General features: G+C 40.0%; 4 protein-coding genes and 1 pseudogene across 5 annotated transcripts; 3 read left to right on the top strand and 2 right to left on the bottom strand.

Moving 5' to 3' along the window:
* Positions 1–7,511: 7,511 nt before the first annotated feature.
* Positions 7,512–35,544, bottom strand: LOC121398849 (annotated as a pseudogene). Its single transcript, XR_005964546.1, has 16 exons — positions 35,388–35,544; positions 31,535–31,675; positions 30,416–30,501; positions 28,712–28,784; positions 28,482–28,567; positions 26,934–27,032; positions 26,105–26,400; positions 24,001–24,145; positions 22,868–23,071; positions 22,688–22,775; positions 21,848–21,945; positions 21,526–21,673; positions 13,293–13,474; positions 12,861–13,055; positions 11,558–11,743; positions 7,512–8,827 (listed from the first exon to the last, which is right to left on the bottom strand). The product of XR_005964546.1 is annotated as an ATP-dependent RNA helicase DHX8-like (transcript).
* On the top strand, positions 8,826–12,595 carry LOC121398845 (meteorin-like protein). Its single transcript, XM_041578284.1, has 2 exons — positions 8,826–8,966; positions 10,795–12,595. The coding sequence occupies exons 1-2, from the start codon at positions 8,842–8,844 to the stop codon at positions 11,303–11,305; spliced, it is 636 nt and encodes a 211-aa protein (XP_041434218.1). The 5' UTR covers positions 8,826–8,841; the 3' UTR covers positions 11,306–12,595.
* LOC121398846 (ATP-dependent RNA helicase DHX8-like) lies at positions 15,325–17,959 on the bottom strand. The gene is made up of 4 exons (XM_041578285.1): positions 17,477–17,959; positions 16,345–16,573; positions 16,165–16,252; positions 15,325–15,421 (listed from the first exon to the last, which is right to left on the bottom strand). Exons 2-4 carry the CDS (start codon positions 16,555–16,557, stop codon positions 15,333–15,335), a joined length of 390 nt encoding a protein of 129 aa, XP_041434219.1. The 5' UTR covers positions 16,558–16,573; positions 17,477–17,959; the 3' UTR covers positions 15,325–15,332.
* Positions 35,545–35,567: 23 nt separating the features above from the next.
* Positions 35,568–46,176, top strand: LOC121398776 (protein kinase C delta type-like). The gene is made up of 6 exons (XM_041578076.1): positions 35,568–37,438; positions 42,443–42,549; positions 44,369–44,530; positions 44,773–44,864; positions 44,950–45,012; positions 46,035–46,176. The coding sequence occupies exons 1-6, from the start codon at positions 36,904–36,906 to the stop codon at positions 46,174–46,176; spliced, it is 1,101 nt and encodes a 366-aa protein (XP_041434010.1). The 5' UTR covers positions 35,568–36,903.
* An 87-nt stretch (positions 46,177–46,263) lies between these two features.
* LOC121398847 (protein kinase C delta type-like) lies at positions 46,264–49,045 on the top strand. Its single transcript, XM_041578286.1, has 3 exons — positions 46,264–46,439; positions 48,029–48,148; positions 48,500–49,045. Exons 1-3 carry the CDS (start codon positions 46,326–46,328, stop codon positions 48,635–48,637), a joined length of 372 nt encoding a protein of 123 aa, XP_041434220.1. The 5' UTR covers positions 46,264–46,325; the 3' UTR covers positions 48,638–49,045.
* The last annotated feature ends 11,903 nt before the right edge of the window (positions 49,046–60,948 follow it).

Genomic DNA, 60,948 nt, shown 5'->3' with positions numbered 1-60,948 from the left:
TCCTAGTGCCAGCCCTGATTGTCAGCTCTTCTTCAAACTCTCTCAGTTAACTGTCCTTGTGCCTTATCTTTCCTCTACACATGCTCAGCTCTTAAAAAACTAATGGAGAATAGAGGAGAGCTGAAAATTAAGAGGGTTGATCAAGGGCAAAGGAGAGGAGAGCTGATAACTGATGGAGTATATGAGCAGAAAGGAGGAAGGCATATGTAAAAGTGTTGGCATCATTGAGAAATAAAATTGTGATTAGCGAATATAGGACACCGAATTGAGCCGATGCCTTAATTTGTACACTCAATCTTTTAAAGGAGAAAGAAAGTCTTTGTGCACTTGGGGGTGCCAAATGTTAGGCACCCCCGAGTGATTGTATTTATTTACAGTGAGCACCATGGAGCGATCCTCTTCCGGCTTCCTCTTTCTTCGCATGGCTGCGCAAGTGCAGTAGAGCGAAAAGCCGAACTGTAACTAAAAAGTCGGCTATTTCGTTCAACTGTGCATGCGCATGCGTCTGCCCTGGGAAATTTGAAGAAAGAAGACGCCGGAAGAGGATCGCTCTGTGGTGCTCGCTGGAATAACCCCGGGCCAGTGCAGTTTTCTGCTGATAGGAGCGCCAACCTGGGGTTTCAGGTAAGTATATACAATCACTTGGGGGCCTAATATTTGGCATCCCCAAGTGAAAGATGACTTTCCTTCTCCTTTAAGAGCAGATTTTCTTCATGCAGATTTCCTAAATCTTAGTGGCCTTTATGCCACCTGAGCTAGACCCCACTTTACAGATTCTTTGGTTCTAGGGGCCTCTGAAAACAGCAGGGGTCAAAATGCCTATTACAGCGACCACTGAACCAGGAGTACTGTGTGTAAAGCAAAGTGGTAACAACAGATGAGCTTGCACTAATAAAAAAATGTAGGCATCCCCAGTTACATAGTTACATAGTTAAATTGGGTTGAAAAAAGACAAAGTCCATCCAACCTCTCCAAATGAAAACCCAGCATCCATACATACACCCATCCGTACTTTTAATTAAATTCTATATACCCATACCTATACTAACTATAGAGCTTAGTATCAGAATAGCCTTTGATATTATGTCTGTCCAAAAAATCATCCAAGCCATTCTTAAAGGCATTAACTGAATCAGCCATCACAACATCACCCGGCAGTGTATTCCACAACCTCACTGTCCTGACTGTGAAGAACCCCCTACGTTGCTTCAAATGAAAGTTCTTTTCTTCTAGTCTAAAGGGGTGGCCTCTGGTACGGTGATCCACTTTATGGGTAAAAAGGTCCCCTGCCATTTGTCTATAATGTCCTCTAATGTACTTGTAAAGTGTAATCATGTCCCCTCGCAAGCGCCTTTTTTCCAGAGAAAACAACCCCAACCTTGACAGTCTACCCTCATAATTTAAGTCTTCCGTCCCTCTAATCAATTTAGTTGCACTTAGTCTCTGCACTCTCTCCAGCTCATTTATATCCCTCTTAAGGACTGGAGTCCAAAATTGAACTGCATACTCCAGATGAGGCCTTACCAGGGACCTATAAAGAGGCATAATTATGTTTTCATCCCTTGAGTTAATGCCCTTTTTTATGCGACAGAACTTTATTTGCTTTAGTAGCCACAGAATGACACTGCCCAGAATTAGACAACGTGTTATCTACAAAGACCCCTAGATCCTTCTCATTTAAGGAAACTCCCAACACATTGCCATTTAGTGTATAACTTGCATTTATATTATTTTTGCCAAAGTGCATAACCTTGCATTTATCAACATTGAACCTCATTTTCCAGTTTGCTGCCCAGTTTTCCAGTTTAGACAAATCACTCTGCAAAGTGGCAGCATCCTGCATGGAACCTATAGTTCTGCACAATTTAGTATCATCTGCAAAAATAGAAACAGTACTTTCAATGCCCACCTCCAGGTCATTAATAAACAAGTTGAAAATCAAGGGACCTAGTACAGAGCCCTGCGGTACTCCACTAACAACACTGGTCCAATTAGAAAATGTTCCATTTACCACCACTCTTTGTAGTCTATCTTTTAGCCAGTTCTCTATCCATGTACAAATACTATGTTCCAGGGCTCAGGGATCCCCAACCTTTAGAACCCGTGAGCAACATTCAGAAGTAAAAGGAGTTGGGGAGCAACACTAGCATGAAAAATTTTCTTGGGGTGCCAAATAAATGCTGTGATTGGCCATTTAGTAGCCCCTATGTGGATTGTCAACCAACATTGAGGCTCTGTTTTGCAGTACACCTGGTTTTTATGCAACTAAAACTTGCCTCCAAGCCTGGAATTCAAAAATAAGCTCCTGCTTTGATGCCACTGGGAGCAACATCCAAGGGGTTGGAGAGCAACATGTTGCTCGCGAGCTACTGGTTGGGGATCACTGTTCCAGGCCAACATTCCTTAATTTAACTAGTAACCTTTTGTGTGGCACTGTATCAAATGCTTTAGCAAAGTCTAAGTAAATCACATCCACTGCCAGTGATTATAATCATTTACCTGAGACCCCAGGCTGGTACTGTTGTTCACCAAAAACTGCACCAACCCGGGATACTTTGGTAGCAGCACCACACTGCAATCATCTTCCTGCTCTTGGGCTCTGCACAATAGAGTAAAAGGTGGAATAAGCGCAGCGGAGCTTGTGAGCGCCATCTTCCAGATCGCCAGTCTTCATCTGTAAGAGAGAGCTGCATTGGCGCATGTTGGAAGAGTCTTCCGATTCGTAATGACTGCGCATGCATGAAATATGCTGGAAATTGCTGAAGAGGACCCAAAGAAATCCGAATTATCAGAAGATGGCGCCCATGAGCTCTATGCACTGGGAACTGGCTCCTGTGCAGCCAAACAGAATGCAGGTAATGGAAGGGAGCCATTTAACATAGGTCCTCGGAAAGAACCGTCCCTCTAGTGGATAGGAAATAGATTATTTACTGGCAGTGAACTAGTTGCTATCCCTAGAAAGGACCTAAACCCCTTTAGCGGTGAGGTACAAGAAATGGATAGGAAATAGTCCAATCTATAAAGGCTCAGTGTAACTCAAGAAGTCGCAATGGGACATGGATTTTAGTGCTATTGGTACTATTTTCATATGTACCAAGGAGCTGATATCTTTTGTCCTTCACTTTGTTCTACTGTTAGGCTGTTGAGGGGGGAAAGGGAGGGGTGATATCACTCCAACTTGCAGTGCAGCTGTAAATAGTGACTGAAGTTTATCAGAGCATCAGAGAGGGCTCTTGGAAACTTACAATATAGCCCATGTCAGAGTTCAAAATTAAATATGAAAACTTTTAAAATTACTAGTTAATATGTTGCAGAGATACACTTATACTGGCAAAGTTTGTGCGTCTAAAATTAAGAGTTTTAATTGCTCCCTTATAGAGTTGTTTCTGCAACATAATCTCAAAGGAGACCATGTTATAATCACTATTCCCTAGTCTTGCTGATAAAGAAAACTAGCCTTCTCAAAAGACCCTCAGCCAAACTTGGGCAAATGAATCCAATACAAGAAAATCTAAATTACACTCATACTGCTTTGGATATTGACCATGCTCCCTTAGCAACAACTTGCACCTCACTCCAGAGCCTTTAAGGGAGCAGGTAGTAGACAACCCTTGCTACCCAGGAATTCTGTCTCTTTAGGAACAAATTCCCTAATAATTGAGAGGCAACTGTTAGTCCAAACACAGTTGCTACCCTTTCTCTCAGAGCAAAAAGACGCCAACACTTATGGCTAAACTCCATAGGAGCTTTTGTCAGACAGAACACATTCTACAAGTCAGATCTAGTCTCATGGGTCTACATTTGCCATCTGATGTGACAAATCTGTTAGAAGGGAACACTGTGAGCTGCATCGGCATCCAAAAAGATAGAATCTTATGGTGTTGAAAAGACTTTTTCCTCATTGAAATACATTGACTGTTGGATGTATAGGCAAAATCCCATCAGCCTTTATCTGATCTAAAATGCATAACAGATGCGGGGATCAGATTTTGTACAGAATCTTTCTCTGTGATAAAATCTAAGCCATAATATCTGATCAAAATGACCTGTGGAGTTTAGCCCTTAACACCACCTATTAACAACTTAATCAGTCCTCACACCAGAGCAGACCCTTATTTTCACAGCCCTCTTTGCTGCTTCATAAATGGATTCTGGGAGGGATTTATCCTTCCTTCTTTGATTTTCCAAGTAATCATTCTACATAAAGTGTCAAAACTCAAACTAGATTACAGTGTACACAGTTTCATAATGAAACCATGAATTTGCACAGTTTGGCATTTTAGATAAATATAAAATATCACATCAGACATAGAATGACACGAGGTACATCTATGGCTGTTTATGTCATTTACTATCCCTGTTGGCTACTTTATTGTGGCAAAACTAATACAACTGAAAAGAATGTTTCAAGTATGGTTGCTCTGTATCCAGAAGTAGCTAAAAAAACCTGATAATTGAAGCAAGATATTGAACATCTGAGTTGCTATCAGACTTATTATGCTTAAAACTGTTAAGTGAATATAACATTTTGTATATATATCATGTAATGAACATCTTTATTATTTCAGTTGAATACCGAGTGGTGTAGAAAAAATATTTAATTTATTTAAATGTGTGGTAGTTCATTTTGTTGATTCATTGCATCACTAAGCACATGGCTTTTAAATTTACCAGGCACACAGAATGGATATCAGGGTGCAGATACATGGGTGTTTAAGGATTTATACTAGCGTTAACATGTCAGCAGAGACAATTGAGAGAAAAAAATGTATATATATGACCAGGGCAACATAAAGTTTAGCACTCCACCCCCAGGACGAGCAACTCCCCCAGATAACACCCCATCCCCCAAAAACACACTAGGACACAGTTTTGGGATAAAAAGGCAGCAGAGCACTTTATTAAACATAACACATAATATATACACAGTATACATTAAAACTGAACCACAATGTCATAACATATCCATGTATAACAGTTTGACTCATACCAAGTTTTAACCCAATTTTTTGGGCTTCCCCTGAAACTTCCCCACTTACCTTGACCGCCAGGTCCCCACCCAGCTATCCCTGCCACAAGCACACCCACTTGACCCCCTAATTGTGTTGTGACCCACCACCAATCAAACCCAAGGCCTTTTCCATCCCTTGCTCAAGTTAAACTGATCTAAACCAAGTTAAGGCAAATGGAGGCTATCCTGTATTTAAAGGACATGTGAAGCCTAAATTTTCCTACCATGTATATAAGTTGGGCATTTCTTCCCAACCCAAGCCAAGTCATTTGTACAGCATATATCATTCCATTTTCCAGCACCATCACATTTTCCTAAAACAAATAGCAGCTTTCACCCAGCGGCCATTTTCCCTGTGACACCTCATCAGTAACATTAACATCTGCAAACAGGACATGTATGCTGTAAAGTTCATGCAATGCAGAATGCAGGTTTACACAGGCACAACATACTTTGATAAAAAGTTCTGTAGGAGTTGTGCACTGTAATGGTTAAGCAGAGCTCAGGAGAGGTGGTTTGGAGAATAAAAAATAGGATCGGACAGCTAGAGCAGAGTTTCTATGGGAACCAGCAATGCTATCTCTTCTGACTAGAATATGTGTTTAGTAATCTGAGCTGAGAAGAACTGAGCATGCCCATAAGTCAAAATTCAAAGCAGATTCCTGAGGGAGGGGACAGAGTGGGTTAGAGGAGGAGAAGGAATCCTAAGTGATTAAGGGGATGCAGCAGCCTTACTGTTAACCTTTTAACCAGAGTGGCAGGTATCTAAAGATTTCAAAGAGGCTGTTCACTGATTAATTTTTTGTGGGGGGTTTACTTGTCCTTTAAAGGAGAACTAAACCCCCCACAGCCAAAAGTCCCCACTGGCCCCCCTCCCTGCCCAGTGTTACCCCAGAATTGTGTCACCTGTAGAAATACTGACCGCACATACAGTGCCAGTGGCGCTCACGGGTGCCAACCGTGCCACCTTCAGCACTTCGGGATTCTCTATGGGGGACACAATTCTGGCGTAACACTGAGCATTGGGAGGCAGGGAGGGGGGCCACTGGAGGGGGGCCAGTGTGGACTTTTGGCTGTGGGGGCTTTAGTTCTCCTTTAAAGTAATGGAAAAGAGTAGGGTAGCGTTACCAAGGTCATGGCGCCATTTCTGCATAGTCATATGCGTTGAGCATTAGAGGAGTGGTAAACCGGTTATTAAGGACCAGTCAATTTAAACTGGCAACCAGTCCACCATCACCACATCTGGAAGTATAAGCCTGACTATGTTTAGATCCACCAACCCCATATTGTTGTGTCTGGCATGAATAACTAGGATATTAACCTGCCTCCCAGCCCTCATACACTATAGCAAGGAGGGCCTCAATCCTGGCCACTTCATACCTCTGGATCCAAACCACTTGATTACCACTCTGTCCTCTAGAAAGCCCAGCTGCATTCCATGTTTCTTAACTTCGGCTCTCCTTCGAGCTCATTAGATGAACAAGTAACCAATAAGCAACACCACCACCTTGGATCCTGCCAAAATAACCAGCATAAACTTGTAGTACATGCTACCGGACATCACTAACATTGCCAATTGTTTTGTTATATAGGTTTTATCAGACATAAATACAGGAGAGAACAAAACAGCAATAACATATACTGTCACAGTGGAACAATAAAAATTCCCGCTCCCCATGTTTACTTGTGTACCCTACTGAGACCCGCTTTAGAATAAAGCAGGACAAACTTAACTGTGGAATCTATTTGACTCCTATCTCCCGATCTTATGCTACCTGTCATAATCCAACCTCAGTCTGGCTGCTTCTGTCGCCACTCCGATCTGGAAAGAATGTGTGTCCAACTCAACCAGGCTTACCCCTATTTCTTTTAGAATACTGGTGAATAAAACTTAAAAATACAGCTTCCACTTGCGTGCAGGCACAAGCAGTGGAGGTTGGCCTGAAAATGCCTACATTCTTGTTTTCTGGCTGGAAAATAATCCATAGGGGTTACCTATCCCCACATTGTAGACATCTCATAAATCCCAACATCAACTCAGATTCTCTAAAATGTGTGACAACACAAGTAGATTTGTTCCACTGGCTATGGGATTGTCCACATATTGAAAATTTCTTGATTGAAATTAGAGATTGGGCAATATTTAATACTTCCAGAGTCAATCAACATTTTGTAGAGAGAATAAACTACAGATACACAACAACTTCCGCACCACTACATGTTATGAGAGCACAATAGTACTGCAGGACCTCCTATCCAACTACCTGTGGACTAAAAGGGGGTGCAGCATGAGGAATCTGGATCCAGGTCCCTGTTTTCTTACTTTCCTACTCTTCTATTTCCTACTGACTTTTTTCAAACACCTTCGGGCAAATTCACTAAAGGGCGAATTTTTAGGTCAATAGGACGGGTAAATGTAAGTCATATATATGTCTTTATTACAGATGTTGGTGCAAATGTTTGAACTGGCCACTTATTAAAAATGTTCTAGGAAGTGAAATAAAGACAAAAAAATCCTTTATTGTCCTAGACATGAGCCCACCCTAAAAAATGTGGCATGGTAAAACAACGGTTAAAACAAAGAATTTTAATAGCTACAACTTTTAAAGGCAATCCCGCTTTAAAACATGAAAAACCACCATCGTTTTTTTATCATTTTACTTTTCGACATACAGGATATGATGTCACTGACATAAGATTGAGGAGGATGTAGCTTCATCTTCAGTTCGACAGGTCTAAAGTGCGAATGAAACTCAGACGAAAGAGGCAACGTTCTATAAAATTCACACTTCGTCCTTTAGTAAATCTGCCACCTTGTGTTTACCTGTTATACAGTTCAATTTATATTTTAAGTTATATATGAACATTCGGTAGCGCAGCATGCAGGAAACGTTATACCCTTGAAATTGCATTGAAAGACCAATGTAATTTGCATTTTTCAATGTATTCTGACGTTTATGCAAAGTATACTAACCATTAACCTGTTCCTAACTGTGCTTCAAAAAAAAGTATTTGGAAAAAAATATCTTACCACAGATGTCAAACTAACCGGCCTGTTTATATGGGGGGGTCCTTTTTCCAATAAAGGCACCAGATAACAATTCACAAATCTTGGGCACAATGCCAGACATGAAAGAATCATGTTAAATCTATAAGTAAAGTAGTCTGGTAACCACAGTGCTAAGCTCCATTATTATACATTGAGTCAACCTGACAAGTATACTTAAACTACACTAAAACCAATTTAATTGGGTCTTTTAAAAGGCAGCTTTATTAACTAGTTCCTCCTCCTGTAAAATGAAAAAAGAAGTGGTTGAAACCCTTGGGTTTTCCCCTGTTTCCATCAACCAATTTACCTGACTCAGATGTCATGAGTCCCTCACTCCTGCTTCATATTTAGTTTGTGTGTCTGATTTCATTTTGCATGCTTATTTGGCCTTGTTCTTAAAGGAGAATTAAACCCACTATAAACTAACCCAAAGTCATAAAGATCCCCTTTTCCCCAATACCTCAGGACCAATGAAGATCTACAGTGGACCATCATGTTTGGTGATTGTCATTCTTTAAGCGCCTCCAGAACTTTACACATCACATTCACACAGTTCAACACATTGGAGGGGGTCTATACTTATGCTTATTACTAGTCCAAACCATACCACTATTTGAATTGCCTGATGTGAGTCAGTAATTGCCATTTGAATAGATGTGCATGAATAGAGGCTTCTTTCTTTCAGAGCAGGAAGCTGAGAGTTGATGCTGATAGGACAGGCAGGTTTTCTGGCAGTGAGCAGGCAGTGCCATGCAAAGACACACAGCCTGTAGATCAGAAGATGCATCCAGTTAGTAACAATATGTTGAGGCACAAACTGTTGCACTGGGTGTGTGCGGCTGGGATGCTGTTACTGGTGATGCTGAAGTTGGGCTTTGCTGGGGATTCCTGCAGCTGGAAAGGAAGGTAAGATCTCTCCTCTACACCCACTATGTATTTCCATATATTAACCTACACTTTCTCAGTACTAGGTTTAATGCTACACATTTCAGTAACTGTAGCTTATAGAGTAAGAGCATGCAATGAGTTTTGCCTTCTGCTTATGTCATCACAAATACTTCCATAATTGGTCAGCTTTAAAATCCTGAACCATTTCAGAGGACATTTCCTGCTACAGAAAATACCAGAAACCAGGTTATTAGACATTTAGCAATGCCACATCTCAGTATGTTTGTCTCTATGTGTGAGCATGTGTAGAGGCTTGTATGTGTTTATTATAAAAGAGGAAGCAGGACCAGGCAGGAGTATCTACAAAAGTGTGTTTAATGAAATGACACGTATCACGTTAACACAAATCCTTTAGCAAGTGTTGTGGAGAGAGAGAGAGAGAGAGAGAGAGAGAGAGAGAGAGAGAGAGAGAGAGAGAGAGAGAGAGAGAGAGAGAGAGAGAGAGAGAGAGAGAGAGAGAGAGAAGAGAGAGAGAGAGAGAGAGAGAGAGAGAGAGAGAGAGAGAGAGAGAGAGGCACATGTGTGCAAGTGGCTACAAAAGGACCAGAATTATTGCTGGAATCAACTCTTTTGCAATTGGTCATTAAATCCAGATATTTGGTGGCACCACATGAACTGATGTGCTATTTGCCTTCTGGGAAAAGTTGTGATGATGAACCATGTCTGTCATTACCTTAGTCATAGGGGTAAATTTATCAAAGAGTGAAGTTCCGCCACTAGAGTGAAATTCCGCAGCTCTCAATTCATTTCTATGGGATTTTTAAAGGTGTATTTATCAATGGGTGAAAGTGAAAGTTCACCCTTTGATAAATACGCCTATTAAAAACCCCATAGAAATGAATGGAGAGTGGCGGAATTTCACTCTAGTGGCGGAACTTCACTATTAACTTCACTCTTTGATAAATATACCCCATAGATCCACATTTGTATCAGAAAATTATGATAGATAGATGATAGAGAGAGAGAGAGAGAGAGAGATGATAGATAGATAGATGATAGATAGATAGATGAGAGAGAGAGAGAGAGAGAGAGAGAGAGAGAGAGAGAGAGAGAGAGAGAGAGAGAGATGATAGATATAGAGAGATGATAGATATAGAGAGATGATAGATATAGAGAGATGATAGATATAGAGAGATAAATAGAGAGAGAGATAGATAGATAGATGATAGAGAGAGAGAGAGTGAGAGAGAGAGATGATAGATATAGAGAGATGATAGATATAGAGAGATAAATAGAGAGATAGATAGATAGATAGATAGATAGATGATAGATAGATAGATAGATGATAGAGAGAGAGAGAGAGAGAGAGAGAGAGAGAGAGATAAGATAGATATAGAGAGATGATAGATAGAGAGATAAATAGAGAGAGAGATAGATAGATGATAGAGAGAGTGAGATATAGACAGAGAGAGAGAGATGATAGATGATAGATAGATGATAGAGAGAGTGAGATATATACAGATAGAGAGAGAGAGAGAGAGAGAGAGAGAGAGAGAGAGAGAGAGAGAGAGAGAGAGATGATAGATGGATAGATAGATGACAGATAGATAGATACAGACATGTAGAGGTTTGTGAAGATTCTTATTCATTCATGGTATATCTTTAATAATATGTTAAATCAACTGGACAACTCAGATGACGGTGAAACGTCTTCAAGAAAAACACAGCAAGTCCTTACTTATTTCTACAGATATAGATATAGCTAAATAACATGACTCCTTTTCTCCTGTTGGTGCTACTGTTGTTATCGCTTTGTTTATTAATATGGTGTATGTGTCTTTTTCAGTGGTTTGATACGAAATCCACATTCCCGTGCTGTGGAACAGATTCATCTCCGTTGCACACAGGGTTCCTTATTATGGATGTACCCAACCCGAGCCTTACGTGTTATTCTGGAACCCAACCTAGCCAATGGCAAGTACACCACTGCCTGCATTAAGCCATCTTCCTCCTTCCATGGGGCCGACATCTACATTGAGGAGGGTGGCAAGATGCACCTGCTTGTGAATGAGGCCCATGGCACGCAGCATCTCCGTTGCTTTGGCATGGATACAACACACAGAGTAACCATCTTTTTGATGGCTCATTTGGCGATGTCTCCAAATGAGCCGATCTCTATCCGATATGCCCACATTGAGGTGGGCGATATTGGGCTGATCCGATCATGGGCCCTAGGGCTCAATGATCGGATTAGAAAGAAGGCAACACGGCTGCGATCCGACGGGATTTTTTACCCTACCCAATCATCATTATATCGATCGGGGACACCCATTGGATGGCCCCACACGGACCAATAAGCTGCTGGCTCGGTCTGTCGGCAGCTTTTATCGGCCCGTGTATGGGGGGCCTTTAGTGATGTAATAACCCCACCCTAGCGTCATAACTCCACCTACTTCAATGTGTCTGCCTCACGTCACCACTGCTCCACCCCCAATGCTATAAAGTATAATATAGCAAAATGGAATATATTTAAAGTAACATGGTGGGATGGGGTGAGCAAATATGTCTGAAAGTTAAGTGGCTGCCTTCCATCGAACATATTAATGTACCTTCTTAAGGAGACCAAAAAGCACATCTGTATGAATTGTTCTCTCGTGGGCCTCATCCAACATGATTATGGCATACTGTGTCAGGTCAGGGTCTATAAGGCATTCTCTCAGGAGCATACCGTCAGTCATGTACTTTATGACTGTCTCGGGGCTTGTACAATCCTCAAATCGAATAGTGTATCCAACCTAGACCAGAAATAGAAAATAAGTTTATCATAGTATGATACTGCTTTGTAAACAAGGTATTCTTTTTACATCTGTCCTAAATATCATGAGCATCAATGAACAGAGTAAAAAAGGAGCAATAACATTTAACAAATTTAAACTTTTAAAGTTAGCTTAAAAGGGTGTTTAGTCCACTAGTAATAATACAAAAGTCCAAGATGTGTTTTTAGGCAAGCATGTTTAAAACTAGCCTGCTTTTGCATGAACACTTTGTTTCTCTGGGTGCTACAGGTGGTTCAACATTAATAGAACCTTTCAAGATATTGTGGGCTATGTGGGTTTTTAAATTACATCCCCTAGAGATCATTGAAAGAAACAATAAAAGGAGAATGTTTGGTCAATCCAGCTGTGGGTACTTCAGTTTCCTCCCACAGGACAAAAAGCAGGGCCTTTACTTAACTGGAAATTAAATTGAAGCTAAATTTGGCTTTAAGCTTCAATAGACCTGGGATAAAACATTAACCTAAACAATTATTTAACTGTTGTTAAGGTCCAGTACGATGCAGAACAGGTTAATGGACAGGGCTAGAAGTTATATAACAAATCACAAAAATTCCTGATGTTGATCTGTATAGTATTGTGAAATACTAATACTGGCATGGTGTTATGATGAACAAGGCAGGGCCGTATTTATATATATATAGGCTCCCGAGGGCCTGTGCCTAGGGCAACACAATTTTGGGGGTGGCCTTCGAAGTGCCTATTCTGTTTTGTTAAACCGTTTCCATAGAAAATACAGTGACTGAGCTGAAGGGTAGGGGGTCCGATTAGGACTGCGGAAGTGACATCATGCCCACAACGCGTGGACGTCACTTCCACTGAATACGTCGCGTGACGTCAGCGTGGACGTCATAGGGGTGTGTTTAGGTCCGATGCCTAGGGCACAAGGTGCCATAGACTAATAGTTTTTAAAGATATAATGGTTATGGGTTACATAGGTTGCAACCATAGTCCAAAAACACATTTAGTTTTATCAAGAGCCAATTAAGTTCCCAGACTAATGTCAGCATGTACATAAGATCTCCTCTATTCACAATATATACACAAGAAGGAAAACAGTGAGTTTCCTTAAGTTTACCTCTTGTCCTAAACAACAGCCATATTGTTCAGACACTCTCTTAGCAACAGACATTGCAGCGACTCTTCTGGGCTGGGTGCAGCCTATTTTCCCTCTGGTCGTGTAACCAGCTTCTGCCAAATACTGAGTGATTTGGGTTGTTTTTCCTGAGCCAGTTTCCCCAATAACAATGAGGATCTGGTTGTCATGCACAGCCTAGAGGATAAAACAAAGGTCAACGTGAATGTCACTTGGAGCAAATGTATCCCTTCCTTGCTTCTCTTCTGTTCCTCCGATCAGTAGATGGGCTGTCATGGGAGTTAAAACATTTTAAGTAAATCTGACTAGGAAACATTTTTGTTGTTGTTTAGTTGACCATGCAACTTTATGCGAATAACTTTTCTCCTGCCATTCCTTCAAAAGATCCAGCTTTGTTTTTAGTTATGACTTTACCTGCACAAGCTGCTCCTTCAGCTTGTAAATGGGGAGACTTTCCCTCTGTTCCAAAATTGACATCTGGGTCTTTTTTCCATAGGATGCTTTGTTGCCACCAAAAGCATGCTTCTTCCATTCCGGAATATCATTTGGCATCATTCCAATTCCCCTCATATTAGCAGCAATTTGTCTTCCATCAACTGTAATGCAAAGAAATCTATAAGAAGATATTTTCATGAAAACGTATGTGTCTTAACCAATAGGTAATGTTTAGTCACGGGAAAAGGTAACTAAACTGGAGCACGTAATATTACAATATTTCCTGTCAATCACATTTTCCAGGGACATATTTCCAGCTATGGTCTCTTTAAATGTTTTGCAGACCATCTGCACAAAAGACTTATAAGCAGTTATTTGTGACATTAATGAAAAACAAAAGCTTTAAACTAAAGTGTATGGAAGTGAGCTCACTCTCAAGAGCACTCTGGGGGGGGCGAGGGGTCTAGTAGATGGTGGAGCGGACGGATAGGAAGCAAAGGAAGGTTATAGTAATAGAGGATTCAGTTGTTAAAAATGTGGATAGGGTATATGCTGGAGCGACAGATTATTATGAGGATCTGGGGAAAACCCAGCAGATATGGTACACAATGATGCCAATAACAAAGTTAAAGGAAAGTAGGAAGTCGTTAAGAATGATTTCAGAAAACTAGGTGGAATGCTTATGGCGAGGTTTGAGGGTATTTATCTCAAATATTTCCCTTGCTCTGTGCAACATTGAGGCGGCCCTGGGAAATTAGATGTAGGGAGGAAGGCTTTGTGTTTGCTGCTAAATTGACTTCTATTAGCTGACATTATAAACATTATAAATGTACAACATGGAACAATTGTCTGCCCAACTCCACGTCTCTCACTTGAACTTGACAAATGTGGGGGTCATTTACGACTACAAGGGCTGTGAGCAACGTGGGTTTTTCCCCATTATGCAGTGTTTTTCCCAGAATTTCAGTATTGTTGCGATCGCATTGCACCTGATGCAATTGTCACCAATGCATCAAAATTACCACAATTGCACTCGCAGCACAAAGCAAATGACAAAATTACTCTAATAGTTTTCCACGTCCAGTTGCCGTCATTTCCAGTGTTTATCACATAAATGACGCATGCAATGCACATATTGATGCAGGGTGTTGAGGGAACCCTTCAGCTACTACCTACAGTCAATAGGAGCAACATCATTTGATTAGGAACAGAAGGAAGGAAGGGTTAAGAGGTGCTTAGCGCAACTATACGCCAGTGCAAAGGGCAAATTTAGATGCAAGACCTTTTACCAAATAGGGTTTTATGCGTAACTGACTTCAGAGAAAATATAAATGAATGCAACTGTAGTTGTGGTTGCAAATCCCCCTAAGATGTTACAAATAAGCATTCCAATCTGGAAAAAGCATCTTGATCAGAGAATGCGTTTCACTTTAACATGTACATATAAAACACAATGAGTTTTGATGTATTCAACATATATTTGCACATTTATGGACAGAGGCATATTCCTTTTACAGTAGCAGGATTGAAAGCATCTGAATTGACAGCTATGAAATGCTCTAAATTGCTCCAGGTCCCACAACATTTGTTCTTCTTAAACAAACTGTACACAATGTCACATTTACAGTATATAACAAATATTTTACCCATCTTGCATGAAGAGTGAATATACAAATTGACATTCTTACCGTCAGGCAAAGGATCCACCCAATGTTTGTTCAATCCCATAGGTATAGAATCCATCTCTGCTTCCCGTTGAGCTTGCTTCACTTCTCGTCTCTCCTTTGCTAAAGCACTCTGCATCATAGCAGCTTGAGAGAGAGAGCCATCTGGATTCTTTAAAAAAAAAAAAAAGTTATATGGTCAAATTCCGGCATTTCAGTTACTGACAACGTGACTAGCTGCTGTAGGTGTTCCAGAAGTCAGTAGTTTTTGAAGCTGCAGGAAACACCCTGACCCAGGTAGCAGCTCTTTGAGGGGGAACTACACTAAGGGCCATATAATACTTACCTTTACTATTTATATAGGACTCATGTCCATACTCTGTTTTGTGTGTCCTCTAAGAAACGGGGGTTCTTCTTCAACCAGCTCTATCTCAAGGTCCTCATCTGAGGAAAAAAAAAAAAAACATGGTTTAATAACGTCAAATGGGCATCTATAGGTTTGCTGCTATTGGAGAGTATATAGTGGACACAGCAGTACTATGTAGAAATGACTGCTAGACAAACTGCAGATCAGAAATAATGGTACAAAACGGTAACCTTCACTATGTAAAAAATCAGAACAGTACCATCAAAAAAAATTGTGTTTTAAAACTGGTGTATTTGCTTCAGAAACACTACTATTGTTTTTTAAATAAGCTGCTGTGTAGCAATAGGGGCAGCCATTCAAAGGATAAAAGGCTCAGGTTACACAACAGATAGCAGATAAGTTGTGTAGAACATAATGGTGTTATCTGTTATCCACTATTTAACCTGTGCCTTTTTTTAATTCCCACTATTGCTACACAGCAGCTTGTTTATATGAACTATAGTAGTGTTTCCAAAGCAAACAGTTTTACCAGTGCAGTGCAATCGTACAAGCTATTTTTGTTACTTTAAAACACTAATTTTCTGGTGTTACTGCGCCTTTAATTTATTGGTGTCACGGATTACTTATTCTTTCCCAGTGCTGGGCAGTGGGTGCAGTTTACACGCTGCTTAAATATTCAGTGTAAAACTAATAACAATAATCAGACTGCATAGTGTAGAGCACAGGGATTTCCATTCAGCAGCCTTCCATCAGTTTCCAGAAGCCCCACAAACATTTTTTTAAGGGAACACAGTTAAAAACAGAAAACAGAATAACATACCTTCCTCATCATCCACCTTAGGAAGAATCCCAGTCTCCTCATCAAAATCAGGGAATTCTTCTTTTGAGAGAACATTAGCTGCAATCATCTAAAGAAACACGAATGTCAGAAAGAAGGTGTGGAAACTAAAAACCAATGTCTGTATTATGAATTGTATTTTATTTTGACTAAATAGATCACCTGTTTGATCTCCCACTTTTCAAGATCTGAGATTTTTGTAAGGCGTTTTCTTTCTAAGGTATCATCTTCAACTTCTGGCGCATTTACTAAAGAAAGATGGGTTGGTCGGTCTGGGTTCCTCATGGACGCTTCTTCGTTACCGTCACCTATGAGATTTCTGCGTCTGTTGGGATTCAGGTCTTCACCAGTGTCTTGATTAACATCCTGAAACATGAGAACAAATTGGCTACTGTTGAGACATCAAAGAAGATTGTGCAATAGAAAACAATATAACTGGCGAGTGAGGCATTTGTTGATAGATCAGTTGAACAACACAAAAGTACACGGGACATGTGATCACTATTGAATGACACCCATTAGTGCTGTGCCAGTGCACCCAAATCTTATTGCAATGACACACAGAGCTATGTGCAGCCAGCTACTTGTAGCAGCTACAAAACAGACAATACTGATAAGTGATATTACACAGGTTTTAGCAGAGACCATTCTCAGTATGGTCTATGGCAGGGTATTTTCAAGTGTCAATAGTTCTGGCTGTGTGTCATAGCCCCACATTTACAATCGTTCCAGTCTTCCCCTATGGCAGGCTGCATCTTGCATGCTTCTCGACACGGAGACTCCACGGAAACAGCTTAGAGAACATGGGCCGGATGTTTCTAGCATGGACTTATAAGATATATATATGTATAAGGAAAGTTAACCCAACAATACAATACCATTGGCAAAGAGTATTGGGTATCATTAGCCCCTGTAGCCATAAAACAATAACCAGGCATCAAATAATAAAGAAAAAAAAATTATTGGAGTACTTTAACCAATGCAATGCTTTGTTCTTCCAAAGTCACCACAGGAGGAAACTTCAAGAGAATTGTAGGTTTTACCGCCAGCGATTGCAGATATTTCCAATGGAGAGGCACTTTTGGGAGAGCAATCTAACTGTCGGCCATTGCCCTTAGTCCCACCTAAAGAGAATAGCTGCAGTTTCATAGAAAGCTTTTAGTGTGATCTGCCTGGATCATTGCTGTATACCTTATTAATTAGGAAATTTTCTCATGTTCGTCATGGAGGTCAAAGTTAAACAGACATTTAGCAATGTTTAGTATAAATGTTTTATTGTCCATAAAGCTCTCACCTTCATGCTGGGGCTGGTTTTACATCCAGTGAAGGAAAGCACCTTAATTTTTACTCTTTGTCCTTTGCTTACTACGTCCGCTACATTTGCAACACGTCCTTCCCTTCTCAGTTCCGATATGTGAACCAATCCTTCCCAACGTTTCCTATGTGACAGGAATGCAACATCATTTATGTGAAGGTGTTACATAACATAAATGGGTACAAATGTTTCTGCTGGAGTTTTGTGACTTTGCTAAGGAGACTTCCGTTTCCTTTCACACTCCAGAAACATTCTCAGACACCTACAGTTCATTTACATGCATAATAGGGAAAGTATATAAATAAAGGATGAAAATAGACTCCCAAGTGGAAAAGTCCAAAATCAACTTAAAGCTGTCAATTCATACCTAGATCTGCTTGTTTGGTAAGATCACTCAATGAGCGGATCTCTGCCTCAATATGATCATCTACATTCTGGGCCAAATCAAGTGGATTTGCTAGTTTGGCCCCTGGGCTTGATTATAATTAAGCACCTATGCAGGACCGATGGGAGAGGAGCGCATCAGCGCACCAATGTAGTCCGCAGGATTTTCCAAATCTGCTTAAAAGATCTCTGTACAATTGTGGCCATACACAAGCAGATAAACTGCCTACTTGTTCTGAAGGAGTCAAAAATTGAGATGTAGTTGAAGTCCAATGGCACGGTTGCTTTTTAACCAACTGGCTGTCAGCTCATATAATCACACTACTTGACAAGTTTTTTCAACATTTTCTGCTCTTTCACTTTACAGGCATTTCTAGGGATAACACATTAGCTTTCTTTCTTTTTTTAAATTCCTGATTTATTTGAAGTTTCAGACCAAGCATAAGAAAACCAACAATCTGCATTACATTGTTTCCAAAAGGGGCAACATTTCCTCTCTGAATGTAAAGAAAACAGAAAGTATGGATAAGATGAGTCCAATAGAAAGGAAGAAAGAAAAGAGAAGAAAAGAAGAAATCTTCTAGCTATCACATATATCTCCCACACAGGATATCTTGTGAGCGGGTGTCACAGATCAGTCAATCTAGTTTCACTATACAAATAATATATATAGTCTACTAACTTCTATATTCCCTAGAAATTACTAACAGCATTATGTGCATAATAATCCTGGAACACCTCATTTGTCAATGGCCTCAGGGTCAACCCATCCCCGGATTTCCTTAGTTGTGTCTCCCCACAAGTATATAGGCCCAGCCAGAAAATATATCTAATCCTTTATAAACTTCATTGCCACATTAACCTAAGCCTGCATCAACATTTTATATTTGTCTGCTTCTTTAAGCTGTGTCCAATAACACCATTTCTGATTATATTGCTCTCTCTCTTCTGTGGTTGATGTCTTATAACTCTCAAATCTCTCAATTTCTGTAATCTTTTCGTATCCAATCCACCATTTTAGGAGATGTGCGCTGTTTCCATTTTACGGTAATAAGCAATTTAGCTGTATCCAGCAAAATTAGTATAACAGACTTGCGATATGTCTGAATTGAGTTGGGTGTATGGTGGAGAAGTAATTCTAAGGGAGCATTTGGAATTTCCTACATCCGTGATCTCTTTAATGATTTCCCTTATCTGAGACCAGTAGTCCCGTTAGTCCTGGGCAATCCCCAGAAAGATGTGCACATTAGCTTTCTTAATAAACTCAAATACTGTATAATCCTTTTATGCAAACAGAAAAACACAGTATTAATGTAATATAAAAAAAGAAAAACATTTTTCTATAATATAGGTAGACCCTCAATGGCACTAAGTAAACCCAGCAAGATTTCCTAATGGGCAAGCACAATAGCCAAATTAATCTTAATATAAGGAGATCCCAACACAGCTCTTAGAGTGTCTTTCCACCAGTCAGTGCAGTTTTCTCAAAACAGGAGCACCAGCCCACGGAAATATTAGCAATCCATTTTCCTGAAGGTTGCCCTAACATTTTGGCCACCCTCCCACCCTTTAAAGACTTTTCATTATACCGTAAGAGATCCCTAACTTATCGGATACCTAGCAGGAGGCGTTAAAGGCGAACATTAACATATGCTTTGGATGGGACAAAACACTTATATATATAATATATATAATCACTCACACTACGACTTTACTTAAGCCTTCCAGCTAAACAAAGCACCAAACTGCATGTATGCTTGTCACTTGGCCCATTGTATATTGTTCCCCAATTGCTGGCTCTTCGGGTGGTGTTCTATCAACATGCTTCTCTTTCCAACCCGTGGTATTTTTATCAAAATGATGTTCACTGTACGGTGGCCCTTAACGGGGCTTCGGCTTCGTAGATCTATATCATGTCTTTGCTTTTTGCGGCTTCGGGACTAGAGCGAGATCTACGTCTATGGTTTACTACCTCTCTCCCGGCTTCGACTGCGGCTCCTCCTTTTTTTTATCTCTGTTTAGTAGTATGTACACAAGGATGCCAATAAAAGTTATAAGGAAAGTAGGAAGTCGTTAAGAATGATTTCAGAGGAACAGTGAACGTTGGCGATGTGTTTTTCGAGGGTATTGTTATTTCTTTCAAATAGTTTTCCGGCTTTGCTCTGTTGCAGACTATTTGAGGCGGCCCTGGGGAAATTAAGATGTTGAGGTAGGTTATAGTTTGCTTTGTATGTTTCGCGGTGTTCTTATATTGACTTCTATTAGCTGACATTATAAACATTATAAATGTACAACATGGAACAATTGTCTGCCCAACTCCACGTCTCTCACTTGAACTTGACAAATGTGGGGGTCATTTACGACTACAAGGGCTGTGAGCAACGTGGGTTTTTTCCCCACTATGCAGTGTTTTTCCCAGAATTTCAGTATTGTTGCGATCGCATTGCACCTGATGCAATTGTCACCAATGCATCAAAATTACCACAATTGCACTCGCAGCACAAAGCAAATGACAAAATTACTCTAATAGTTTTCCACGTCCAGTTGCCGTCATTTCCAGTGTTTATCACATAAATGACGCATGCAATGCACATATTGATGCAGGGTGTTGAGGGAACCCTTCAGCTACTACCTACAGTCAATAGGAGCAACATCATTTGATTAGGAACAGAAGGAAGGAAGGGTTAAGAGGTGCTTAGCGCAACTATACGCCAGTGCAAAGGGCAAATTTAGATGCAAGACCTTTTACCAAATAGGGTTTTATGCGTAACTGACTTCAGAGAAAATATAAATGAATGCAACTGTAGTTGTGGTTGCAAATCCCCCTAAGATGTTACAAATAAGCATTCCAATCTGGAAAAAGCATCTTGATCAGAGAATGCGTTCACTTTAAAGGAAAACTATACCCCCCAAACAATGTAGGTCTCTATTAAAAGATACTGAGTAAAACAGCTCATGTGTAAAACACTGCTTCATGTAAATGAACCATTATCATAATAATATACTTTTTTAGGAGCATGTGCCATTGGGTAATCATAAATAGAAAATTGCCATTTTAAAAAATAAGGGCCGCCCCCTGAGATCGTACGATTCACTGTGCACACATACAAACCACATGTAAGGTCACATGAGCCAATTAACAGACAGAGTTGTGCCTTTTGCTTCCTCACTTCTTCCTGTTACAGTTAGTGTTGTAGTATTTCTGGTCAGGTGATCTCTGAGGCAGCACAGATAGAGTCACGAAATGGTGGTTCAAGGCAAGAGATGTAAAAGGGCAATATTTATGTAAATATATATTCCAGTTTGGTAAGATTCTTTAATATGTCATTCAATTTGATATAAACTATCTGTTGCTTAAGTATTCATTTTGGGGGTATAGTTTTCCTTTAACATGTACATATAAAACACAATGAGTTTTGATGTATTCAACATATATTTGCACATTTATGGACAGAGGCATATTCCTTTTACAGTAGCAGGATTGAAAGCATCTGAATTGACAGCTATGAAATGCTCTAAATTGCTCCAGGTCCCACAACATTTGTTCTTCTTAAACAAACTGTACACAATGTCACATTTACAGTATATAACAAATATTTTACCCATCTTGCATGAAGAGTGAATATACAAATTGACATTCTTACCGTCAGGCAAAGGATCCACCCAATGTTTGTTCAATCCCATAGGTATAGAATCCATCTCTGCTTCCCGTTGAGCTTGCTTCACTTCTCGTCTCTCCTTTGCTAAAGCACTCTGCATCATAGCAGCTTGAGAGAGAGAGCCATCTGGATTCTTTAAAAAAAAAAAAAAGTTATATGGTCAAATTCCGGCATTTCAGTTACTGACAACGTGACTAGCTGCTGTAGGTGTTCCAGAAGTCAGTAGTTTTTGAAGCTGCAGGAAACACCCTGACCCAGGTAGCAGCTCTTTGAGGGGGAACTACACTAAGGGCCATATAATACTTACCTTTACTATTTATATAGGACTCATGTCCATACTCTGTTTTGTGTGTCCTCTAAGAAACGGGGGTTCTTCTTCAACCAGCTCTATCTCAAGGTCCTCATCTGAGGAAAAAAAAAAAAAACATGGTTTAATAACGTCAAATGGGCATCTATAGGTTTGCTGCTATTGGAGAGTATATAGTGGACACAGCAGTACTATGTAGAAATGACTGCTAGACAAACTGCAGATCAGAAATAATGGTACAAAACGGTAACCTTCACTATGTAAAAATCAGAACAGTACCATCAAAAAAAATTGTGTTTTAAAACTGGTGTATTTGCTTCAGAAACACTACTATTGTTTTTTAAATAAGCTGCTGTGTAGCAATAGGGGCAGCCATTCAAAGGATAAAAGGCTCAGGTTACACAACAGATAGCAGATAAGTTGTGTAGAACATAATGGTGTTATCTGTTATCCACTATTTAACCTGTGCCTTTTTTTAATTCCCACTATTGCTACACAGCAGCTTGTTTATATGAACTATAGTAGTGTTTCCAAAGCAAACAGTTTTACCAGTGCAGTGCAATCGTACAAGCTATTTTTGTTACTTTAAAACACTAATTTTCTGGTGTTACTGCGCCTTTAATTTATTGGTGTCACGGATTACTTATTCTTTCCCAGTGCTGGGCAGTGGGTGCAGTTTACACGCTGCTTAAATATTCAGTGTAAAACTAATAACAATAATCAGACTGCATAGTGTAGAGCACAGGGATTTCCATTCAGCAGCCTTCCATCAGTTTCCAGAAGCCCCACAAACATTTTTTTAAGGGAACACAGTTAAAAACAGAAAACAGAATAACATACCTTCCTCATCATCCACCTTAGGAAGAATCCCAGTCTCCTCATCAAAATCAGGGAATTCTTCTTTTGAGAGAACATTAGCTGCAATCATCTAAAGAAACACGAATGTCAGAAAGAAGGTGTGGAAACTAAAAACCAATGTCTGTATTATGAATTGTATTTTATTTTGACTAAATAGATCACCTGTTTGATCTCCCACTTTTCAAGATCTGAGATTTTTGTAAGGCGTTTTCTTTCTAAGGTATCATCTTCAACTTCTGGCGCATTTACTAAAGAAAGATGGGTTGGTCGGTCTGGGTTCCTCATGGACGCTTCTTCGTTACCGTCACCTATGAGATTTCTGCGTCTGTTGGGATTCAGGTCTTCACCAGTGTCTTGATTAACATCCTGAAACATGAGAACAAATTGGCTACTGTTGAGACATCAAAGAAGATTGTGCAATAGAAAACAATATAACTGGCGAGTGAGGCATTTGTTGATAGATCAGTTGAACAACACAAAAGTACACGGGACATGTGATCACTATTGAATGACACCCATTAGTGCTGTGCCAGTGCACCCAAATCTTATTGCAATGACACACAGAGCTATGTGCAGCCAGCTACTTGTAGCAGCTACAAAACAGACAATACTGATAAGTGATATTACACAGGTTTTAGCAGAGACCATTCTCAGTATGGTCTATGGCAGGGTATTTTCAAGTGTCAATAGTTCTGGCTGTGTGTCATAGCCCCACATTTACAATCGTTCCAGTCTTCCCCTATGGCAGGCTGCATCTTGCATGCTTCTCGACACGGAGACTCCACGGAAACAGCTTAGAGAACATGGGCCGGATGTTTCTAGCATGGACTTATAAGATATATATATGTATAAGGAAAGTTAACCCAACAATACAATACCATTGGCAAAGAGTATTGGGTATCATTAGCCCCCTGTAGCCATAAAACAATAACCAGGCATCAAATAATAAAGAAAAAAAAATTATTGGAGTACTTTAACCAATGCAATGCTTTGTTCTTCCAAAGTCACCACAGGAGGAAACTTCAAGAGAATTGTAGGTTTTACCGCCAGCGATTGCAGATATTTCCAATGGAGAGGCACTTTTGGGAGAGCAATCTAACTGTCGGCCATTGCCCTTAGTCCCACCTAAAGAGAATAGCTGCAGTTTCATAGAAAGCTTTTAGTGTGATCTGCCTGGATCATTGCTGTATACCTTATTAATTAGGAAATTTTCTCATGTTCGTCATGGAGGTCAAAGTTAAACAGACATTTAGCAATGTTTAGTATAAATGTTTTATTGTCCATAAAGCTCTCACCTTCATGCTGGGGCTGGTTTTACATCCAGTGAAGGAAAGCACCTTAATTTTTACTCTTTGTCCTTTGCTTACTACGTCCGCTACATTTGCAACACGTCCTTCCCTTCTCAGTTCCGATATGTGAACCAATCCTTCCCAACGTTTCCTATGTGACAGGAATGCAACATCATTTATGTGAAGGTGTTACATAACATAAATGGGTACAAATGTTTCTGCTGGAGTTTTGTGACTTTGCTAAGGAGACTTCCGTTTCCTTTCACACTCCAGAAACATTCTCAGACACCTACAGTTCATTTACATGCATAATAGGGAAAGTATATAAATAAAGGATGAAAATAGACTCCCAAGTGGAAAAGTCCAAAATCAACTTAAAGCTGTCAATTCATACCTAGATCTGCTTGTTTGGTAAGATCACTCAATGAGCGGATCTCTGCCTCAATATGATCATCTACATTCTGGGCCAAATCAAGTGGATTTGCTAGTTTGGCCCCTGGGCTTGATTATAATTAGCACCTATGCAGGACCGATGGGAGAGGAGCGCATCAGCGCACCAATGTAGTCCGCAGGATTTTCAAATCTGCTTAAAAGATCTCTGTACAATTGTGCCATACACAAGCAGATAAACTGCCTACTTGTTCTGAAGGAGTCAAAAATTGAGATGTAGTTGAAGTCCAATGGCACGGTTGCTTTTTAACCAACTGGCTGTCAGCTCATATAATCACACTACTTGACAAGTTTTTTCAACATTTTCTGCTCTTTCACTTTACAGGCATTTTCTAGGGATAACACATTAGCTTTCTTTCTTTTTTTAAATTCTGATTTATTTGAAGTTTTAGACCAAGCATAAGAAAACCAACAATCTGCATTACATTGTTTCAAAAGGGGCAACATTTCCTCTCTGAATGTAAAGAAAACAGAAAGTATGGATAAGATGAGTCCAATAGAAAAGGAAGAAAGAAAAGAGAAGAAAAGAAGAAATCTTCTAGCTATCACATATATCTCCCACACAGGATATCTTGTGAGCGGGTGTCACAGATCAGTCAATCTAGTTTCACTATACAAATAATATATAATAGTCTACTAACTTCTATATTCCCTAGAAATTACTAACAGCATTATGTGCATAATAATCCTGGAACACCTCATTTGTCAATGGCCTCGGGTCAACCCATCCCGGATTTCCTTAGTCTGTGTCTCCCCACAAGTATAAGGCCCAGCCAGAAAATATATCTAATCCTTTATAAACCTTCATTGCCACATTAACCTAAGCCTGCATCAACATTTTATATTTGTCTGCTTCTTTAAGCTGTGTCCAATAACACCATTTCTGATTATATTGCTCTCTCTCTTCTGTGGTTGATGTCTTATAACTCTCAAATCTCTCAATTTCTGTAATCTTTCGTATCCAATCCACCATTTTAGGAGATGTGCGCTGTTTCCATTTTACGGTAATAAGCAATTTAGCTGTATCCAGCAAAATTAGTATAACAGACTTGCGATATGTCTGAATTGAGTTGGGTGTATGGTGGAGAAGTAATTCTAAGGGAGCATTTGGAATTTCTACATCCGTGATCTCTTTAATGATTTCCCTTATCTGAGACCAGTAGTCCGTTAGTCCTGGGCATCCCCAGAAGATGTGCACATTAGCTTTCTTAATAAACTCAAATACTGTATAATCCTTTTATGCAAACAGAAAAACACAGTATTAAATGTAATACAAAAAAAGAAAAACATTTTTCTATAATATAGGTAGACCCTCAATGGCACTAAGTAAACCCAGCAAGATTTCCTAATGGGCAAGCACAATAGCCAAATTAATCTTAATATAAGGAGATCCCAACACAGCTCTTAGAGTGTCTTTCCACCAGTCAGTGCAGTTTTCTCAAAACAGGAGCACCAGCCCACGGAAAATATTAGCAAATCCATTTTCCTGAAGGTTGCCTAACATTTTGGCACCTCCCACCCTTTAAAGACTTTTCATTATACCGTAAGAGATCACTAACTTATCGGATACCTAGCAGGAGCGTTAAAGGCGAACATTAACAATATGCTTTGGATGGACAAAACACTATATATATATATATATATATCAAACTAGATTTACCTTAAGCCTTCCAGCTAAACAAAGCACCCAAACTGCATGATGCTTGTCACTTTGCCATTGTATATGTCCCCAATTGCTGGCTCTTCGGGTGGTGGTCTATCAACATGCTTCTCTTTCCAACCCGTGGTATTTTTATCAGAATGATGTTCACTGTAACGGTGCTCCTTAACGGGGCTTCGGCTTCGTGATCTATATCTGTCTTTTGCTTTTTTGCGGCTTCGGGATCTAGAGCGAGATCTACGTCTATGTTTACTACCTCTCTCCCGGCTTCGACTGCGGCTCCTCCTTTTTTTTATCTCTGAAGAGAAAATAAGAAGAAGAAAAAATACAATCAAAAATACCTTTGGGAAAAGGTCTGAAATGCACAGATTTTTTTATTTAACTGAAAAAGAATCCATATAGTCTTAATTATTTCCAGTCTAAAGCAATCATTTAATACAGCAGAATCCCCAAGAAGAAAAACAAAATCAGGGTATGTAACATTAATTAGAATTGGCTTAGATATGAAATTTGTATTATTTGAAAAAGTACAAATATGATCAGGATGTAATTATTAAATTGTAATGCTGTGAATTGTTTACTTCCCAATTCATTTTTCATGTAACTGAATCACATTTTGTAATAACTAAGAAAGGCAATAATGTACTAATTGTTTTGAAAGTAGCCCAGTATTTGGAATGTCTGTAATCACTAGTTGGGGTGGGTGGCCTTAACACAACAATTACAAGATTAACAATATTAAAAGTGATTGCTAACATTTTGAGCATTTTTTTGAAAAACATATCAGCTAACCCACAGTATGAAAGTTTCTTTAAAAATGTGCAATTACATACTTGTGCTTGCTACTTTTCTCCTCCTTCGGCATTAGTGCTTCAAGTTCTTGCAGTGCATCTGCAGCCACTTTCACATCCTCAGGATCTAGCATGGTCTGCATGGAAGCAAAAAAATATATCTTAATTTAGTATGGTGAAACGTAAAAATCCATTGCGTACAGTATCTTGGCTTGTAAAATACTAGCTACTTCTTCTATACAGGTTTGGAAACGTTTGGGTTCTGGCATTTTCTGGTTAAGGAATTTATCATGTAATGTAGATGCCTTAAGTTTACCAAAAGATATAGGATACATATAAATAAAACAAAATAGTTTGCCACCAATAGAGAGTTAGGCAGCTTAGTCAGTACAAGCCACTCTTATTATTGCAAAGAAAAAGTACAATTTGATGATAAACAATAGATTTGCTTAAAATGGGTTGCATAGTAGACAGGCTTCCCATAACTTTGAGCTTTTTGAGCAGTCGATCTTAACTGGCAACTTATTCTTGTCACAAACTTAGCTGGCCATAGATCTGATCGTCCGAATCGAGAATTCGTACGATTTTCGGAACGTGTGTGGAGAGTCCCGATATTTTTCGTCCGGCGGAGATTGGTCGTTTGGTTGATCAGACAGGTTAAAAGATTTGTCGGCTGCGAGTAATATCTCTGCATGTATTGCCGAATTGTACGATTTTCAGAGGGAGACTGTCACTAGCTTTGGTCAAACATAACTTTCGTACGATTGCTGTCAGGGGCAGAACATCAGCTGATCTGTTCTTTTGTGCTTTATTTGATCGGAATGGTTAGTGGCAGGTCGGGAGATGATGATGATGATGAGTTGTACGATCGGATCTTTGCATCTATGGCCAGCTATAGAAAGGGCTAGAGTGGAAAAAGACTTTGTATACAACCAGCTACAAGTATGAATTACCAGGATATCAGCAGGCTTCACTATCTTAAGTTGGCCATACACGGGCAGATAAAAGCTACCGACAGACCGAGTTGGCAGCTTATTGGCCCGTGTGTGGGGCACTCCTACAGGCTTCCTTGATCGATATCTGGCCGAAAGTAGGCCAGATGTCGATCAGGCAGGGCTAAAAATCCTATTGGATCGCGGCCGCATCTGTTCGTTGATGCGGTACTGCGATCCAACCACGCGTATGCCACACATTATAATCCGATTGTTGGGCCCTAGGGCCCATGATCGGATCAGCCCCATATCGGGGAGAGGTCCGCCCGTTTGGCGAAATGGCCAAACAAGCACATCTCTGTGTATGGCCACCTTTACTCTTTCTTCAACAAGCTACACTACCCTAAGGTGCACCAAATCCTTGAAAACAGTGCTCAACAGTTATCAGTGCTTTATTGCTAATAAAAAACAATTTGTGAAAATTCCAAAGTCCCAAACAGTGTGGGTTTTTTTTTCTTTTTTACTTTTCACCTAGGCTAACACAATGCCTATAGGTGCAGACACGAGTGGGCAGGGGTCAGCAGATGAGCAGGTTCTTAGCTTGCGTTAATACAGAGGCTGAAATTCAGTCAGTAGCCTAAGAGTCGAACTCACCCGGACAGTTGGATTATCTGCTCTGCAAAGTGCTGGAAATAATTCTTTCAGCTTTTCTTTTTCACCATTTGGCTTGATCAGAGTTTCTATTCACGAAAAGATACATAACAGATTAGTATTACGGTATATATAACAGCTATTTGCTTTTCTAAACAGACATACACAAGGTGAAATTTGAGGATCAATTTTAAAATTTAATCAATGTGCCCCAAAGAGCTTTGTGGACTAACCTTTGCTTGTAGAAGGTTTTGCTGGAGGTCTCATTGCCTGAATCAGACGCAGCAAATTGCTTATAAGGGAATCCTGCAGGAGGTAATTTAATTCAGAATCAATAACGTGACTAGTTTAATTCAGAAAAAGTCTAATTTAAAGAGTAATCTATTAAAGGAGCAATAAAATGAACATGGCACAAAACATTTATGGTGAGTTTTAATGGATGATTGTATGATACATTAGTAGTTAACAACCAACAATGTCCTCTAAAGGTGAATATTATGGCTAATTTTCACCAGAGATCATATCCAAATTAGCATACAGTAAGATATATGGACATATTACAAAACCAGTACTCTGTGTTTAAAAGGACCTTTATCCTTCCCAAAATACATATAAACCAACAGTGGGACCATAAACCATAAAAGTAATAGGTCACAATAAGCCACACGGTGATGAAAGAGTACAAAACATTTATCAGAAATAAAGTAAAACACCTTTATCCTTTAGAACCAAGGGGTCAGTGATTCAAATTTTCCAAAGGCCGAATAGTTATATATGAAGATATATATACTCCAAAAATATATACCAAAAATTCCTAATAACTTTACATGTGCCAGTCCAGTAATTGCAAGAGCCAACACTGGATTTTTTCTTTCACTGCTTTAAATCCAGCAATTTAATTTCTTCAAATTCTAATTTCAGTAGCAATTTTGTAACAAAGACAGCATGAAAGATCAAATTATTTTTATACTTTAAAGGGGTTGTTCACATTTTTTTTTTCAGTTCAGTTGTTGCAGGTTCTTTATCAAAAATAAAGACTTTTTTCAATTGCTTCCCATCTTTTATTTTTTACTATTTTCCAAAATTTAAGATTAATGTTTCTGTCTGTACTGTCTCAGTACAGCAGCTCAGTGATCCTGCAGCATCGCTACATTTAGATGATACAATTAGTTTATACATTTTTCAACAGCATCTGTGGAATATTAGCAACTATTGTATCAATTCTAACAGCTGCCTTTAATGAAATGCAAGGATTGTGCTCAACAGGGACAAAGGTAAGAAATTTATCAACTAAATGTATCAATTTAGAACAGTTAAAAAAATCAACGATCCCCTCCCAGAGCTGCTTCAGAAGGTGAAAAAAGAAACTTTACACTTCAATATTAGAAAATCGGTCACACATAGAAAATAGAAAGTAATTCAAAAAAGTATATTTCTGGTGAACAATCTGAAACTAACTGAACTGAGAAAAGGTGTTTGAAGGTGACCAGTCCATTTAATGTACAATATTTTACTGAAGTATATAGAAATTGAAGTTAAATATATTTTTCTTTTACGCTTTAAATCGCAGCAATTTCATTGTTTTGCAAATTCTATTGCTAATTTCAGTAGCAATACTGGGGGGAAAAACAGCAAGAAAGATATGTTTGTAAAGATTCTCATTCATCCAGGTCATGGTATATCTGTAGAAATAAGTCAAATCAACTGGACTTAAAGACTATTCATCAGTCATGCAACAGATTTGATTTATTTCTACAGATAAAGCAAGAAAGATCAAATTATTTTCAAACTTTAATGTAAGTTGCATATTTATTGAAATATACAGATAGACTTGCCATCTGCATATGCCACTAGATGGTTTTACTCAAGAAATACTTCTCCTTTAACGAAATTTAAAAAAAAAAATGTACCAGAAGGCAATACATATGGTGACTTACTGTGAATTCTGCACCATTTTTCTCAAGAGCAGATTTAAAGATTTCAAACGAAGTAGATTTCTCAGCTAAGCTGATCACAAATTCAGCTGCAAAACAAAACATTAAAATTAAAAATCTATTACATTTACAATTACATACACCATACAGTACATAAGAATTATTAGTTAAAATCTGATTAGCTGAACCACCTAGGAGACAGATTCTTTCATGTAATGGGGCCTATTAGACTAATGGGGGGGGGTGTAAATTTATCAAAATCCAAATCTTTGTCATGTTTTAAATAAAAAAAAAGTCTGACCAAAATAGAATCCACAACTTTTTCAGATTGTCGCAAAAAAGGATTTGACACCCAAAAAGTCCGAATTTTTGTGAAATTGGAGGAACTGGCAGAAAAGCCCCAAATGTTCTCATTATCTTCATATAAAAGGTGAAAGTCGCTGCACCATGACATCCAGAGAATTTTAAAAGAGAAGGAAAGTCGTTTAACACTTGGGGGTGCCAAATGTTAGGCACCCCCAAGTGAATTTATTTACTTACCTGACACCCCAGGCTCGTGCTTCTATCAGCAGAAAACTGCACTGGCCTGGTGTTATTCCAGCGAGCACCACCAAGCGCTTCTCTTCCAGGACCTTCTCAAATTTTCCGGGGCAGGCGCATGCACAGTAGAATGAAAAAGCCAACTTTTTAGTTAAAGTTCGGCTTTTCACTCTAATGCACATGCACGGCCGTGCGAAGAAAGAAGAGGCCGGAAGAGGATCGCTCCATGGTGCTCACTGGAATAACCCTGGGCCGGTGCAGTTTTATGCTGATAGGAGCACCTGCCCAGGGTTTCAGGTAAGAAAATACATTCACTTGGGGTACCTAATATTTGGCACCCCAAGTACTTTCCTTTTCCTTTAATGGACAGTTTGTTTTTTAAAGTAATTTATGAGAAAATGATAAGCATGCTTGTTGGATATGCTTTGATATAAATAATGCTAGGGTATGCCCCTGCTATCCTTTTGCTTCCTTAGTATTTAACTGTGGACTATATTACACACATGTATACAATAATTCTGGCAAACACACTTAGTACCATAATTGCAATTTTGCTTATTAATCTGTTATGTAGTTCCTCACCTAGATCTTTGTCATTGATACCCAAATGATTATCCAGCTCTGTGCAGACTTTAGAGACCAGGGATAGATATTCAAGCTTCTGTAGTTCATCCATTGCAGCTTCATCCATGTTGTTATTGGAACTGTACTAAGCTTACTGTGCTGAAAAAAAGTGTCAGAATGTCAAAACTGTTATTGCTTATTGTTCAGTATTTAATAAACACACACCTGAATGCAAAAGTGGAAGCAGAAAAAGGAAATTGATTGACAGAGAAAGGAACTAAGGAGGATAATACCTTCACTGAAGCAAGCAATGTCAGTCAGTAGCAGGAAGGGTCAGCAAGATATTGTCCTTCATTAAGGGCGGTAAAGATTCACAGGAGGAAAGATCATTGTTCCCCTTTAATTTTACTTTAGAGAAAATAGGATTTTTTTTTTGTTTTAGGATAAGAAAAAAATGGACTTTCCCATATTGGCTGAAAATTTGACCGCTAGTCAAATTTATATAATTTCTTACAGGGCTAGTGACACTTTCTACATGCTAGATGAACCCTTGAAATTTTGAATGCTGAATTCCGCAAATTGTCCAAATTGCAAGGGTTCTCCCAGTGACTTTTCTTTTTATGGCTGAATTTCAAGTTGCATGGATCCTGAGAACTAAGCCGAACGGTCTGTAGAAAGGCAAGTGTGCAAGGGTTTTCTGTTTGGATTACTTTCCACATACTAACAACTTTATTTAATGTTGCTATTCAGAAGCCCCTCTTAATGTAGTACTAGTCTGATATGAATGACATCCACCTTTCACTCCATGTGCAGTGCCAGGCATATGCCAATAAATTCAGTTACTTTACACAAGAGCAAATGTCCATATCTCTGACATATGATTTAACATTAGCCCAGGGCCGGGCCGGGCCAAGGGGTAGGCAGGGTAGGTAACCGCCCTAGGGCGCAACCAATGGGGGTGGGGCACACAGTATTAATAAATATGGCTGGGCTCATTGTTGGCTGCTGGCACAGGTACAGATTTGGGGGCAATGTTTATATAAATTAAAATTTTAAATTTATGTGTTGTAAGGTTTGTTTATTAAAAAAACTGTAATGGTAAAGTGGGAAATGGTAATACAGGATGGTGAAGCCCTTGCCTAGGGTGCCAAACTACCTTGGCCCATCCCTGCATTAGCCTAAAACTCTAGTTCATAACAAAACACAATAGTACCACTATTTTATATTTTTCAAGGGATCAGAAAAAAATTTATGTAAATTCTGGAAAAGACACTTATTGTTCAAGTACTCAAAGCACAAGAGTTGGTTGTACGAATACAATATTCACATTTTTATTGTTAATTTCACCCTTTATGTACCAGGCAATGTAACTCTATGGCACACAGAAGTATCAGATTTCTTTTTGAGATAAATCATTTTACAACACTAATCACATAAGTCATTTTAATAAAATGTTATTGTACATTTTTCAGATAAGAATAAAGGTGGCCATACATGGATAGATCCGCGTTCGCAAACGGGCGGTCGGATCGCGGGACCGCATCAACGAACAGATGCGGCCGTGATCCGACGGGATTTTTAATCCCATCCGATCGAGATCTGGCCGACTTTCGGCCAGATCTCGATCGGGGAAGCCCGTCGGGGGCCCCCATACACGGGCCAATAAGCTGCCGACGGTCTGTCGGCAGCTTTTATCGGCCCGTGTATGGCCATCTTAACCCTTTAAATTTAAAGGGATGATCTGTCATACTGCTTGAATAGAACAGAAGATGACTTTATGCCCCACAGTAAAGTTAGTTTAAATATATACCAGTATCAGTTCATGGTTCGCTCAATTTTTAATGGGGCAGGTGAACTATGAGGAAAATTCACTAAAGGGCCGAAATTTTGCCTCGGAAGACACACTTGCGCCACTTTGTCAGATATTAATTCACAGGGCATATGCTAATTCATCAAAATGTGAAGTTACGTTTCAGCAGACGAATGCTTTGAATCTTTGTCAGCGTGGGCATTTCATAGCGAACTTTTACTAGCGTTAATTTCTGCCTAGCGAAACTTGATTAACACACTTACACTTAGGTCAATTTAAAAAGGGCAGGTACATATGTGTCATATATATGTGGCTTTATTAGAGATCTCGGTGAAATTGCTGGAAGTGGCCAATTATTAAAAATGTCCAAGGAAGCAAAATAAAGATAAAAGAGATCCTCTATTGTCGTAGACATGAGCCCACCCTAAAACAAAATGTGGCATGAGCGTCAAATGTGTTACAACTTTTAAACATAATCCCACTTTAAAATTTACAAAAAACGCCAGCAGTTTAACTTTTTTTTATGACTTTTCAGCATACAGGATATGATGTCTCTGACCTAAGATTGAGGAGGATGTAGCTTCATCTCATCAGTTCGCCAGAAGCAGACTCTGGCAAAAGGGGTAACGTTATGGAAAATTTGCACTTTAGCGAATTTGCGGAGTAACAAACGTTTGCCTAAGCAAAAATTTCACCTGGCGAAAGGGGAGTTAAACTTGGTTACTGTTTAACTTTTTTGCTAGTAAATTGGCAATGTCCCTGCAGAATGGATTTCTGGCAAAGACAGCCACTTCTCCCTTTAGTAAATTTGCCCAGACTGGGATTTAAAATAGGCTCTGACATTAAAAAAGCCTCAGCCCCAAATAGCATTTGCCAGAATACAAAAATTGCCAGTCTGATGGTCACAGTATAAGCAGTTCTTGTGCCTGCTGATTAAACTGACCAGTCCAGGTCTGGGTCTAGGCAGACAGAGCCACATTTTTTCACAACAGGCATGCCTCCAGACAGGGCCGCCATCAGGGGGTCACAGGGGGACAGTCCTCACGGGCCCCCGGAGGATTTTGAGCCTTGAGGGGGGCCCGGCCACGCTGCACTAAACAAATTTTGCCTCGAAATTTACATTGGTTGTGTTCTGTGCGTACGCAATGCGGGCCCCTTAAGTCCCCCAAGGAAGGACCCCTGAATCCCCCCCCCAAGGAAGGGCCCCAGAACCATCAATGCAGGGCCCCTGATCCTCTCAAGGAAGGGCCCCTGATGCCCCCCCCATGCAGGGCCCCTGATGCCCCCCCCCAAGGAAGGGCCCCTGATGCCCCCCCCAAGGAAGGGCCCCTGATGCCCCCCCCAAGGAAGGGCCCCTGATGCCCCCCCAAGGAAGGGCCCCTGATGCCCCCCCAAGGAAGGGCCCCTGATGCCCCCCCCAAGGAAGGGCCCCTGATGCCCCCCCCAAGGAAGGGCCCCTGATGCCCCCCCCAAGGAAGGGCCCCTGATGCCCCCAAGGAAGGGCCCCTGATGCCCCCAAGGAAGGGCCCCTGATCCCACAAGGAAGGGCCCCTAATCCCCCAAGGAAGGGGCCCTGATCCCCAAGGAAGGGCCCCTGAATCATCAATGTAGGGCCCCTGACACCCCATGCAGGGCCTCTGAACAATCAATGCTGATTAGGGGCCCTTTTGGCAAAATGCTTTTATTTACTGCTTCTGTGCTTGTGTCCATGTTCCACCACAATGTGACACAGTAGCATTATTAGAATTGACAACATTATACAACAGCTCATTACTATAAGTGCCGTAACCCACCAACCAATCAGAGGCTCCCTTTCTTTATTCTATTTAATGTAGCAAAGCTAACAGCTATAGGTTGCTGCTCTGGTGCAACACAAGTAGTTGAGGTGATAAAGGTTATTATGGAACAGAATGTGAGCTCTGCCGCTAAGAACCGGCGGTACTAACCAAACTACCAAACCCAATAAAACCACGTTGTTACCGTCCCGACCATCAGTAGACGAATAAGACATTTTGAGAACAATACAAATTAAAAATTACACAAACCTAAGTTCTATCGTACCTGACTACACTCTAGTCGCCTTACAGATCGCGTTAGATCCGGAACGGAGATGCTTTGCGGAGGCAATGACGTCAAAGCTACGCGACCAAATTGTGGGCGGTAGGATAATACGTAGCGAAGGGTCTAGCGCCTATCCCTAAGAAGCATCAACGTCACGACATCATGTGACAGGGCCGGACTATGGAGTGATTGGTGCGGCGTTACAGCTGCTTCCGGGAGTTGTAGCAATGCAATCGTAGTTGGGGGGGGAGAGGAAGTATTGGCAGTAGAGGAGTCTGTGGACCGCATGGGTGGACCGCAACTTTACTGCGGATGCAGCTGAAGGGGCTGAATAATTAAAGACATTTTCCTAAAGAAAAATTCCATGTATAATAATAGCCCGGGACAGATTAAAGCTGCAGTTCTGATTTTATAACACCTACTACACGTGGCAGCGTAAATACAGGGTCTCAGTTCCATGGATCATCATAGACCAGAAGGATGATAAAAGTTGTGTCATTCCTCTGGAAACTCATCGGTTTTGGTTTAGGGAGTGGTAGCTTATTGCCTTCCTGAGCCTTCCTTATAATCTTATAAACAAAAATGCTGGGGAAAAGCAGCATCTATTCAGCATCTATTCAGAGGGCAGCGCACTGGGGAATGCTGCTGTGGGAGTTCAGTGTGGTATATTTGTATTGTTTCTGGGGATTATTTTGTTTTGTACAGGTATGGGTTGCCACCTTTGACGTCTGTAAAAACCAAACAATGGGGCAGCATGATGATATTGACGGCAGATTAGTGCCACGGGGGTAGGGTTATGGCCTTTGGGGGCATGTTTGTGCTTCTTGGGGCAGGGTTTTAATATTAGAGGTGGCTATTGGCCAGATAATTGTTGATTTCAAACGCGGTCTCTTGTAAATTGGATATGGAAATAAAGATTGATGTTTTATACCTATAATTATGGAGTGAGCTGTTCTTGAAAAATCCCGGAGTTTACTGCTGTAATGGTTGGTGTGGATTTCACAGGGCTCAAAACCGACAGTTGTGACCCGAACTCCCCTAAGAAAGACCAAACTGTTCAGTATATCTGTAGAAATAAGTCAAACAATCTTCACAAACAAACTGTTCTAGTCAAAATGGAACAGGTGGCAAACCTAAGTACAGGGCTACTCTGTACATAGGGCAAATATACTGAAATGTAGAAGCTTGAATTACATACCAACTATTAAAAATATTTAATAAGAAAGTTAATAATAGCATATTCTGTAAATAATGACATAACTTTTTGTTTGAAAGGACAATTTGCTGAATGTACAAATAAGTCTTAATACAGAAACTTTGCATTTGTTACTGTCCCTTTAAGTCTTGAGACAGGTACCCGAGTCTGCGATGCAACGGTTTTTACAGCACGTGCCTAAGATGGTGATGTCACCAAGTGGCACCTGCCACAGGGCAAGAGCTGTGAACCGTTGGAAAGTGACTGTTGGTGTGAGGCGTTTGCTGAGGAGAGAGCGAGGAGGTGTTGCTCAGCGAGAGAATGGAGAAAAAGGAGAAAAAAATGATTATCGATGAAGAATTTGGATCTGGTCCCTTGCAGGGGGTGAAGAGAAGGATGGAGGTGAAAGAGGATCAAGGAGGAAGAAGGGAGAAAAGGAGAAGATCCAAAAAGGAGAAGAAGGAGTTCACAGAGGAAGAATATGGATCTGGTGCCTCGGACGAGGTGAAGAGAAGGATGGAGGCAGAAGAGGATCAAGGAAGACGAAGGGAGAAAAGAAGATCTAAAAAAGAGAAGGAGTTCATTGTGAAAGAATATGTATCCGGTCCCTCGGAGGAGGTGATAAGACGGATGGAGACAGAAGAGGATCAAGGAGGAAGAAAGAAGAAAAAGAGACGATCTAAAAAGGAGAAGAAGGAGTTCATGGAGGATGAATTTGGATCCGGTCCCTTGAAGGAGGGGAAGAGAAGGATGGAGGCAGAAGAGGATCAAGGAGGAATAAAGAAGAAGAGGAGAAGATGCCCTAAAAAGCATCAAAAGAAGACTGGAAAGAGGACCAAGAAGGAGACTGCAGCAGGTAAATAGCTACAAAAAAAACTTCTATATGACAGGGATGGCCAATATAGTTTGCCCCAAAAACACTGGCACTATCTCTTTTGGTAAAGATTTGATTTTTTTCTTGCTGAGACACAAGGGGTCTCATCCTTTCATCTGGAATGGCAGTTAGATTTGTCGGTTGGTTGTACACTGCTTTTGTATACAGACCTGTGTTGCATTAACTAGCTGCTATCTATTTCTGTACATCTTGTTAGATACAAAAAAACTTCTATATGACAGGGAATGGCCCATATAGTTTGCCCCAAAACACTGGCACTATCTCTTTTGGTAAAGATTTGATTTTTGTCTTGCTCAGACATAAGGGTTGTCATCCTTTCATCTGGCAAGGCAGTTAGATATGTCGGTTGGTTATACACTGCTTTTGTATACAGACCTGTGTTACATTAACTAGCTGCTATCTATCTCTGTACATCTTGTTAGATACACATATATTCATATTTCACTATTTGCTATTAAAAGTAGAGGGGTTGGTAAAGTATTCATTTTTTGTTTCAACTTACTGCTTTTTTGGGGCATAGATGGGGGCTAAACACAAACCTGTGTTGCATTAACTAGCTGCTATCTATTTGTGTACATCTTGTAGATACAAATATATTCATATTTCACTATTTGCTTCTAAAAGTAGAGGGGTTGGTAAAGTATTCATTTTTGTTTCACCTTACTGCTTTTTTGGGGCATAGATGGGGGCTAAACACAGTTGCCCATAACAAAAAAAAAATCAAACATTTAATATTTTTTAACTGGTAGCATATTAGCTTTAGACAACTGCACATTTTCACCTTAGCACATTTGTTAGGAAATGAGCCCTTGAAGCTGTGCTATATTGCACCACTGCAGTTGCTAATAGACAATCAGCAATTTGTTTAATCTCCCTGCTACATCCTCCCTACCAACATGTTTGAAAGCAAAGATGTGTCTGGTTTGCTGTAGGTAATGGTACTTAATCAGTTCCCTTGTGTGCAGTGATACAGCTCAACAGACTGGGAAACTCTATATTACAATACAATGTTGTCCAAGGTAATTTCTGGTTGGTTGCTATGGCTTATTGGACAGATAGTGTCAGACAGAGCTTCATAGGGCCCCCAGAGAACCTGACCTCAAGGGGTCACTTTTACAGCAGTTAGATGTAGACAGTGCTGAATGGAATAGGCGCATATAGACCTTTAGTGCATATATGAAAGGGCTGATGGAAATTGCCTTTGGCTGGGTCCATGGGGCGACCCTGTGCCCAGTGACACCACTTTCATATTATGTTTCTACTTTTGTCTGATTCAGGAGAAGCTGAATTTTCAGTTGGAAGGAACCATTTGTGTCTGAATATAGGGGTAGCTAAGAGAAAATATGCAGGAATAACATAAAATCAGGGCATATGGCATATGGTCAGTGTTTCTGTTGGTAGAACAGGTGGGTCTGGTCACAAATATCTGCATAAAATATAATAGCTGTTTCTATATCAGGTACCTTATTGGTTTAAAGGGGTTAACTTTTCATATGCAATAGAATGGCTTATTCTAAGCAACTTTTCAATTGGTCTCCATTATTTATTTTTTATAGTTTTTGTAGTTTTAAGTAATTGCCTTTTTCTTCTGACATTTTCAGCTTTCAAATGGGCCATTTGATCTAAAAACAAATGCTCTGTAAAGCTACAAATGTATTGTTATTGCTATGTGTTATTACTCATCTTTTAATTCAGGCCTCTCCTATTCATATTCCAGTCTCTTATTTAAATCAATGCATGGTTGCATGGGTAATTTAGACCCTAGCAACCTGATTGCTAAAAGAGCAAACTAGAAAGCTGCTGAAAAACTTAAAAAACTGCAAATCATAACAAATGAAAACCAATTGCAAATTGTCTCAGAATACCACTCTCTACATCATACTAAATGTTGATTCAAAATGAACAACCCCTTTAAACTTTTCAGAGTGGAAATATGTCTTGTAATTTGTTTAATTAAATGTAGATATTTGCTGTTTTGTAGTAAAGTGTGAGCATTAGTGTAAGTCTCTGTTAAACAAGGATTAGATCCCCAGATGTGATGTCTTATGTGAGTTATATACAGATGTACTGGCCCCATATTCACACACAAACTGTATATCTCAATGCACTTAGATTGTAAGCTCTACAGGGCAGGGATCTTCCTACTGTGTATTTTACCACATGACACTTGATCTCTGTATATTTATACTTATTTAATGCATTTAATATAATGCTTGTCCTTCCTGTGTGAATTTTTCTACTCTGTTACATTGTACAGCGCTGATATACCCTAACAACTCATACTCAGGCAGGTGCACACACTCACTCAGGAAGGTGCACACACTCAGACATATACTCAGACAGGTGCACAGTAAGATTCATACTCAGACAAGTACATAGACGCACACTCTAGCTGATGAACACCTTCAGACTAATACTTGTGCAGGCACACAGACAGATTCAGACATACTGAGGCATGCACATATATTGGCTCAAGTCATTCCCACATACTTTTCTAGGCAGACATATTGTTCAGGCTCAGTATAAGTCCCACTACAGCTAGACAGTGATTGGATAGAATGCAGGGTGAATCCCTTTAGTCTATCCAATCTGTGTGCAACTTTACACTGAGATATAATCAGCAGTGTGTACAGTCAGCAGGCTTGAAACACCTTTACTTCAGCTCTGAAACTCTTTGGGGAGAAGTGCCCACCTTGCCCCTATTTGTGGACACCCCTGCCGGCTACTGACCTCACTGCATTACATTTTAAGCAGGATTAGGGTGAAACTAGGGGTAGGCCAAAGTGACATGTGCCCTTGGTACAACTTTTGGGTGGTGCAAGTGGAGGGGGTGAGAAGAGAACTTTAAAGGGGTTGTTCATCTTTGGTATAACTTTTAGTATGATATAGAGAGTAAGATTCTGAAACAATTTGCAATTGGTTTTCATATTTTATTATTTAAGGTTTTTGAGTTACTTAGCTTTTTGTTCAGCAGCTCTTCAATTTGCATTGTAAGCAATCTGGTAGCTAGGGTCCAAATGACCCTAGCAACCATGCATTGATTTGAAGAAAAGACTGGAATATGAATAGGAGTGGGCCTGAATAGAAAGATGAGTAATAAAAATTCAAAAACAGTGATTGTTCTTGTAGTTTCTATAGTTATCACTAAGGTTGAATCAGATTGTATAGAGGTGTCGTTACTAATCAACAATTTATCCACCAAAAAAGTAGTTACCCCACACTATCCGAATAATTTATTTAATCCAAATTAATTTAAAACAATTGCTACCATTAAAGTGTATTAATTAGTGAAAGTGCTTAGTGCTTCTTATACCATGCAATTGTATGTGATTAAGTAACACTCAATCAATTGATTTTTCAATATACAGTAGATATCAATTAAGTTACAAATTAATTAAAACTGTTTAAGTACTTATGTCAGTCACCAATTAAACTCACAAATTCATTAGTTAAAGTGATTACCTATAATCCAACCAATTGATTTATGAGTTGAGCTATCAGTTAATTATGGTGCAATATAAATTATGTGTGTTTCAAAGTTATCAAAAGGAATGATAAAATAGCCAGCAATTCATGAAATAGAAAGATTGAAAATAGAATAGAGCTGGAGTTGTCCCAAAATCTCCTAAATGAAGCTTTTTAGACCCTGGGACACCACAAGAGGAGAAAGGCAGGACGCTAAGGACTGTGGTCTCAAATATTAACTATTCTGTGTGAGAGAGCTATCTAAAAAATTGCAAATCCCAGTGCCTTAGAGTAAAAGAGATCTGGAGAATGAAATGCTGCTTTTAAATATCAACCCAATTCATAATTGCTGCTATCAAAGGTCAAATTAAGCAGTGAAGGCTTCTTTAAAATAATTCTAAAATCAATCAAAGCAAAATTAGCAATAACAATATATTTGTAGCCTCACAGAGCATTTGCTTTTTAGAAGGGGACAGCGATGCCCATTTGAAAGCTGCAAAGAATCAGGAGAAAAGGGCAAATAATTAAAAAACTAATGAAAACCAATTGAAAAATTGCTTAGAATTGGCCATTCTATAACATACAAAAAGTTACCTTAGAGGTGAACCACCCCTTTAATGTTGAGTGAACAGTGGGTAGGGGACTGATCAGCAGGCATAGGGAGTCAGCACACTGACTGAGGGGTGGCAGTGGGAGGTGTAGTTGCACTGAGTGTGGGCTAATTGCTTGGGGGGGGGTTGATTGCAATGGTTGGGCTTGACCAAGTAGTATTGCCATGGACACCAATTCTTCCAGCTCTGGGCAGGATGTTTTAAATGGGTAGTTCAAACTTTTAGTATGATACAGATAGTGATATGCTAAGATAAATGCATTTTTTAAAAATCAGTTTTTCTTTTGCTCTTGCTCGAAATTTTAGCAGCTATCTAGTTACTAGGGTCCACTTTTCCGTAGCAACCACACTTTATATTCAGACCCTCTCATATTCCAGTTTATAATTCAAATCATTGCCTGGTTGCTAGGGTAATTTGGACCTTAGAAGCCAGACTGCTGAAACTGTAAACTGGAGAGCTGCTGAATAAAAAGCTGAATAACTAAAATACCACAAATAATAAAAAATGAAAACCAATTTCAAATTGTCTCAGAATATCACTCCCCAAATCATACTAAATGCCAACTCCAAGGTCAACAACCACTTTAATAGTTGCTAAAAATACAGCATTTTAAAACTTAACGACCCTGGAGTTGGACGACCCTCAGAGATCCACACACCAGCCACTAGCACTAGTTCTAGGCAGTATATTTCTCATATAAGTTAATGGGAAGCAGCTGCCAGTGGGAAGAACATTCTGACTGCCCTTTATGAGATGTACTATAATTAATATGCCCCGTTGCCATGAACATAATGTGGTTTCATGACACATCCTTATAGCAGCATAACATGATATGATGTTTAATAAATCCAATGTAACCCTTGTGAATACAATTTCTTTATTCCACTAGGAGGAAGTGGCTTGGAGACGACTCAGGCTGATGCTGCAAAGATTAACCCTTTGGATATTAACAACTACGAGTTCTACGGAAAGCTCGGGGAAGGAGCCTTTGCCACTGTGAGTAATGATGGGAACTTCTGGTTCTATTTGATATAAAATAGAAATGAATTGGGGACTATTTTATAATAGGTTTCTGCTGAGTTCTGAACATAACATTTCCAATTAAAATGTTGCAAAAGTAGAGAATAGGTGGCAAAGCATCCCCAGAATTTTCATCTTTTTTGGGGGTGCATAGAGCTTAACTCTGCAGCGCTGGGACAGACTGAGTTGCAAGGGCTGCTCTATTTAGTCATAGGGAGGGTATATACAATATGCAACTGTGTATCAAACCCATAACTGTAGCCATTGTATTGCTATATTTTGGCATGCAATGTTGCTCCTGCTCTCAAGCCTCTCCCTCGACACGTGCTCTCACCGGGCAAGTTTAAAAATAACTTGAAAGCTGTAAATGAAGCTGACCCAGCAGTCCAGGCCCCCCTGTTCCCCATGCCACCCCCCAGGTTCTAATTCCTCTATAGTTTTACCACTGGTACCTTTATCTGTTGTGGATCACTGAACTCTTATTTGTTAGTGTAACTGTCACCCTTTTATATGCTGTTGGTTCTCTGTATCTGTATATGCTAAGGTCACCATTCTGTCACTGTAACCTCATTATATTCCTGTTGTTACTGATTAAATGTGATTCCAATTCAGCACAGAAAGCAGTACTGCCATATGCCATTATTATGCCTGCCATAATCCTTCTGCTCTTGTTTGTAATTTGGGACATACAAGCTAGGATCTTGCTAGTAGATGCCTATGTGCAGCTCATGTCCCACCTCTCCTGTATGCAGTGTATCAAGTGGAGGCAGCACCACTTAAAGAGAGAACCACAATCCTTTCCTAGTGTTGGAGAACACTGATTTAGGCCTCAGGGCCTTGGTAAAATAAAAGATTTCCTGAACAGTAGCCTAACTACTGTGTGTAGGCACCCCCGTAATAAATAACATTGGAGGGCCCAACATGCACACTAATTAAATATTTCCAATAATTGCAGTTATTTAGAATTGGTTCTGGCTCCTAAAACAAAGTAACTTGTTAATAGACCCAGAGATGAACTGACTTCTGCTGTATTATTTTAAGAGTAAGAAGCAAGAGTGACTATATGGACCAGAAAGGGGCAAATACTGCCACCAATCACAAATAATTGTAAAATCACTGAATATGTTTAAAGTGATAATAACAGATTCCTATAAGGAATTTGTCAATATTATTAATAATGCAGCATCCTGCCATTCATTTTTACAAAAGTTCATAAATGCTGCTCTCACACAGTGCTGTTCAGAGAGAGAGAGAGAGAGCAGCTCCCTGTGGTCATACTGAGCAGGGACAGTTGACATTTGCATAGGCTGGATGGCAAATATAAACCTTACTCCAGCCTATGGAAGGATCATGCTAACACTAGCCCAGTCTAAATGACACCAGCTGTCTTTACTCTGATAACATTAGCCTGGTCATAGTTTTGGGAGAGGATAAGGGCAGCTGGGCTAGGGGCAGTGATGTAGCTACGGGGGGAGCGGGGAGGTGAGATTCAACCCGGGCCCTCTCCACCTTGGGGCTTTTCAGAGACCAGAGCAAGTTACATTACTGGCTAGGGGTGGTTTAGGCGTATGTGAACCTTTGTGTTAAATGAGCAGTGCGGTACTGAATTATTAGTATTCCGGATAGGATTTCTAATTATGCAATGGAAGTTGCTTAGATTTACATTTTCATTCATTATGCAAAAAGCTTTTTTTTGGTGGACATCCCCTTGAATTATTAATGAAGGATTTATGGAAAGTTACTGTACATATATGATAAACTCTGATATTTCATCTCTTCTTGGTCCCTTTCTCAGACTGTGTTGGCGACATTACGTGGCAGCAAGAAACATCTCGCCATAAAGATCCAGGAGAAATCAGAGGAGGATTATGACATCATCCTTACAGAATCCGAAATTTTCAAGATTGCCAAGGACAGTCCTTTCCTATGCCATGGCTTGGCTGCTTTCCAATCAGAGGTATAAACTAGTTTGTTTTATTTGTGGTTTGTTATACCCTAAGTGCAGACAATTAAACTTTACTGCAGCTAGTCTGTTGCAAATAGAAACAGGCCATAGGGTGCCTTCCCAATTCTGATGGGATATAATATAGAATAGGGTTCAGATCTCCACTGTTACAGTGTTCTTGGACTGCTCTACATTGTATTATTCCATTTTGTGCTTTATTTCTAATTGTTATTTTCCTTTTTCTGCAAAACCAGCATCGCGCCTTCCTCGTCCTGGAATACCTGAGTGGGGGAAACCTGGAAGATCTGATAGATGAATCCGGCTACCTGCCAAGGCCCTCTGTAGAGTGAGTTTTAACCCAAACCTAATGCAACTCATGTTTTTCTCAACTTGACCTGACATTCATTGTCAATATTTTCTTCTATTAAAAGGTTCTACTCTGCTGAGATAGCATGCGGCCTGGAATTTCTTCATGACAGGGGAATTGTTCATCGGTAGGTAGAACTCTCCTATCTCACATATTTTTAGTTTATATGACATTTTCTGATTATATTATGTCATTATTTTTATTATAGTTATTAAAATCATTCTGTACAATTATTGTAAGTAAACCAGATGTACCTTACTTTTGCTACCCTATGTAAGATTTTCTATGGGCAGGGATGGATGTAAACAATGAATAGTCTGTGTAAAGAATAGTGTAACCTGTGTCAGCAGAAATTAAAAGATAAGAATTTTTTAGAAAAAAACTATTATATCACTGCTGCCACATGGATTATGAAAACTTACTGCAGACTGAAATGTAGTTTAGAATACATTAGAGATCTTTTCCCAAAGGTATTTCAGGGTGAATGTTGCTGTTCAATGCAGACACGGTGCTGCTAAAACATGGGATAATTTGACCCTACAAAAAGCAACAATATGCACCATTTCTATATGTAACTGCAGGAACGGCATTGTTCGCCACTGAGAGAACTGGTTAAAGTAAGACCAAAAATGTGTATAAAATAAGTAAAATAGGATATACTGTTGCCATGCACAGGTTAAACTGGAAACTAGTCTAGTAGCCAAAAATTAGATGTCTGCCTGCCATCACAAAACCACGTCAAAAGATATATTGCTAGCTGGCACCCCAGGCCATATTCTCCAATGTTTTATTTGCTTATTCCTGGGGGAACTTTGATGAACAAATAGGGGTGTTTTACTGTTTTTCACTATAAGATCAACTTTCTCTGGGCTCATGTGTTCTGAACGATAGACCCCAGAAAATGATAGGTACTAGTATCACTATAAAACACCCTACAAACTCTATAGCCCTCTATTCCCTGGTAAACCAGCAGTAGCTAGGCCCTTAGTATGTTGTATGTTAATCGCAATAACTCTGTACGTGCATCTTGTCTTCTTTCTTCTTACTACATGTTTAACTCAAGTGTATCTTATTCAACACCTTTTTTTTTGAAAGACAACTTTTATGTCTCCTAACACATGAATAAATATTTCCTTATCTCAACAACAGCGACCTGAAACCAGAGAACATCTTGCTGGATGAAAAGGGTCATATAAAGATCTCAGACTTCGGTTTGGCAGTGCAGAATGTTTTTGGTGACGTAACCATAAATGGCTGGGCAGGAACACTGCGATATATGGCCCAGAGGTAAGAAATGCAACTCCCATTATATTTACAAAATCAGAATAGAGGTGAGTATAAAAAAATACTAAAAAAAATAAATTTCTGTTCAAGATCTTGTGCGGAGCGGACTACAACACGGCTGTGGACTGGTGGTCATTCGGGATCACCATTTGCAGGATGGCTTCCAATATGTTCCCATTTTATGGTGCAAATGATTATGATTTGATCATCTATGAGGAGCCCAACATACCTGAATGGCTGCCTGAAGATCTGAAAGACCTTTTGAAAAAGGTAGGCATGACCAGGGTATAGATGAGTTACAACATAATAAGCAGTAACCAAAACAAAATGTTTGTATAACACTTCACATGAATCACAAATGCTAGTGTCAAAATCAGGTAAATATATAATAATCCCAATTCACTTACTGTACATTAAAATGAAGTAAACCATGCACATGCCAAAAACTTGTCAAACACTTTATAATCCTTTATTGAAATGAATGCTACCACTCTACTCGCAGACATAGTTTGTGAAAAAAAAATCATACTTTAGAGGACATGGACATCTGATTTTCTGTAGATATCCAATACCACAAAACAGATTATTCATGTATGTCATACCATCAGAACTGGAAAGAGAAGCCCCTTTTTAATCCACTTAAAGAGATTAAAAAAATATTCAATTTAAAGGACAAGTCAAGTCAAAATCACTGGACGGGGAAGGGTTTACAATGTATTAGACACCCCCAGTGAATATAACCACTTACCTTAGAACCCCAGCATTCCTGTTCTCTGAAATGAAGTGCACAGACCTGGAGTACTATGCTTTGAGCACCACACCTCTATGTCTTCCAGTGTCCCAGAGATCCTCTACACTGTCATGAGCAGTGCACTGTCAGACTGGGACACCAGGGGCCCACAAAAACCCTTAGACCAGGGGCCCGCTCAAAAACCTTTAGACCAAGGGCCCACTCAAAGTATTATTTTCTTCCTTTCCTCACTCAACCTATTCTCCTAGTGTCTTTTCTTTACATACTATAACCTATTCTTCCATCTATTTAGCCTCTTTATTCTCATAGAAATAGGGAATGGACATGAAATAGGCCAAATGTTTAGAAGCAGGACGGCCCACTGACACCTTGGCCCACCGGGAGTTTTCCTGGTATCCCAGTGAGCGCACATTTGCAATAAAAATAAATAAAATAAGAATCTGAACTTTAATTTTATTTAATTTATGTCTTCCAGTGTCCCAGAGATCCTCTACACTGTCATGAGCAGCACACATGTGCAATAAAGTAAGAATCTGAACTTTAATTTATACATTTTCTAAAGTTCAGATTTTGACTCTACACATGAGGACTGTCCTAGGCAGGGTAGAAGATCATAGCAAGACCACCAGAGATGACAGCTTGGTGTTTAAAAGATAGTACCCTAAGCCATACTCTTTTCTACAAAAAGAACCACCAGCCCAGTGTCTAAGATAAATGATTATATTTACTGGGTGGCTCATAACACTTTGGCACCCTCCACAGAATTTGCCTTGGCTTAAAGAACTTATCATAGCACATATATATCAGCATACTTAAATTCTAGGATGTGCAGTTACATTAATTGCATGTGATATCAGACAGTCAAAGCCTATGTTTTTTACCAGATATTTTTCTGATAGTGCTCAATAAAATAAAATATTGATTGCTATGATAAAGATTCATATATTAAATACACAGCAAATATATTCTTGCTATCAGTGTTATGGTAGTATTGATTAATGTGATTGGAAAGCCTAGAAGGCTTATATGACCATTGGTTGCAGCTTCACTGGTTATTTATGTGGGCTAACATCTGTATTATTCAAATAATTGCTAATTTCTTCTTTAGCTCCTGAATAAACAACCTTATGATCGCCTGGGTGTGCATGGAAATATCAGATACCATCGATTTTATTCATCTATTAATTGGCTGGAACTTGAACAACAACGGATACCACCACCTTTCCAGGTAATATGAATAAGTGCAGGACTGAGATGGAAATATTGTCCTGTATGAATGTGCCAAAAAGAGAAAATATATAATATTCAATTGAATTCAAATAGAGCAGAAAGCTGACCACACATGTTCAGATCCAATCATTTACTGTCACTGGCATATGACATGATGTGTGGTCATTTGTTACATATGTAGTGTATTAGCAAAGGCAAGCAAGTAGCAGCCCCATTCCCATATTTTAACTATTTCTATATAGACTCAGTAACTTGATATCTATGTTTTCGGGTTTATATACTGTAAAGTATATCTTAAAAATAAATGTGGAAATTATTAATGAGTGAAATTGTTTGTATATTTTTGTAGCCATCTGAGGAACATTTAAGGAAAATTAATGGAAAGGCTGTGTCAACTTTGGATGTCTTGATCCCCGGCCCCACCTCAAAGGAGCAAATAACAATTGAAGGTTTTTCCTTCCTTAACGCCATTTGGCAAAAGGACTAAACCACCTGTCCCAGTTCTAGTTCCAGCATTTCGTTTGCCACTTAAGATTTTAAAAATTTAAAGGAGAAAAAAAGAAGAGGTGAAAGAAGAGAGGTGAGTAGAGGAGATAGGGAAAGAGTCCACACAGTCCAAAGAAAGAAGTGGAGAAGAGAAGAAGAGGACAAGAAAGAAAAGAGAAGATGAAAGAAGAGCAAAGAGGAGAATGAGAAAAGAGAAGAAAAAGGAGGAAGAGGAGGAAAGGTGAGAAAGAGGATAGAGAAGTTAGGGAGTAAACATGGTCCAGGAGAAGAAAGAATAAAGATGAGGAAAGAAGATAGGAAAAAGAGGGCAGAAAAGAAGAGAAGCAGAGAAAAAAAGGAGAGAATAGAATAGACTAGAAAGAAGACAGCAGAGAATAGAAAAGAAGAGTGGAGAAGAAAGAGAAGAGGGGAGATAGAAGGAGAGGGTGGGTGAGATGAGAGAGATGGCAAGGAAGAGATAAGGGAAGACTGTGTAGAGGGGTGAATAGAGGGAGGAGAGTTTGGATACGAGTAAGGAAAAGCAGAGAAGAGGGGAAGGGCTGCAGATCAATGAGTAGAGAAGAGGCAAGAGCATACAATAAGTAGAATGAATAGGTAAGACAAAATGATCAAGGAGGGAAGAGGTGGGAGGACAAACATTAGAGAAGAGGGGCGGAGGACAGTAGAAGAGAAAAGAAAGGGGAGAGGATTTGATAGCAGTGAGAGAAGAGATGATGAGGATGGGAGAGGTGAGAAGACAAAGAAGGATAGTGAAGAGGTGGGACAAGTGGAAAGTATAGAGAGAGGGGAAGGAAATGGGTGAGAGAACATGAGAGAGGGGAGGAAAGAGGTAACAAGAGACAAGGGAGGAGTAAATGAAAGGGAGGAAGAGAGATGAGACGAGGGAGGGGGCTGTTAGGATAATTATCTATTAACTGGCAGCAATACTCTTAGTACAAGGTTGATCCAGGGACTTGTCTGATTGCCATTTTGGAGTCAGGAAGGAATTTTTTCCCCTTCTGTTGCCAGGAGGGGTTTTTCGCCTTCCTCTGGATCAACTTATTTGTAGCTAGATAACTAGGAAGGTAGGTAAGGAGGTAAGGAGTAAGTGTGAATGAGTGCTGAATGAAACTCATGGCCACCATCAGAAAAATTTAGCCCCTGTAGAGATATATCAGTGAAAAGACATGTGGGGTTGGCAAGGAGTTCAAAGAAATTTGTGTGGAGTAAAGAGCTTAAGGGTTTCAACGACAGGTCCCGGGGAACCTAGGTTGTGGAGGTTAATGGAGAAGTTGCAGGGCAAAGACATTGATTAGAGGTTAGAGGTGGTGACTAAAGGAAAGGTAAGACTTGTGCCAGTGGATGCAGATCTCTGCAGAGACAGGCCAAGAATCCGCTCCTCCACTGCTGCTCAATGTGCCTGCACCCGAATACATTGCCACGGCTCGGATACAGACAGACACATCGGATTTCAGTGCCGAAATGCAAAATTTTGTATTTCACGCCCAAATCCGTCGTGTCTGCCTGCACCTGAGCCAAGGCAATGTATTCTGGTGCAGGCCCAACAAGCAGCAACGGATGAGCGGATTCTTGGCCTGCGTTTCTCCGCAGAGCTCTGCATCAAATGGCACTAACCCAGGAGAGGAAGGTGGTGGTGGAAAACAGCAGGGGAGAACTTTAAAATAATTTCATATTAGTATGCCATTATTTAGATTTTTGTAAAAATGAGTTCTGTAACAAAGGCCAGAAATTCCTAAACATGAAATATAATTGTTAAAAAGGATGATGATGATAGTATTCTGTAAACTTCCTCCATGCGAGTGCTTTTCCAGAGTAGTCAAAGGGATAGTGCACCTTTAATATAACTTGAGTATGCTGTTAAAATCTCTTACACATACAGGATTTCTTTTTTTACAAATCTGGAAAATAAATAAAATTACTTAAAAAAGTAAATTGTTTCTTGCAATGACTTGTTGTATGTTGTTCTATCCGGACCAGGAGGTTTCTGCAGTTGAGTTGCACCGAAAGAATAGGGCGAACATGTCACGGAAATGACACCAGTGAACACTGTAAATTACACCAGGAAGACTTTGGTACAATTCTGCACAATGTGTGCCGAAGCTCATGAAACTATGAAAAATTTGTCAAATCACCCACAATTGCAGTAGGTACCAAGTGAACCTGCAATGGAATGTAAATTTAATTCTGGGGAAAAAACACTGCATTGTAGGAAAAACACAGGGTGATTGCACTCACTATTGCACTTTGCTCACTGTAGATCAGGGGTCCCCAACCTTTTTTCAACCGTGAGCAACATTCAGATGTAAAAAGAGTTGGGGAGCAACACAAGCATGAAAAATGTTCCTAGGTGGTGCCATATAAGGGGTGTGATTGACTATTGGTAGCCCCTATGTGGACTGGCAACCTACAGAAGCCTCTGTTTGGCAGTACACCTGGTTTTTATGCAACTAAAACTTGCCTCCAAGCCTGGAATTCAAAAATAATCACCTGCTTTGAGGCCACTGGGAGCAACATCCAAGGGGTTGGGGAGCAACATGTTGCTCACGAGCTACTGGTTGGGGAACACTGCTGTAGATCAACCCTCATAAGTTGACTGAATACAAGGGAATGTGAAGGAATGATGGAAGGAATGCAGCGACAATTAGGTGACTGGTCTACAGGGAATTCTGCCTATCTGGCCTTGTAAGAAATTAAAGATGTGTAAGAGCTGCAAGGCTCTGACCCTTAACCTTGAATACCAAAAGTCCCATTGTGCTCCTTCAGGGTCTGTTTGCACTTGTATGTTCTGACCTTATCCACACCTAGGACACCATTAGGAGATCACATGATCTTCTTACAAGACCATTCAGAATACTAAATGTTAATGCTGTTGTGTCCCTGTGCCTCTCACCTTTATTGTATTATCTGATGAGCAATGGAAGAGCAGGTCTCCAATGGGAATACACACAGACACCACACAGGGCCCCTGTGTCAATCAAAGGTGCTTTTGCACTTAAAGGAGAAAAGGCTTGGTGCACTTGGGGGTGCCAAATGTTAGGCACCCCAAGTGATTGTATTGACTTACCTGAAACCCCAGGCCCCTCAGCAGAAAACTGTACCAGCCCAGGGTTATATCAGTGAGCACCCCAAGTGCACCAAGCCTTTCCTTCTCCTTTAACTATCTCTTGAGAATCATAAGCTGTAAATTTAGAGACAAAGATTGGGAAATGATTGACTAAACAAAGCCAAGTAAAATGTAATCTACGCCTGCTAATTCTAATAGTGATATTTAGCTCTGAATGTATTTGGCTAAGCTCTATTTTATACTTGAATTAAACTGGACAGCAATCAGGCTTCTTCCAGTCAAGCCTGCTCTAGTTCTTGTTTCCCTTGTACTTACAGCTTTGGATTCCCATGTTCAGCTGGACAGTTATAATAGAGGAACACACAGGGCATATTAGAACATAGATGTGAGCCAAGAACTTTCAGCAAGGTTTTCATCAACACCTACAAAAATATATACACTTTCATTATAGGTAGTAAATAAGAACACAGCCTATTTCTGTTGTTATCACTTCCTGTAATATTATTAAAGTTTTACACTGAATAATGAACACCAATAATAATAGATAATTATCAGCAGCAATCAGTTGCGTAGCACCATAACATAATGTGAATGTGGTCTAGCTCCTGCAGGTTGTAAATGATAATTTATGTGTAATAATTTAGCTCTATCTTTCCTGCATATATATTTATTTATTTTAAAAATGACAAAAGCATTGACACTGGGCAACATAGGGGGGCCGATTCACTAACTTCGAGTGAAGGATTCGAAGTAAAAAAACTTCGAATTTCGAAGTATTTTTTGGGCTACTTCGACCATCGAATGGGCTACTTCGACCTTCGACTTCGTATCGAAGGATTCAAAGTAAAAATCGTTCGACTATTCGACCATTCGATAGTCAAAGTACTGTCTCTTTAAAAAAAACTTCGACCCCCTAGTTCGCCATCTAAAAGCTACCGAAGTCAATGTTAGCCTATGGGGAAGGTCCCCATAGGCTTGCCTAACTTTTTTTGATCGAAGTATATTCCTTCGATCGTTGGATTAAAATCCTTCGAATCGTTCGATTCGAAGGATTTTATCGTTCGATCGAAGGAATAATCGATCGTTCGATCGCACTATTTGCGCTAAATCCTTCGATATTCGAAGTCGAAGGATTTTAGTTCCTAGTCGAATATCGAGGGTTAATTAACCCTCGATATTCGACCCTTAGTGAATCAGCCCCTTAGCTTTAGTCAGCATCCAGGCCATAAAAGACACCAGACAAGAAGCCCCTGGCCCTTCAGCTGAAATAACCTGTAGTTTGGTAGAAACTGTACAGGCTTTGCTCATTTTATTCTGCCAGTACCGGCTTGGTATGGGATTATCACTCCTTCCACTGCAGTATTGCCCATACCTGTAGCTTGCTGCTGTCAAACCTGGTAAAAGGGAAAGAAAAGCAGGGAACAGATACTGGGTGTTTCCAAGGATTTCAAGCCACCTCTGGGGTTTAGAAGATGAGTGCAAATAATGTAAAGTTGAACCATCCCTTTTAACTTTCAGTATGTTTATAATGGCTGATTCTTAATAACCTTTCAGTTGGTCTTAATTGTTTGTGTCTTATAGTATGTGAATTATTTGACCTTTTCCCTGAATTTTCCCAGATTTTAAAAGGGTGTCAGTCACCCTAGCAGCCAAAAACTATTGCTCCAGTTGTCCACGGTGCTGTCCCATTTGCTACACTATCCATCAGATGCCCTCCCTCAACCCCTGTGCACTCTTCTCTTTACCATTCCACTTGAAACTCTACTATAGTTTTTATAAACAAGTTTCTGTGTAGCAATGGAGGCAATTGGAATAAAGCTAAATGGCACAGGTTAAATAGAGGATAACTAATATGCTCTATAGAGCTTATCTGCTGCATAACCTGAACCAGTTTTCCAAAAATGACAGGTACATAAATTATTTTCTATAATGCAAAATATTTTACAGATGTTAGTAAATATGTTCTATTTAAATTGAACTGTAATAATAGAAACGTTCAAGTAATGCAACTGTGTCATTTGCCTTTCTGTCTTATCTGGATTGAGGGAAAACAATTTAAGTCATAAGCAATTTCAAACTAATGGGCCAGTTACCCCATTGGTGCCAATCATGGATCCAGAGACCCTCTCTTTTAAGCACAACTTTACCAAAGGCCCCACATCTTGCTCTATTGACATACACCTAACAGCATCAGGGTTATGTTTAGCCTCTGCCCAATGTTTGGCAACCAATTTCTGAGCAATATCCTATTTATTTGTGTCCACTCTGGATCCAGTGCCACCCCAATGGCCATATGCATCTCAATACTTCATTTAGCTGCCTCACAGTCTTGTCACATTTTGATTATTGGATAATATATACAACTATGGTTGTTTCATGTCACCCTTTGCTTTATGGTTTATTATTTGCTTGTATGGGGATGCATGAACTAAGCACCCAGAATCAAACTGCTAGACGGGACACCACCACTGCATTTATAGACCCCTGGATGCTGTATTAAAAATTATTCAGAGCCCATCTCTTTCTATGAACCTTTGCTCATTGCTGCTTCTTGTTCTGGACTGCAGGAAAGCTGCACGCAGGGTTGTTTCACATTGAAGTTTTAGTGAGAAATACTTCAAACAACCCCACATGCAGCTTCCCCGCAGTCCAGAACACGGAGCAGTGATGATCCTTTCTAAATAGCAGAGAAGGGGAAAATGAACTGCAAAGTATTGTAGTTTTGGATTGGAACTAGTTATGACCGAATCTGTCCAGTTTCGCTTCGCCAAAAAATTTGCCAAAAACATAAAATTTGCAAAAGCCAATGGACATCAAAATGTTTTTTTTACGAGCAACAATTTATGCACACGACAATTTTTTCTCTCACTCCAGATGCATTCAATTCATAGGGCATCAAAATATAATGTTTTTACTCGTGACAGTTTAGCAAAAAAATATGCAGGAGGCAAAGTACAGAATTTTGGCGAGAATCCTTGCCTGGTGGATAAATTTGCTCATCACTAGAGTTTAGCCCTTGAAGGAGAGGAAAAGGTAGAATAATTTGGTGATGCCCAGTGTCAGGACAAGTTGTTTAGGTGTCCAAGCCGCCTCTCTGCTCCCACCTGCCTGCAGTTCTCCCGCTCTCTCTATGTGATCTGATTCCCCACCATCAGTGTCCCCCAACTTAATTCCTAGTGCCAGCCCTGATTGTCAGCTCTTCTTCAAACTCTCTCAGTTAACTGTCCTTGTGCCTTATCTTTCCTCTACACATGCTCAGCTCTTAAAAAACTAATGGAGAATAGAGGAGAGCTGAAAATTAAGAAGGGTTGATCAAGGGCAAAGGAGAGGAGAGCTGATAACTGATGGAGTATATGAGCAGAAAGGAGGAAGGCATATGTAAAAGTGTTGGCATCATTGAGAAATAAAATTGTGATTAGCGAATATAGGACACCGAATTGAGCCGATGCCTTAATTTGTACACTCAATCTTTTAAAGGAGAAAGAAAGTCTTTGTGCACTTGGGGGTGCCAAATGTTAGGCACCCCCGAGTGATTGTATTTATTTACAGTGAGCACCATGGAGCGATCCTCTTCCGGCTTCCTCTTTCTTCGCATGGCTGCGCAAGTGCAGTAGAGCGAAAAGCCGAACTGTAACTAAAAAGTCGGCTATTTCGTTCAACTGTGCATGCGCATGCGTCTGCCCTGGGAAATTTGAAGAAAGAAGACGCCGGAAGAGGATCGCTCTGTGGTGCTCGCTGGAATAACCCCGGGCCAGTGCAGTTTTCTGCTGATAGGAGCGCCAAACTGGGGTTTCAGGTAAGTATATACAATCACTTGGGGGCCTAATATTTGGCATCCCCAAGTGAAAGATGACTTTCCTTCTCCTTTAAGAGCAGATTTTCTTCATGCAGATTTCCTAAATCTTAGTGGCCTTTATGCCACCTGAGCTAGACCCCACTTTACAGATTCTTTGGTTCTAGGGGCCTCTGAAAACAGCAGGGGTCAAAATGCCTATTACAGCGACCACTGAACCAGGAGTACTGTGTGTAAAGCAAAGTGGTAACAACAGATGAGCTTGCACTAATAAAAAAATGTAGGCATCCCCAGTTACATAGTTACATAGTTAAATTGGGTTGAAAAAAGACAAAGTCCATCAAGTTCAACCTCTCCAAATGAAAACCCAGCATCCATACATACACCCATCCCTACTTTTAATTAAATTCTATATACCCATACCTATACTAACTATAGAGCTTAGTATCACAATAGCCTTTGATATTATGTCTGTCCAAAAAATCATCCAAGCCATTCTTAAAGGCATTAACTGAATCAGCCATCACAACATCACCCGGCAGTGCATTCCACAACCTCACTGTCCTGACTGTGAAGAACCCCCTACGTTGCTTCAAATGAAAGTTCTTTTCTTCTAGTCTAAAGGGGTGGCCTCTGGTACGGTGATCCACTTTATGGGTAAAAAGGTCCCCTGCCATTTGTCTATAATGTCCTCTAATGTACTTGTAAAGTGTAATCATGTCCCCTCGCAAGCGCCTTTTTTCCAGAGAAAACAACCCCAACCTTGACAGTCTACCCTCATAATTTAAGTCTTCCGTCCCTCTAATCAATTTAGTTGCACGTCTCTGCACTCTCTCCAGCTCATTTATATCCCTCTTAAGGACTGGAGTCCAAAACTGAACTGCATACTCCAGATGAGGCCTTACCAGGGACCTATAAAGAGGCATAATTATGTTTTCATCCCTTGAGTTAATGCCCTTTTTTATGCAAGACAGAACTTTATTTGCTTTAGTAGCCACAGAATGACACTGCCCAGAATTAGACAACGTGTTATCTACAAAGACCCCTAGATCATTCTCATTTAAGGAAACTCCCAACACAGTGCCATTTAGTGTATAACTTGCATTTATATTATTTTTGCCAAAGTGCATAACCTTGCATTTATCAACATTGAACCTCATTTTCCAGTTTGCTGCCCAGTTTTCCAGTTAGACAAATCACTCTGCAAAGTGGCAGCATCCTGCATGGAACCTATAGTTCTGCACAATTTAGTATCATCTGCAAAAATAGAAACAGTACTTTCAATGCCCACCTCCAGGTCATTAATAAACAAGTTGAAAATCAAGGGACCTAGTACAGAGCCCTGCGGTACTCCACTAACAACACTGGTCCAATTAGAAAATGTTCCATTTACCACCACTCTTTGTAGTCTATCTTTTAGCCAGTTCTCTATCCAGGTACAAAAACTATGTTCCAGGCCAACATTCCTTAATTTAACTAGTAACCTTTTGTGTGGCACTGTATCAAATGCTTTAGCAAAGTCTAAGTAAATCACATCCACTGCAGTGATTATAATCATTTACCTGAGACCCCAGGCTGGTACTGTTGTTCACCAAAAACTGCACCAACCCGGGATACTTTGGTAGCAGCACCACACTGCCAATCATCTTCCTGCTCTGGGCTCTGCACAATAGAGTAAAAGGTGGAATAAGCGCAGCGGAGCTTGTGAGCGCCATCTTCCAGATCGCCAGTCTTCATCTGTAAGAGAGAGCTGCATTGGCGCATGTTGGAAGAGTCTTCCGATTCGTAATGACTGCGCATGCATGAAATATGCTGGAAATTGCTGAAGAGGACCCAAAGAAATCCGAATTATCAGAAGATGGCGCCCATGAGCTCTATGCACTGGGAACTGGCTCCTGTGCAGCCAAACAGAATGCAGGTAATGGAAGGGAGCCATTTAACATAGGTCCTCGGAAAGAACCGTCCCTCTAGTGGATAGGAAATAGATTATTTACTGGCAGTGAACTAGTTGCTATCCCTAGAAAGGACCTAAACCCCTTTAGCGGTGAGGTACAAGAAATGGATAGGAAATAGTCCAATCTATAAAGGCTCAGTGTAACTCAAGAAGTCACAATGGGACATGGATTTTAGTGCTATTGGTACTATTTTCATATGTACCAAGGAGCTGATATCTTTTGTCCTTCACTTTGTTCTACTGTTAGGCTGTTGAGGGGGGAAAGGGAGGGGTGATATCACTCCAACTTGCAGTGCAGCTGTAAATAGTGACTGAAGTTTATCAGAGCATCAGAGAGGGCTCTTGGAAACTTACAATATAGCCCCATGTCAGAGTTCAAAATTAAATATGAAAACTTTTAAAATTACTAGTTAATATGTTGCAGAGATACACTTATACTGGCAAAGTTTTCTTAAAATTAAGAGTTTTAATTGCTCCCTTATAGAGTTGTTTCTGCAACATAATCTCAAAGGAGACCATGTTATAATCACTATTCCCTAGTCTTGCTGATAAAGAAAACTAGCCTTCTCAAAAGACCCTCAGCCAAACTTGGGCAAATGAATCAAATACAAGAAAATCTAAATTACACTCATACTGCTTTGGATATTGACCATGCTCCCTTAGCAACAACTTGCACCTCACTCCAGAGCCTTTAAGGGAGCAGGTAGTAGACAACCCTTGCTACCCAGGAATTCTGTCTCTTTAGGAACAAATTCCCTAATAATTGAGAGGCAACTGTTAGTCCAAACACAGTTGCTACCCTTTCTCTCAGAGCAAAAAAGACGCCAACACTTATGGCTAAACTCCATAGGAGCTTTTGTCAGACAGAACACATTCTACAAGTCAGATCTAGTCTCATGGGTCTACATTTGCCATCTGATGTGACAAATCTGTTAGAAGGGAACACTGTGAGCTGCATCGGCATCCAAAAAGATAGAATCTTATGGTGTTGAAAAGACTTTTTCCTCATTGAAATACATTGACTGTTGGATGTATAGGCAAAATCCCATCAGCCTTTATCTGATCTAAAATGCATAACAGATGCGGGGATCAGATTTTGTACAGAATCTTTCTCTGTGATAAAATCTAAGCCATAATATCTGATCAAAATGACCTGTGGAGTTTAGCCCTTAACACCACCTATTAACAACTTAATCAGTCCCTCACACCCAGAGCAGACCCTTATTTTCACAGCCCTCTTTGCTGCTTCATAAATGGATTCTGGGAGGGATTTATCCTTCCTTCTTTGATTTTCCAAGTAATCATTCTACATAAAGTGTCAAAACTCAAACTAGATTACAGTGTACACAGTTTCATAATGAAACCATGAATTTGCACAGTTTGGCATTTTAGATAAATATAAAATATCACATCAGACATAGAATGAAACGAGGTAACATCTATGGCTGTTTATGACATTTACATATCCCTGTTGGCTTACTTTATTGTGGCAAAACTAATACAACTGAAAAGAATGTTTCAAGTACGGTTGCTCTGTATCCAGAAGTAGCTAAAAAAACCTGATAATTGAAGCAAGATATTGAACATCTGAGTTGCTATCAGACTTATTATGCTTAAAACTGTTAAGTGAATATAACATTTTGTATATATATCATGTAATGAACATCTTTATTATTTCAGTTGAATACCGGAGTGGTGTAGAAAAATATTTAATTTATTTAAATGTGTGGTAGTTCATTTTGTTGATTCATTGCATCACTAAGCACATGGCTTTAAATTTACCAGGCACACAGAATGGATATCAGGGTGCAGATACATGGGTGTTTAAGGATTTATACTAGCGTTAACATGTCAGCAGAGACAATTGAGAGAAAAAAATGTATATATATGACCAGGGCAACATAAAGTTTAGCACTCCACCCCCAGGACGAGCAACTCCCCCAGATAACACCCCATCCCCCAAAAACACACTAGGACACAGTTTTGGGATAAAAAGGCAGCAGAGCACTTTATTAAACATAACACATAATATATACACAGTATACATTAAAACTGAACCACAATGTCATAACATATCCATGTATAACAGTTTGACTCATACCAAGTTTTAACCCAATTTTTTGGGCTTCCCCTGAAACTTCCCCACTTACCTTGACCGCCCAGGTCCCCACCCAGCTATCCCTGCCACAAGCACACCCACTTGACCCCCTAATTGTGTTGTGACCCACCAACAATCAAACCCAAGGCCTTTTCCATCCCTTGCTCAAGTTAAACTGATCTAAACCAAGTTAAGGCAAATGGAGGCTATCCTGTATTTAAAGGACATGTGAAGCCTAAATTTTCCTACCATGTATATAAGTTGGGCATTTCTTCCCAACCCAAGCCAAGTCATTTGTACAGCATATATCCTTCCATTTTCCAGCACCATCACATTTTCCTAAACAAATAGCAGCTTTCACCCAGCGGCCATTTTCCCTGTGACACCTCATCAGTAACATTAACATCTGCAAACAGGACATGTATGCTGTAAAGTTCATGCAATGCAGAATGCAGGTTTACACAGGCACAACATACTTTGATAAAAAGTTCTGTAGGAGTTGTGCACTGTAATGGTTAAGCAGAGCTCAGGAGAGGTGGTTTGGAGAATAAAAAATAGGATCGGACAGCTAGAGCAGAGTTTCTATGGGAACCAGCAATGCTATCTCTTCTGACTAGAATATGTGTTTAGTAATCTGAGCTGAGAAGAACTGAGCATGCCCATAAGTCAAAATTCAAAGCAGATTCCTGAGGGACGGGACAGAGTGGGTTAGAGGAGGAGAAGGAATCCTAAGTGATTAAGGGGATGCAGCAGCCTTACTGTTAACCTTTTAACCAGAGTGGCAGGTATCTAAAGATTTCAAAGAGGCTGTTCACTGATTAATTTTTTGTGGGGGGTTTACTTGTCCTTTAAAGGAGAACTAAACCCCCCACAGCCAAAAGTCCCCACTGGCCCCCCTCCCTGCCTCCCCCCTGCTCAGTGTTACCCCAGAATTGTGTCACCTGTAGAAATACTGACCGCACATACAGTGCCAGTGGCGCTCACGGGTGCCAACCGTGCCATCTTCAGCACTTCGGGATTCTCTATGGGGGACACAATTCTGGCGTAACACTGAGCATTGGGAGGCAGGGAGGGGGGCCACTGGAGGGGGCCAGTGTGGACTTTTGGCTGTGGGGGCTTTAGTTCTCCTTTAAAGTAATGGAAAAGAGTAGGGTAGCGTTACCAAGGTCATGGCGCCATTTCTGCATAGTCATATGCGTTGAGCATTAGAGGAGTGGTAAACCGGTTATTAAGGACCAGTCAATTTAAACTGGCAACCAGTCCACCATCACCACATCTGGAAGTATAAGCCTGACTATGTTTAGATCCACCAACCCCATATTGTTGTGTCTGGCATGAATAACTAGGATATTAACCTGCCTCCCAGCCCTCATACACTATAG

Source organism: Xenopus laevis, chromosome 9_10S (assembly GCF_017654675.1).
Source record: "Xenopus laevis strain J_2021 chromosome 9_10S, Xenopus_laevis_v10.1, whole genome shotgun sequence".
NCBI lineage: Eukaryota > Metazoa > Chordata > Amphibia > Anura > Pipidae > Xenopus > Xenopus laevis.
This window is presented reverse-complemented; position numbering and strand designations above follow the sequence as displayed.

What these genes read in the sequence shown, in the direction of transcription:
- LOC121398776 (XM_041578076.1), top strand. Translation starts at nt 36,904, where the DNA reads ATGGAGAAAAAGGAGAAAAAAATGATTATCGATGAAGAATTTGGATCT. An exon ending in GGGAAGGAGCCTTTGCCACT is followed by an intron (nt 42,550 to 44,368) that starts GTGAGTAATGAT and finishes TCCCTTTCTCAG; the next exon opens with ACTGTGTTGGCGACATTACG. An exon ending in TGGCTGCTTTCCAATCAGAG is followed by an intron (nt 44,531 to 44,772) that starts GTATAAACTAGT and finishes CTGCAAAACCAG; the next exon opens with CATCGCGCCTTCCTCGTCCT.
- LOC121398847 (XM_041578286.1), top strand. Translation starts at nt 46,326, where the DNA reads ATGGCTTCCAATATGTTCCCATTTTATGGTGCAAATGATTATGATTTG. An exon ending in TGAAAGACCTTTTGAAAAAG is followed by an intron (nt 46,440 to 48,028) that starts GTAGGCATGACC and finishes TTTCTTCTTTAG; the next exon opens with CTCCTGAATAAACAACCTTA. An exon ending in GGATACCACCACCTTTCCAG is followed by an intron (nt 48,149 to 48,499) that starts GTAATATGAATA and finishes ATATTTTTGTAG; the next exon opens with CCATCTGAGGAACATTTAAG.
- LOC121398845 (XM_041578284.1), top strand. Translation starts at nt 8,842, where the DNA reads ATGCATCCAGTTAGTAACAATATGTTGAGGCACAAACTGTTGCACTGG. An exon ending in TCCTGCAGCTGGAAAGGAAG is followed by an intron (nt 8,967 to 10,794) that starts GTAAGATCTCTC and finishes TGTCTTTTTCAG; the next exon opens with TGGTTTGATACGAAATCCAC.
- LOC121398846 (XM_041578285.1), bottom strand. Translation starts at nt 16,557, where the DNA reads ATGTTTCAGGATGTTAATCAAGACACTGGTGAAGACCTGAATCCCAAC. An exon ending in AAAAGTGGGAGATCAAACAG is followed by an intron (nt 16,253 to 16,344) that starts GTGATCTATTTA and finishes GTGTTTCTTTAG; the next exon opens with ATGATTGCAGCTAATGTTCT. An exon ending in TAAGGTGGATGATGAGGAAG is followed by an intron (nt 15,422 to 16,164) that starts GTATGTTATTCT and finishes TTTTTTCCTCAG; the next exon opens with ATGAGGACCTTGAGATAGAG.